This window comes from Bos javanicus, chromosome 20 (assembly GCF_032452875.1).
Source record: "Bos javanicus breed banteng chromosome 20, ARS-OSU_banteng_1.0, whole genome shotgun sequence".
Lineage (NCBI taxonomy): Eukaryota > Metazoa > Chordata > Mammalia > Artiodactyla > Bovidae > Bos > Bos javanicus.
The window spans coordinates 64140978-64213066 of NC_083887.1; positions in this window are offsets into that span (position 1 = coordinate 64140978).

Genomic DNA, 72089 nt, shown 5'->3' on the forward strand with positions numbered 1-72089 from the left:
TGTTACTGTCAGAGAAAGACAAATTCTCTTTTCCTTCTCTCTCTTCAGTATATTCAAATTCTATCCTTCCATGCAGACATGTTAGCACAGCGAGGACTATCAATTCTTTGATTAAAATATGAGACATTTTACTTTAGGAAAGCATTAAACTGCCTTAAAGTTCACATAAACCTGGGAATTTGAGGCAATAATATAATTTTATAAATCAGATTGCAAAAATAAGATTATATGGAAACTTCCATTTACTGTATTTGACTAAAAAATTAAGATTTTTATTGGAAGTATAACATAAATGGAGTAGATTAAGACTGACTCATATATTGATATTTTAGTATCTATAATTGATACTTTCATGCAACTGACAATAAAACCATATATAGTGATGCTCCAAATACCCATAGAAAAACATATGATTAATATTCTATTTTAAAAATAGTTAACATGGCCTAAAATATGCTGGATAATTTTTATGAAATACAAATAATGTAAGGAAATTAGCATTTGTCAAAAAAGTGTTTTCTCTGACTTCAGGGACTCACCACTGAGACAGCAGTTAAATTCATCTCAGTAGGGATGTCTGAAAATACTAAACAGTGTATTACTAAACAGAGTATTCTTAAAACACAATTTTACAGTCTTTAGTAATGGAAGAGCATCATTTTTAATCCTCAGAACTTCAATATAAAGTGTCCATCTTCAAATTATACTTATAATATCATTGCCATATTTGGTTTAACACCATAAGAGACTTCCTTAAATTGTTACAATAAAAATCTAAGGAGAAAATTCAGAAACTCAGTCTTGACATCTAATTCTTTGTTACTTTGCTGTAAATGTCATTACCTCTAAAATGAAACATTTCCGTGAAAATAAGTTTTTAAAAGTACTTTGTGTTGTTAATTTTCTGAACAAGTTTATCAACAGGAAAATGGGGTAGAAGTAGTATATATTAAGCAGATATTCTTGATACATATTGTTCAGCTGGTGACTTACAAAGATTCATAAAAGGAAGTGAGGGGAAGTGCTCCTGTGTGCTCAGCTGTGTCTGACTCTTCGTGACCCCATGGGCTGTAGCTCACCAGGGTCCTCTGTCCATGGAATTTTCCAGGCAAGAATACTGGAGTGATGTTTTCTGCCATACATCAACGTGAATTTTGTAAAGTAATTACTCTCCAATTAAAATAAATTAACTAGTTTTTTAAAAAGAAACTAAAAAAAAAGAAAAAAAACTAAGAAAAAAATACTGGAGTGGGTTGCCATTTCCTCCTCCAGGGGATCTTCCCCATCCAAGGATGGAACCTGCATCTCCTGCATTGCAGGCAGGTTCTTTACCCGCTGAGCTATCGGCAAAGTATCTGTGTTAAAAAACAATTGGCAGATCACACATATGCACTGACAGTATCATATTACTGATTACTTTGTCTTGTTTGTATATGTTATGACATTTTATAAGTTCTAAACGGAGTAATTAAATGATTGCTTTACGTAAAGAAAGTATTTTTTGTGTAGATGAATTTAGGAGTATCTCATCTATCAGTGGAGAAAATATGGAATAAGACCAGGAATCACGTGCAGTTCCAATGAACACACAAGGGAAACTTCAGGTTTTAAAAGTTTCCCAAATGTTCCTCAAAATATTAAAGATAGAACTACCATATGATCCAACAATCTCATTTCTGTGTTTATACATCCAAAGGAAATGAAATCATGATCTTGAACAGGTTATTTCATGACCATATTCATCGCAGCATTAGTCACAACATCCAAGACATGGAAACAACCTGCGTGTCTATCACCAGATGGATGAACAAAGAAAATGTGGCATAGGCATAAAACAGAATATTATTCAGCCCCAGAAAGAAGGGAGTCCTGCCATTTGTGACAACCTGGATGAACTTCAGGGCATTGCAGTATGTAAAGTGAATCAGAGAGAAAGACAAATACTATACCATCTCACTTATGTGTAGAATCTAAAAAGGATGAATTCATAGAAGCAGAGTAGAATGGTGGTGGCCAGGGTTTGGTGCTGGAGAGAAGTGAGGTGTTGGTCAAAAGGGTATAAGATAAATAAGTTCTGAGGATCTGATGTATAGCAAGGTGATTATAGTGAATGATATTGTATTAGATACTTGAAACGTTGCTAAGAGAGATGTTTAATTGTTTCTCACCACACACTCACAAATAATAATTATGTGAGGTGTTGGAAGTATTTACTAACTTTGGCATGATAATTGTTTCATAATATATAAGTGTAACAAACCATCACATTGTACATTTTAAATTCACCCAATGTTACATGTCAGTTATATCTCAATAAAGCTAGAAAAAAATGAGTGTTCCACCATTTAAAAACTACTGATTCAAATATTTGAAATTGGAATTCAAAAGCTCCTGCACCCTCTCAGGGTCTGACATTGCTTATCTTAACCTATTGGCTACTTTAGATAAGGCAGGGGCAGTGAAGTGAAGTGAAGGGAAAGTTGCCTAGTCATGTCCGACTCTTTGTGACCCCATGGACTATACAGTCCATGGAATTCTCGAGGCCAGAATACTAGAATGGGTAGCCTTTCCCTTCTCCAGAGGATCTTCCCAAGCCAGGGATCGAACCCAGGTCTCCCACATTGCTGGTGGATTCTTTACCAGCTGAGCCAAAAGGGAAGCCCAAAGGCAGGGGTAGCAGGGGTACATGCTATTACCTACAGGTGACTCTAAAGGGATAGAGTTGAATTCCCCTGCTCCAAACACATTGGATAGGCAGTATCATGAGATTTTCCCCACTTATAAGAGTTTGTGTTTCCCCAATTTTAAAACAGCACAGGGATATTATATTGAGTCTGTGTTATTTTATTAGAATTTCAACTCTCACATTCCTATATGCAGAGATAATTTTAAGCCAAATAAGAACATTGTGGTGCTATTACTTAGACTGAGAATTATCCAGGATATGCTACTATTTTTTGGTCTTCCTACTGACTCCTACCTTCCTGGGTTGGGAAGATTCCCTGGAGAAGGGTTAAGCTACCCATTCCAGTATTCTTGGGCTTCCCTGGTAGCTCAGACGGTAAAGAATCCTCCTGCAATGCAGGGGACCTGGGTTAGATCCCTGGATTGGGAAGAACCCCTGGAGAAGGGAATGGCAACTCATTCCAGTATTCTTGCCCAGAGAATCCCATGGACAGAGGAGCCTGGTGGGCTACAGTTCATGGGGTCAAAAAGAGTCGTACACGGCCGAGCAACTAAGCATGGCATTGACTTCTACCTACTATTTCAAGTATACAGTATGGCAGAGAGAGAGAGACAACACCCATTAGTCAATTATTTCTTCTTACTCTAAGTATCATGTTGGTATCACTTATTAAAATGTGTTTTCTTGATTGTCTTTACGTTTCTTTCTCTCTTTAAGTAAACAGTGTACAAACTGTACCTTGAACAAAATGGGGTCAGAGTGTTGACTATCTAAGCAGGTGAAAATTCACATATTGCTTTTGACTCCCCCAAAACTAACAGAGTGTTGTTGACTGGAAGGCTTATCAATAGCATAAAGTCAATTAATGCATATTTTGTATTAATATGTTTGCGTATTATATACTGTATTCTTATAATAAAGTAAGCTAGAGAAAAGAAAATGTTGCTAAGAAAATCATAAGGAAGAGAAAATATATTCATGATACTGTACTGATTTATGCATAATGTATGTTTATGTCATCTGTTTACAAGATGAATTATCTATTAGTGCCTACATCAGTATTGTATTCTATGATACAAAACAATGTAGGTGTTATAACATTAGATGCCACAATGAAAAGATCATGTGAAAAAGAGATGATTCATGCATTGATCATGAAGAAGCAGTAATGGGATTTCTTTAGGGTAGTCTTGTGTAATTGATACAACTGCTTCATGGTAGCTTAGCCTATACTCTAATAAATAAGTCATTGTAAAATTTTTATGGCATACAGTATTACAGACAGTGAAGGACAGGGAAGCCTGCAGCCCATGGGGTCACAGAGTCAGGTACGATTGAGCGACTGAACAGCAACAATTACAGTCATACTTATAATACAGTATTAGAAAATTATTACGTTAAAAAAACAGTTTCCTGATATGATAGGCTGATGCTCATTTTATTCAATTAAGAGAGAAGCACACACTTTACAGTAATGTAAGCAAAGTTATAAAACAGTAAGAAAACCAGCATATTATTAATTTCATATTGAATATCAGTCACTTAATGTTATGTAAGGATAGCCTATCCACTTCAAGTCTTGCATAAGATGTTCTACACAATGAATAACTAGGTGTTGATGATGATGTTGCCAAAAACCTCATACAGTTCTTGCCATGCAGTTATTAGATCTTCACATGAAGAAGATGTTCACACATACACAACAGATGAGTTTATTTACTGTACAGCATGGTATTATTTACTATTCACTAACAGAAGTGGGTCATCATGAAGGTGCTCATTCTCGCTGCTTTCTGCTGGGCAGGCAGATGAGGAGGAGAAGGGGGATGTGTCCTGCTATCTTGGGGATGGCTGAGGCAGAAGAAGCGGAGGAGGTGGAAGGGGAGGCAGGCACACTTGGTGTAAACATTGTAATTTCTGTTTTGCTTTTCATTTCTCTAAAAATGTTTCCATACGGTGCCAATCCTTCTTCCACTGCTTTAGTCTCAGGGCCTGTTATCATAGAAGAGTCCATGTCGTTAAAGAAGTGAAAGACAATCTTGGTTTCTCAGTACTCTTCTGCCAGTTTGTCTAACGTTTTCTTTTTTTGCTGGCACTGCTTCTTCTGTATCTTCTTCCTTGTTGTCTGGCACCAGTTCAGAAGCTTGCATCTCTATTAGATTGTCTTCTGTTAATCCTCTGGGGCGGCGTCTATTAGCTCTTGAAATTTCTCCAAGATCCATTTCTTAACACCCTTCCCCTACCTTTTTTTCCCCCTATATCTACAATCTCTTTCATGATTTCCTTAATCAATTCTCTTTTAAATCTATGAAATCAAGGCCAATATCTGGACAGAGTTTTCTCCAATAAGAATTTATTGTCTCTGGTTTGATGATTTTCTTGGCTTTTTCTATAGTGATAGCATCTTCAGTGATATAATGCTACCCAACTTTCATGATATTTTCTCTGATAAAGTTCTCTTCCATAGCACTGACAATCATTTCCATAGAGTTTCATGTGTAACGAGCCTTAAAGTTCTTTATGATCTCCTGTTCTAGAGGTTGAATTAAAAACCTTTGTGTTTTGAGTTCAAAGAGGTCACTTTGAGGGCAAAGAGGTCACTTTGATCCTTTCAGTGTTGAATTCATGGGGTCTGGGCCACCAGGGATACTGCCCAAAATCAATAGAACTTTAAGATTCAGTCCCTTAGTAATAAGGTAATCCCTTACTTCAAGGGCAAAGCATCAGTGGGAGCAACCAAGAGAAAAAAGATCCTTTTGTCCAGACTTTCTTGTTGTACAATCAAAAGACTGGTGTTTTGAAAGCTGATGTTTATCTGTTCTCTTCAAAGTTTGAAAGTTAGCAGCTTTAGAGACAAGAGCAGCCCTGATCTTAAACCTGAATCTCGTTAGATGTGCACCAGGTCGCCTTTTAATCTTACATGGTGAACTTAGAACTATACTTGTACCTGGCTGAGCTAAGGAGTAAACGGTGACCCAATCATAGACAGACAGAACCATTCCCCAACATTGGTGAGATGGTTATTTGAAAGGGATTTTCTTTAAGGCCTGACATTCCTTTAATTCTACAAAATGCCTATATTTTTGAAGAAACGTTGTCTCTTCAGATGTTACAGTTCTGAGAATTTGGGGTAGTTTTTAATCAAATTAAAACAGTGGCATCAAGGTTCTTTAAAATCTTGACTATCTCTGGAATATTAAAGACTGCAATTTCAAACCTTTAAGGAATGACACTTTGATGAATAGTTTCATCAATACTCTGGACTCCGTTACCCTGTAAAATGTGTGCCTGGAGAGAGCTTTTGTGAGGATGTGCCTAAAGCTCTGAAGACACGTTTAATCCACCAGAGTGAACAGGGCCATGAGGCCCTTACTGTGGAACAAGCAGAACTTTGACTAAGAGATGTGAATGAAGCAGTTGAGGATAACTCTTCAGACTTCCCCCTTACAACACGTGTATCATGATCAAAACCTTTCCTCCAGTTTGCATGAGTCACAGCTTGTTCTTAAGCTCATACATGTGCACCCTTTATAGACCCTGGGAGTCTGAGGGCCATGAATCATGGAAGATTGCAGAACTTCTTATTTTTAATATTGTGAAAACAGCAATTACTTCTTGTTTGGGTACTAGCTATGTTAGCAAGTAAAGATTCCGAAATTTAAAAATATGAGATAGTATATTTAACAAGATGATTAAGACAATGAATTGCATGTGCCTCTTTAATCTTGAGGGACCTAGGTTGGCTGATCTAGGCTTCTCTGTGTCTTGGATGCTCCAATAATTCTTTTTCACCAATAGAGAGGAATCTATTAGCCAGCTCATGAGATATTTCTTAGAAAAAGGCAATTGCAGTGATATGTTTTAGGTTAAAGATTTTGCTGATGTTGCTAAGTTTATGTCCTTCAAGAAATATTCAATCAACGTGCTTTCATTAAGCACCCAAAATGCACCAGGAGCTGTTACACGTAAGTGGAAGAGAAATGACAGAGTGCCAAACCGCAAATCATTTGTGGTGTATTAAAGCACGTAAGTTTTATTTATTCCTCGACAAAACATAGACACAAAGTGGTAGAAGGCAAAAGCAAAGACTTATCTTTCCTCAAAGCCAAGTGATATAAGCTAAATGATAAGTTCTCTGTAACATTGGCCTTTGATATGCTGTCTAATGCTAAATTCATGGTGATTTCTATATGATGCTTGTAATTCATCAAGGAAGTGCCATCAGTTTATCTTGTCTTATTAAGCTAAAAGGAATTCTCTGCCACCACACTTCCCCACTTACTTACGGAAGGATTTTCTTATAGATAAAACCACTCCTTCAATTTTGTTCATCTTTATTGATTGCCTATATTGAAGCAAGAGACCACAGAAAATAATCACTTCACAAGGAAATAAACTTCATGCCATATACTTTGAGAGGAGAATGAATTAAATCAATCTTTGTGAAAGGCAGCTTAGCAGCAAAATTTTGTTAAAGTGAATACACTTGATCCAGTCTTGCTCTTCTGATTTTATTCCAAAGGCATAACTGGAACCCAAATGGTAGACAATTCATATTCAGGAGGCCAACATCCTGAAGAAAAGGGAAGGGTTGAGGAATATTCATAAGTTTTCATGTTGTGGTATGCAAAACTCCTGAACTGCACAAGTGAAGTGAATGAGAAAATAAGCCAACAAAAGCTGAACATCAGAGTGTAGTTGTCAGTTTATTTCCAACGCAGAGGAGATAGAGACTGGGGCTGAGCACATAAGATGTTCTTGGAACATTGGCGATACAATAGGTTATATGTCTGACAGTTGGAGAGCTATGCAGTAGTAGCAATGGTGAATCAGTGGTAGCAGTTTCAAAATTTTAACACAGAGTAGGGGCAGACCTGTACTGAAATGAAATGATTTGCTCCACTCTAGCTAGATGCCTTAGGATAGGGTGAACTTTTTCTGGAATAAGATAATATTCAAGTTTCAAATGTGGAGGAGGCTTGGTCAAAAGCTCTGACTTCCGTATAATTAGAATTCTAGAAGAAAAGGAGAGACTGAGAGACTGAGATAGGGATCTGATAATTTTTCCAAATCAATAAAGGAATCCCTGTCTTCAGATTCAAGAAGCTCAGTACGTGCAAGCAGTTGAAATATAAAATGACCACGCCTAGACAAATCTTGGTTAAAAATGCTGAAAATATAAAAACCAGACAGAAATAAAAACGTACATCACCATCAAGGAGCAAGATTAAGACTGCCAGCTGCTTTTGTCAGCAAACACAATGGAAGTCAGAAGAAATAAAATGACATTATTAAAGGCTGAAAGAAAACAATTTCTAATCTAGAAATCCTCATACCAAGTGAAAATATATACAAATATACAGTTAAAATAAACAAGGAAAGAGCAAATAAAAACAGAATCATCACCTGTTATATAATTATATATATATATAATTATATATAGATAATATACTAGATATAACATATATATATGTTATATCACTAGATATATATCACTAGAAACAGATATTCACTAACAGAAATATTAAAGGTATCTTTCTCACCAGAGTAAAATAATCCAAGATAGAAAAGAGAAATTAGGATAGAATCAAGGACAACAGAAAAAATAAATCTATTGGTAAATGGAAATGAATATTAACATTAGAAACCAATAATAATAATGCTCTGTAATATATAAAACATATATATATATATAAAATGGACAAGCACAATGACAAAAAAATATTAAAAAGTCATTGATGTAAGTGAAGTTATAGTATCCTCCAACACTAGTATTGTATGAGAAGATAGAGATAAAATAATTTACCTTAGGAGAAAATAATTCATTGAAGTATGTTGTAATCTCCAAAGCAACTCTTGAATGTAAAGAGCAGATAATGATAATTCATGAGTTAATTCAAAAGAAATTAAAACACACAGAGAGAATATATATCAAATTGGTGAGATCAAAAGAAAACAAATAATAAAATAATAGATACAGATGTATTATTTTCAAGAAATGGTTTTGAAGCAGAAGAACATTTGTGTATGTGGTGGGGGATGGGAGGAGGGACCCCATCTCATCAGACAATTATGTGTAAACTAAAATCTAAAATAGTAAGACTTCTTTGTCTATTTTGCAGTGAGAATTAGCTGGAAATGGGTATGAGGAAAATTTATAGAGTGATGGAAATATTTTGCTGTTTTTTTTTAGTGATTATTACACAGGTGTATGATAGGTTTGCTAAGTTCATAAAACTGCTTAGCTAAAATTCATGCATTTTATTAAATGTTAATATATTGTAATAAAAATGGGAAGAAAATATCTATAGAAGGTAATGCAAAACATTCCTGAAAAAGGATAATAAATTAAAGAAATCAATTTTAAGATTCCTAGAAGAAAACATAGGAAACAAATCTTTATAATCTTGAGATTTGAGGAAGATTCTTAGAATGCAAAAACCAAATATTGTAAAGGAAATGTAAATAAAAATGTGTATACTTCTAAGGATGTCATAAAGAAAATGAAAATGCAACTCCCATCCGGTCCCATCAGTTCATGGCAAAGAGATGGGGAAACAAAGGAAACAGTGACAGATTTTATTTTCTTGGGCTCCAAAATCACTGTAGATGGTGATTGTAGCCATGAAATTAAACACTTGAAACCTAGACAGCATATTAAAAAGCAGAGACATTACTTTGTCGACAAAGGTCTGATAGTCAAAGCTATGGTTTTTCCAGTAGTCGTGTATGGATGTGAGAGTTGGACCATAAAGAAAGCTGAGCACCGAAGAATTGATGCTTTTGAACTGTGGTGTTGGAGAAGACTCTTAGAGTCCGCTGGACTGCAAGGAGATCAAAACAGTCAATCATCAAGGAAATCATTCCTGAATGTTCATTAGAAAGACTGATGCTAAAGCTGAAACTCCAGTACTTTGGTCACCTGATGCAAAGAGCTAACTTATCAAAAAAGAATCTGATGCTGGGAAAGACTGAAGGCAGGAGGAGAAGGGGATGACTGAGGATAAGATGGTTGGATGGCATCACTGACTCAATGGACAAGAATTTGAGCAAGTTGGTGATGGACAGGGAAGCCTGGCATGCTGAAATCCATGGGGTCGCAAAGAGTCAGACACTACTGAGCGACTGAACTGAACTGAAAGTACCTAGATAATAGCAATAGAGTTTGAAGCAAATTTCCTGAGTTGTTTTGCAGATGTGCACCTCCCTCGCCCCACCCCATGGAGGAATTAATGGAGGACTATGAGTACAGAGTCCCAGGCCTCCAGGAACATAATGACTATGTTCACCCCTGAGACACCATTCTACTGCCTCACCATCAGCCAATCAGAGAATTATGCAAAGGCTGATCAGGTACCCTGCAATGTCCCCTCACCTGTCTTTTAAAAGTGCTTTGCAGAAACCCTTCAGAAGCTGGGGGCTTTTCCGTCCATGAGCCACCGTGTCTCCTTGCACGGCCCTGCAGTGAAGCCCTTTCTCTGCTTCATACTCCAACGTCTCAGCTTGTTTCGCTTCACTGTGTGTCAGGGTAACAACACCTCATTTTATTGCATTTCACAAATACAAAAAGCTTCTCACAAATTCAAGATTTGGGGCAACCCTGTGTTGAGCAAGTCTGTTGGAGCCATTTTTCAGACATCATTTGCTCACTTTGTATTTCTGTGTCCCATTTGGTAATAGTTGCAATATTTCAAACTTTAGTAGTAGTAGTTAAGTTGCTAAGTCGTGTCCGACTCTTGCGACCCCATGGACTGTAGCCTGCCAGGCTCCTCTGTCCATGGGATTCTCCAGGCAAGAATACTGCAGTGGGTTGCCATTTCCGTCTCCAGGGGATCTTCCCGACCTAGGAATCGAACCTGGTCTCCTGAATTGCAGGCAGCTTCTCTATAAGGGAAGCAATTATGATTAAATTTGTTGTGGTGATCTGTGATCAGTGACCTTTGATGTTAACTACTGTGACTCACTGAAAGCTCAGATGATGGTTGGCATTTTTTAGCAGTAAAGTATTTTCAAATTAAGGAATGTACATTGTCTTTTTAAACATAATGTTATTGCATATTTAATAGGCTACGACATAGTGTAAACAGAATTTTAACATGCACTGGGAAACCAAAACTTCAGTTTGACTGGTTTTACTGAGATGTTCTCTTTATTGCAGTGATCTGGAATCAAACCCGTAGTATCTCCAAGGTCTGCCTATAGTTCAAATACTACTGCTCCCCTGATACTACCGCTGTTGCTGCTGATACTATTACTACTATTACTAGTACTACCACTCGTGTTATAACTACAACCACTACAAGTAACTACCACTACAACCACAGCTCTGTGACTACTGCTACTCCTGCTCCTACCATCCCCACTCTCATTATTACTGCTACTGCTGCTGGTACTAACGACATTATTGCTCCTCTTCCTACTATCACTAGTATTACTGCTGCTAGTATTATTACTACACCACGGCTTCTATGATCACTGTAGCTGCTATTCCTGTTCCTGCCATCCCCACTGTCACTATCACTACTGCTTATCCTCTGCTACGACTTTTGCCAATACTATTCCTTCTGCTACTAATGCAAATGTGATTATGGCTACTATCGTGACCACTACACCACCACCATTATTACTCCTAATTAGTATAATAATGGAGAAGGCACTGGCTACCCACTCCAGTACTCTTGCCTGAAAACTCCCATGGATGGAGGAGCCTGGTAGGCTGCAGTCCATGGGGTCGCTAGGAGTCAGACATGACTGAGCGACTTCATTTTCACTTTTCCCTTTCATGCACTGGAGAAGGAAATGGCAACCCACTCCAGTGTTCTTTCCTGGAGAATCCCAGGGACAGGGGAGCCTGGTGGGCTGCTGTCTATGGGGTCGCACAGAGTCGGACACGACTAATGTGACTTAGCACCAGCAGCAGCAGTATAATTATTCCAGTAGTCAGGTTTCAATAGTTACTATGTATCTAGCTCTATATGTTTTATCCCTATTAATCCACAGAAATCCTAGGAAGTAGCCACTATAAATTATTGCAGTTTTCCAGAGCATAACAAAGATAGATTATTGCAGTTTTCCAAAGCATAACAAAGATAGACATATGTTAACTATTACTGCAGCTTACCAATATGCACTTCTGCATCTAGGAGCAAGAAAGACTACACAAGCCAGGCTTTTGTCCACTCACATGACCACTTCAAGTCAGTGGCTGTAAGATCGGACATTTGGCTAGCATCGCCTCAGCTGATGTAAGATCTCCATGTTTCTCTCTGCCTCAGAGACAGTCAAGGTCTCATGCTCCTGATGGTGAGGCCAGAAAAAGATGAATGTTGACTTTTTGGATAAAGTCTGTAAGTGAATTTATAGAGCAGAGCTCCCACTGAAACAGCTTTGCATCTATCAGTTCAGTTCAGTTCAGTCGCTCAGTCATGTCCAACTCTTTGCAACCCCATGAATCGCAGCATACCAGGCCTCCCTGTCCATCACCAACTCCCAGAGTTTACTCAAACTCATGTCCATTGAGTTGGTTATGCCATCCAGCCATCTCATCCTCCGTCGTCCCCTTCTCCTCCTGCCCCCAATCCCTCCCAGCATCAGAGTCTTTTCCCATGAGTCAACTCTTTGCATCAGGTGGCCAAAGTATTGGAGTTTCAGCTTTAGCATCAGTCCTTCCAATGAACACCTAGGACTGATCTCCTTTAGAATGGACTGGTTGGATCTCCTTGCAGTCCAAGGGACTCTCAAGAGTCTTCTCCAACATACTTTGCATCTATACCATTAGTTAAAAATTGATCTTACTTGTTTAAGCTTCTGAGACTGGGTGTTTGTTCATTACTTCATGGGCTTCTGTGGTAGTTCACACGGTAAAGAATCTGCCTAAAATGCAATATGCTTGATTCCTGGGTTGGAAAGATTCTTGGATTCTTTCCAAGTGGGGTTACCATTCCCACTCCAATGTTCTTGCCTGGAAAATCCCATGGACAGAGGAGGCTGGTGGGCTATAGTCCATGCAGTCACAAAGAGTCAGACACGACTAAGTGACTGACAAGTTCACGTTCAATAAAATTTATCTTATTCAGATTAATATGCATTAGCATTAAAACTTATGTATTAATACAAAAGTCCTTAGAAGACTTTAAAATGGAATCTAGTAAAATATTAGAAGGACACCATATAAGACCAAGTAGTGTTAATTACAGTAGTTCAGAATTAATAAAGAAGCTAATATGTGAAACAATATTTAGGAGTTTACATGAAAAAACATTTCTTAGATTCCATATTCATTCTTGCATTTAACAAACAAAGACAAACAGTGTGTCTCACTGAGCTAAGACTGTCAAGGAAATAAGAATGCTCCACTGAAATACATCTAGCCTGTTTCTCCTCTTTGAACACTTTCAGCCATAGAATGAAAATTTGAGTGCATAAGCCTGCTGAGCTGCAGTATTGCAAATAAACACAAAAAGGAAAAACATATATTCTCAGCTGCATAAGTATCAATAGAACAAGTTTGCACCAAGCTTAAATCAATAAGAAATAATAACAATCTAAATTATAAACAACATCTAAAAAATTAGTTAAAACCAGAGATATATTATGTGTTAATAGCTATGATATTTCTCTATTCAGACAAATGTTGATTACTTTTGATATACTAAGTGAAGTGAAAGTCGCTCAGTCACGTCCAACTGCTTGCCACCCCATATACTATACAGTCCATGGAATTTTCCAGGCCAGAAACCTGGAGTCTGTAGCCTTTCCCTTCCCCAGGGGACCTTCCAAACCTAAGGCTCAAACCCAGGTCTCCCGCATTGCAGGCAGATTCTTTACCAGCTGAGCCACAACGGAAGCCCTTTGATATACTAAATATTATGCTAAATACTGGAGACTTTTATATTTTTTTCATGGTCCCTCAAAAACTTTCAGCCATACTTGGGAATTTGTGTGTGCTTGCTTGCTCAGTTGAGTTTGACTCTTTGTGGCCCCAGGGACTGTAGCCTGCCAGACTCCTCTGAATTTTCCAGGCAAGAGTATTGGAATGGGGTGCTATTTCCTACTTCAGAGGATCTTCCTGGCCTGGGAATTGAACCTGCATCTCTTGCATCTCCTGCATTAGCAGGAGATTCTTGGCAGATTCCTTACCACTAGCGCCACCTGGGAAGCCCTACTTGGGAGATAGAAACCAAATCAAAACACCACAGCAATTCACACCACTGGGGGTCTATTGAAGGTACGATGAAGCCAGAGAGGTACAAGTAAGTTCAGTTTACTCAAAGTAATTAATTTCATTCCTCTCATTTCCTGTGAAATGAGAGATTTATCTCAGCACCCTTGTATTAAGATGACACTGACATTTCAACAGTTTCCCAAAGGAACTAGGACTTGAATTGACAGTCCTAGAGAGAGGAGCTGATCTCATGGATTTTTCTCAGAACAATTTTATTCTCTCAAGTGCTTGGCTTTTCCAAGATGAGTAGTCAGGGGTCACAAAAGTGTATTTAGTCAAATGTCTTTATTCAAAATGACAAGTGCCAAAGACAAAGTTGGATAAGAAGTCAGGGAAGATGACAAGTTATTGTCCAGCACTTAAAATCTGTTATTTTTTTTCCCCACAAGAATATATAGCTCTTGTCTGAAGTTTGTTGGCTTTTGGTTAGTGGAAATCTATGAAGCTTAGACAAGACAATAATTGGTTTCCATCTACTATGATAAGAAGACCATGAGAACACCATGAATTAAGTAATATAATCTATTTGATGAATTATTATAATATACTCTCAGAATTTCATTAGGTTCTAAATTATGTCCCACAGTAAAATCCCATTCTCTGTTCTTTTTAAAAATTAATTTATTTTTTAATTGAAGGATAATTGCTTTACAGGATTTTGTTGTTTTCTGTCAAACCTCAACATGAATCAGTCATAGGTATACATATATCCTGTCCTTCTTGAACTTCCATCCCACCCCTCTATGTTGCCATTCTCTGTTCTTATTGTTGATTTTTATGTGCAGTTGATTTAAACTTTATGTATTAATTTCTTCCCACTGGCAAATGAAATATATTGTTTAGATAAACTTGTTCAGAAATAATTTAAGAAACACCAGGGGCATGCTGGAACTTCCTAGACACAGTGCAGAATGGAGGTGTTTAGGAGAAGGAGAACCACCAACCTGATCTTAGAGGCATGTGAAAAGCCATCAGGAGGTCAAGTTTTAGATCAGCCTGGATATAGAGCTTATAACAATGACTCAGACAGACACAGGAGCAAAGAGATGGTTGGATGTCAGCTGAAGACAGTTCAGATGTCGATGGTATGCCTCAGATACAGATATCAAGACTTCTTTTCCTTTTTTTATTATTGCTTTCAAAATTATTATATCTTAAATTGGAGTCTAGTTGCCTTACAATGTTGTGTGGGTTTCTGCTGTGTGGCATCGGAATCGGCTCTATGTGTATATCCCCTCCCTCCTGAATCTCCCTCCCACCCACATCCCGCCCCTCTAGGTCATCACAGAGCACCAAGCTGAGCTCCCTCCCTCCTGAATCTCCCTCCCGCCCTTCATCTGGCCCCTCTAGGTCATCACGGAGCACCAAGCTGAGCTCCCTGTCTTGTACAGCAGCTTCCCACTAGCTGGCTATCTTACACATACTGCTGCTGCTAAGTCGCTTCAGTCGTGTCCGACTCTTTGCGACCCCATGGACTGCAGCCCACCAGGCTCCTCTGTCCATGGGATTTTCCAGGCAAGAGTACTGGAGTGGGGTGCCATCGCCTTCTCCGATCTTGCACATGGTAGCATATATATGTCAAGGCTACTGTCTCAATTTGTCCCCTCCTCTCTTTCCTGCCCTGTGTCCTCAAGTCCGCTCTCTATGTCTATCTGTAATCCTAGATGAACGTAGAGTCTGTCAGACAAAGTGAAGTCAGAAAGAGAAAAACAAATGTCGTATGTTAACGCGTATATGTTTCATATATATAAGGAATCTGGAAAAATACTTGCTAATTGACTGACTCTGATTCACTGAGACAAAAACCACTTGACATGCATTTAGGGAAACATTACATGCTTGCAGACAAGGCAGTTCAAGACTAGAATTCTTTAGATCTGATTGGTCTAATAGTAGATACGTTACTAAAGCAGAGTGCTAAAATCTCTAACTAAACTGAGAAGACAGGCCTCAGATCTCTGTGCTCATTTCAGGGCATGTATGCTAAAATTCTCAGGTTTCTCTCAGCTATTAAAAATTTAAGAAGAAAATATTTAGAAGAGCTGTGAATTTCAAATGAAGCCACAGGCATCTCAAAATCTTCAGAGAATTCTAAGACACATAACAAACAAGACACAACTTAATAGCATGCTATTTTCAGTATAATCCATGAAAAAATTTCTTGGGCATGGATTTCATGAGTTTCAGAGTTTTAATTTAACTTTTCCCTTGGCACAAAGTATTGGGATGAATAATTTAAGTAGACAGTACCATTTTCAGTGATTTAAGTCATTTTATTTTAATGGCAGATTTAATGCATTAATAAAGTGTTTGTGGCAGAAGCATGTGCAGAAAAACATGCTAGCAAATCACAAGGAGATTACCATATTGCTACTGAGAACGATATTACCTCCACTCAAAAATATTAACTTTCAGGGTTTCATATTTCATGAAGATATTGTAGTGCATAATAAGCTGCTTATTGGGAAATCAACAGCCATTAAATAAAATTCATTTCTATGAGCTTTTGACAATTTATAACTTTTTAATAGTCCAATCACTATAAACTTTATGCTCTGCATAGAGATAGGTATAAATATTTTTAATAAATCTTATAAATAAATATGCAACTTTAGGAGTAAATCAGTTTGTAGAGTGGTTGATATGTTAAACTATTAATGGTCCAAATGCATGATCAATTACTGGTGATGTACCTTCTTATTGCTGGATATGATCAATAGATTGGTAACACAGAGTGTGCAAGCAGACTCATTGATATGGACCAGCTTCAGTTCATTACCATTTTTGGTAGCACTGATATTTGAGGTCTGACTTTCTTGCAAAAGCAAAAAAAAAAAAAAAGAGTTTAAATTTAACTAAAAGAATGATTTGTTAAACCACAATTTTATATGACCAGGTTTATATAAAATATAAACCCAAATCTGGAAAACTCTCTGCCTATAATAAAATGAATTTTTCAACAACCTTAAGATTCTCCAAATGTACCTTTTATTTAATTACTCATTTAAGAAAATTTGTAATTAAAAAATTATGCTTTAAACATTGTGTTCACTTCCACTCTAAAAACTTGGTTCCGTCTCATTAATGTTGGCGTCTAACACAGGTGAATATATTGAGTAGGCTTCTTTTTATCAGCTTTCGGGGATGTTGACTTAATGGGCATGGGGGCTGCTGTTCTCTAGGTGTTCTTATGGCTGGAAGCTTTATACTGAAAGTGGCAAAACAGATTCAAGTACATTCTGACAACTTAGTAGATCTGCACTGTGAGCCCTGTTCAGCCACCTTCCACTGCTCGTTTATGGAAGGGAATAAATCCTTATGAATACTGATGTCTGAAGTCAGGATGTTTGTTCCTAGGAGCTGAAAGTAAATCTCAATTGATACAGAAAGGTCAGAACACTGTATGTCGAAATTCATATAAAACAGAATCATGAAGGAGGCAGGTTAAAGACATTTTCAATTAGGAAAGAGAAGAGAGAGAAAAATTGGAAGCTAATCAACTACATTTTTGTAAATCACTAGAATAATCTGACCATAAGTTGCTGAAATCATCAAACTAAAATATGACCTCTTTGAACATAAAATATCATGACCGAAAAACCTTGGATAAGTATCCCTAGAAATCATCTTTACCCTATATTTATAGAGTACTATGATTGCATAATGAATTTAACAGTTAGCTGTGTTCCCTACATTATTGTGGAAAACTGTAAAATATATGTTGAAAGAAGCATCACTCATTCATTAGTGATAACTTAGAATGTTACATTATGAGGAAAAAAAATACAGAAAGAGACTTCTGTATTAATAATACCCTGAAAACATTGACTGCATTAGAGGACAGGGTTATGGATATTTATTTTCTTGTGCAAATATATGATATAATTACCACTCCTGTAAAGAGATTGTACCACTCTGCTTGATGTTCAGGAGTGTGAAAGGAGAGTTGCTTTAGCAAATTTCCAGCAAAAAAAACAAATGAGCAAAATATTTTCCCAAATTTTAGAAGTATGTAAGCTAAAGATTTTAAGACCTAAATTATTCTTGTTCATTCTATAGACTTTCTCATTTTGCCACTAAGGGAGTTTAAAGAAAGAGCAAACTTTGATGACAGCACATAGAATGTGAAATGTCACAGGTGAGTGTCAGGTAACAACCTACAACCTCATTTGAATATGGAAAGTACATTACAAAAATACAAAATATCATTAATGATACACTAGAAAAATTCATAAGGTAACAGTTTACTCAGGTTTCAATCATTTTAATATATACTTCTCAAATAACTTGAAGGAGTTTAGAGTAAACAGCCCCCAAACAATAATATTTGTAAGGAATTTTAAAGTATTGAATAATATTATTTAATTATTGAAAATTAACTTAATTTTTGTTCATTGAATAATTAGGGAAGGAAAAAAATAAAAAATGTTATGAAAGAAAATATCAGCCTCTAAACACAAAGCTGGGTCTGTCATCTGAGAAGTTGGAAATGTAATTAATTTTTAATTCTCCTTGACTGATTCTTTCAAATAAACTAATTTTAGTATTCATTTTAAAATAATTGCTAAACAATAAAGCTTATTTAAGAAGAAAATGCTGAAAAAAGTATAGCTCCCCAAATATATGACACATATTGAATGTTTCAGTATGTTTATGGATGAGGAAAACAAATAAACATGATGGACTAATTGCCTCACGTGTTTCAGTTTCAATTTAAACATCTTTATGGTGGCTTAGTAAATACCTTTACTTTACTGTTATGATGGAAAATCTTTGAAAAGGTTATTTTGAAATAACTAAATTTTAATTATCTTGGCAATATATAATATAGAACAGGAATCCTTTTTATAAGAGCCATTTGGGAGAAATTGTTTCAAATGTGTAGACACTTGCTCCTTGGAAGAAAAGCTATGATCAACCTACACAGCATATTAAAAAGCAGAGACATTACTTTGCCGACAAAAGTCTGTATTGTCAAAGCTATGGTTTTTCCAGTGGTCAGGTACGGATGTGAGAGTTGGAACATAAAGAAAGCTGAGTGCCGAAAAATTGATGCTTTTGAACTGTGGTGTTGGGGAAGACTCTTGAGAGGTTATCAGTTTAATCCATGGAAAAAATATAAGGAGTTTTATATTCATTTTAATCCATAGAAAAGTTGTTCCTATATACACTAATGAACTGATGAAAACATGCATATGAAAATGAAATGCACACACAGGGAGGTATTAAACACCGAAGAGCTCCATCGTGCGCATATAGTTTTGTTTTTTTTTTTTCTTCAGTTTAGTGATTTCATGCAGACCAGAGTTTACATTGCTGCTGGTTCTGATGGAGTATTTGCAATTTGAGCCACACTTTCTGTCAAGATTTTTGTGTCGTCTTCAATGCTTTACACTGGCTGCTTTAAGCAAGCTTCACTAGTTTGTTTTATTATTACAGGAAATGCAAAACTATATTAAATGCTAAGCTAGTATTTCATAAATCTAAAAATCTGCCAAAGAACCAAAAGTTGGAATACTATTCTTCAGTATAATTGCAGAGTTAATTCAACATTCTAACAGAGTGAATAACTTCATTGATGTTTTAAAAATCATCAAATTCAGGTAAACTATAGACCAAAAATTTGATGCATAAAAACATCAATTTTCATTTATTCATCAAGACAATATAATTGTTCTCTACATGATGCATTGTGATTACATATATTTCCTGGTGGAGGAATGTCAATTTTCTCTGCTTAATGAACAAGTGAAATAATCTGTTATAATATTCCTTATTATGTATGTCTATATTTTCTTTATTAATATATAATTGTCTTCAAAATGTTTAGTCATCTATGAGATAAAATTACAAGACTTAGTAATTACTGTGCTTCCTCTATAATAATTGATTCCTCCATAGTTAATTACAAAAAAAAGTCATAGATATCTCAAATAACAGATTTACTGTCTCTATTATCATGAAGGCCTAGTTACAAATTGAAATAGGTACCAGTGACAGAACATATAATCAAGCTTTAGATCAAAATAACAACATTAATCCCACTCATTTATATTTTTATTTATTTCATACATCATAATAATTTTAAAGTGCAGTCCTTTTTATATGACCAAACAAACACAAATAAAGCCGCTGATAGGGAGCAGTAACACAGTTATGCCAAGGATGCTACATTCTATCCTGAAAAACTGTCTGTGTTACTGCAGGTCACAGTGGCGAGTACACTAGGGAGTCTGTTCTATGTGGCTTCCCAGTTCTGAGACAGCTGCAGGATGCACCCGCTCTCGAGGTCTGTACACACACACACACACACACACACACACATACACACACGACTCCTCACATTCCCTTTTTGAGGAAGTCTACTGAATTTCTATATCTATTTATTTTAAGTTTTCTTTACAAACATGTAAAGTGGCAGGGACTCAGTGTTTCTCAAAGTTCTATAAACTTACATTGTCTCTGAGTGGCCCAGATGATAAAGAATCTGCCTGCACCGTGGGAGACCCAGGTTCATTTCCTGGGTGAGGAATATCCCCTGGAGGAGGGAATGGCAACCCACTCCAGTATTCTTGCCTGGAGAATCACATGGACAGAGGAGCCTGGGGCTACAGTCCATAGGGCCCCAAAGAGTCAGACACGACTGAGCAACTAACGCATGAAAGTCGCTCAATTGTGTCCGATTCTTGGCAACTCCGTGAACTATACAGTCCATGGAATTCTCCAGACCAGAATACTGGAGTGGGTAGCCCTTTCCTTCTCCAGGGTATCTTCCCAGCCCAGGGATTGCGCCCAGGTCTCCCACACTGCAGGCGGATTCTTTACCAGCTGAGCTACATGGGAAGCCCTACAGGGACATAACTATTCATAGTCTCCATGTGCCACTCCCATTCAGCATTGTGAACTGCATTTTGCAGTGATGTGCTTGAGAATCTAATACATAAAAAGTAGAATTTAAGTATAATATTACTCTAACCCTTAGATTACATGGATATGTGTTATTTATTATTTGTGTTTATTCATTTTTAAATCACTTTGCCTAAATTTTTTAGATAATGCATCTACAAGACAATATCTTTTGAGTGAAGCTAATTTTAGGCCTCAAAAATTGTCTGGAAGTATATGATCTGTAAAAAATCTTTGTCAGAGCTGTAATATGTGCCTAGCATAGTGCAATGCTTCTGTTAATTGTTCTCAAATTTTAAGCAAATCGTAGATAATCCCCAAAGAAGCTTCAATTCAGGCAGCTGCTAATGATTAAGTCTACTTAGATCTTAACTCAGATGACCTGGAGTTACACAATAAAACTTTACGTACGTACTTAAATATTAACGTCTCTTTGGGGAAATGCAGTGTATCTACCTTTGTAGTATTTTTTGTAGTAAAAATGTATGTGACATTGCAAAGTAAATATAGAATTGGTGACTGAATAATATTAATGATGTAGATTTTATTTGAACTTCATAGCATAAGGGGACAGTAACATAAGAGAAGTAAATTGGTGTGATGTGAATACATAATTAAAACCCTTTTGCACAGAGAAATATTAGGATTTGCTGTTGGGAAAAAAACTGTTCAGGCACATCTGACTGTAATTTCCACTTTTATTCATTCACAAAAATTAATGTGGCAGATTTTGTTAGGTGAAGGGAATAAAATTTCTAATTTTGAGAGCCTTGCTATAGAGACAGAGAAGTAAATACATTACACAAATAATTCACTTCATTCCTTCATTCAGAAACAATTCAATAAGGTGTATTTAGGTGAATAAAAGGGATAGCATGTTCCTAACAAGTAATTTCTCAAATCTCCTTTCTGTCTTAATAGAAGGTGTTTCAGAAACCATAAATATGTTTATTCTCTCATTGCTTACTCAAAGTTTCCAGTAGAAATTCAGATAACCTCTATTTTTTTTTCCTCACAATAATGAGTGCAACCCAAGACTCTGTTTTCTAGCCAAAACAAGGTTATAAAAGGCATATATTTGAAAACTGCACATAATCATACTACATGCAAATGAGTGAAACTAAAAAAGGGTCTCGTTTCTGTTCTTATAAAAATTGTGTTTCATCAGTACACTTCAGATTCTTCTTCATTACTTTATAATGAAGGTAACTTTTCTGCAGGTTCTCATTCCCTTTAGGACAAGGATCTGTATGGCAGTCAGCAGAGAAATATTAGTATATTAATTTAATACTTTTACACAAGTTGGGATTAGTTCAGCATTAATATTTGCTTTTTTATTTTACTTATTTCTAAAATGAAAACTCATGTGACAGTGCAGAGTGTTGAGGCAATAACTTCATGTCAACTCCAGTGAACTGGACACCCCCCCATCACCTCACTCACTTTCCATTGACAGGAACAGGCTGTATGGTCCCACTCAGCCACAAGAGGAGCTTCCTCTTAGTGACTATTGATAGGACAGAAGGAGGAAGAGTAATATGAGAGAAACGTAACATGAAATAACAGTTCATCCACATATATTATACTGTTGATACCTTATATTTTCTTATTCATTGAATGATTGCTTTTAATATCTTTGAAACAGTTTAGTGTTTTCCTAGGATACTAATCTTAGTGCTGAAAATTAAAACAACAATGAGGAACCACCTTATACTGCTCAGAAGAGCCATAAGTAAGAAGTCTACAGATAACAAATGTTGGTGAGGTTGTGGAGAAAAAGGAACCATCTTATACTGTTGGCAGAAATGCAAATTGCACCCCTATGTCGGTAAAAGTACTGCTTACAATAGCCAAGACATGGAAACAACCTAATGTCCATCAACAGATGAATGGATAAGGATCCTTTGTGTATGTGTCAGTATATGTGTGTGTGTGTGTGTGTATATATATATATATATATAATTTTTAATGACTGAGTAGTATTCCAAGTGACTCTCAAGACTCTTCTCCAACACCACAGTTCAAAAGCATCAATTCTTTGACGTTCATTCTTCTTTATAGTCCAACTCTCACATCCAAACATGACTACTGGAAAAACCATAGGACCTTTGTTGGCAAAGTAATGTCTCTGCTTTTTAATACGCTGTCTAGGTTGGTCGTAACTTTTCTTGCAAGGAGCAAGAGTCTACACATTTGAAACAATTTCTCCCAAAAGGCTCTTATAAAAAGTGATTTTTCACTCTCCTCTTTCACTTTGATCAAGAGGCCCTTTAGTTCTTCTTTACTTTCTGCCAAAAGGGTTGTGTCATCTGCATATCCGAGGTTATTGATATTTCTCCTGGAAATCTTGATTCCAGCTTGTGCTTCATCCAGTCCAGCATTTCTCATGATGTACTCTACATACAAGTGAAATAAGCAGGGTGACAATATGCAGCCTTGACGTAATCCTTTCCTGATTTGAAACTAGTCTGTTGTTCCATGTCCAGTTCTAACTGTTGCTTCTTACCTGCATAGAGATTTCTCAGGGGGCAGGTCAGGTGGTCTGGTATTCCCATCTCTTTAAGAATTTTCCACAGTTTGTTGTGATCCACACAGTCAAAGGCTTTGGCATAGTCAAGAAAGCAGAAGTAGATGTTTTTCTGGAACTCTCTTGTTTTTTCAATGATCCAACGGATGTTGGCAATTTGATCTCGGGTTCATTTGCCTTTTCTAAATCCAGCTTGAACATCTGGAAGTTCACGGTTCATGTACTGTTGAAGCCTAGATTGGAGATTTTGAGCATTACTTTACTAGCATGTGAGATGAGTGCAATGGTACGGTAGTTTGAGCAATCTTTGGCATTGCCTTTCTTTAGGATTGGAATGAATACTGACCTTTTCCAGTCCTGTGGCCACTGCTGAGTTTTCCAAATTTGCTGGCATATTGAGTGCAGCACTTTCACAGCATCATCTTTCAGGATTTGAAATAGCTCAACTGGAATTCCATCACCTCCACTAACTTTGTTCGTAGTGATGCTTCCTAAGGCCCACTTAACTTCATACTCCAGGGTGTCTGACTCTAGGTGAATGATCACACCATCGCAATTATCTGGGTCATGAAGATCATTTTTGTATAGTTCTTCTGTGTATTCATACCACTTCTTCTTAATATCATCTGCTTCTGTTAGGTCCATACCATTTCTGCCCTTTATTGTGCCCATCTTTGCATGAAATGTTCCCTTGGTATATCTAATTTTCTTGAAGAGGTCTCTAGTCTTTCCCATTCTATTGTTTTCCTCTATTTCTTTGCATTGATCACTGAGGAAGGCTTTCTTATCTCTTCCTGCTATTCTTTGGAACTCTGCATTCAAATGGGTAGATGTTTCCTTTTCTCCTTTGCCTTTAGCTTCTCTTCTTTTCTCAGCTATTTCTAAGGCCTACTCAGACAACCGTTTTTTCTTTTTGCATTTCTTTTCCTTGGGGTTGGTCTTGATCATTGCCTCCTGTATAATGTCATGAACCTCTGTCCATAGTTCTTCAGGCACTCTATCAGATCTAATCCCTTGAATCTATTTCTCACTTCCACTGTATAGTCGTAAGGGATTTTATTTAGGTCATACCTGAATGGTCTAGTGGTTTTCCCTTTCTTCAATTTAAGTCTGAATTTGGCAATAAGGAGTTCATGATCTTAGCCATGGTAGCTCTCAGTCTCGTTTTTGCTGACTGTATAGAGCATCCCCATCTTTGGCTTCAAAGAATATAATCAATCTGATTTTGGAATTGACTGTCTGGTGACATCCATGTGTAGAGTCTTCTCTTGTGTTGTTGGAAGAGGGTGTTTGCATTCTCTTGGCAAAACTCTGTTAGTTTTGCCCTGCTTCATTCTATACTCCAAAGCTAAATTTGCCTGTTACTCCATGTTTTTTTTACTCCGACCAAACGTGATCCACTGGAGAAGGGAATGCAAACCACTTCAGTATTCTTCCTTGAGATCCTCTTGAACAGTATATATATAAATAATATTTCTCCACTGAAGAACCCCATGAACAATATGAACCCCATGAACAGTAAGAACCCCATAAACAGTATGAAAAGGCAAAAAGACAGGACACTGAAAGATGAACTCCCCAGGTCAGTAGGTGCCCAATAGGCTACTGGAGATCAGTGGAGAAACAAATCCAGAAAAAATGAAGCGATGGAGCCAAAGCAAAAACATCACCCAGTTGTGGATGTGACTGGTGATGGAAGTAAAGTCCAGTGCTGTAAAGAGCAATATTGTATAGGAACCTGGAATGTTAGGCCCATGTATCAAGGCAAATTGGAAGTGGTCATAAAGGATATGGCAAGAATGAACATTGACATTTTAGGAATCAGCAAACTAAAATGGACTGGAATGGGTGAATAAACTCAGATGTCTATTATATCTACTACTGTGGGCAAGAATCCCTTAGAAGAAATAGAGTAGCCATCATAGTCAACAAAAGAGTCTGAAATGCAGTACTTGGATACAATGTCAAAAATTACAGAATGATCTCTGTTCATTTCCAAGGCAAACCATTCAATATCACAGTAATCCAAGTCTATGCCCTCACCAGTAATGCTGAAGAAGCTGAAGTTGAACGGTTCTATGAAGACCTACAAGAGCTTCCAGAACTATCACTCAAAAAAGATGTCCTTTTCATTACAGGGGACTGGAATGCAAAAGTAAGAAGTCAAGAAATACCCGGAGTAACAGGCAGATTTGGCCTTGGAGTACAGAATGAAACAGGGTAAAGACTGACAGAGTTTTGCCAAGACAACACACTGGCCATAGCAAATACCCTCTTCCAACAATACAGTTTCCAAGTGGGTCTAAAAAGCACACGCTTGAGTATATCAGGTGGACTAAGACAGTTACAGCAGCTTTCCTCATCCTCAGAAGTTGTATAAGATGCTATTTCCTGTGTTAAGCCTTTGATACCCAAAATGCTTAATGTAGCCTCAGTTATTCCCGTTGATTTCCGAAGTGCATGAACACATTCCTATGGAAAGCTGCTGAAATTTAGATATCATTATCTCCAAATGTAACAGTGATCCAATTAGTAGATATCACAACATTTTTAGATTTTAAAAAAATTAAATACCAGGAAAATATTCACCTTTGTAATACTTAGCACATCTGCTTTCTTTTAATTGTGTCCTTTCTCAAAGTCCAACATTAGATGATGCATATTTGCATATGAATGAGTCATGGGCTTAAGCTTCTTCTCCTAATGTAAATTATTTATGTTAAGACTGAATCTGTAATTCATACACACATAGTTTAAATTCTTAACACAATCAAGCCCACTTACCATTCTTATGCTACTATCTCTTTAGTTTTGAATATTTATAAGATAAAGTGCTATGCTAACTTTTAATATTTAAGTAAAATCTCTCTCTTGAACAGTCTTAATTATTTTAAGAAAATCATCTTATAAATTCACTTGACACTCCCTTGAAGTCCAAAAGAATAGGTAAGAGTAGAAAGGAATTATCAATGAGATTTTCTCAAACAAGTTTTCTATTAATAATTGATACGGAGAAAAGTAAGAGGTAGAACTAGAATCTAGTAAACTTATAAAAATAAAGTTTGTCAAAAAGCAAAAAGACCTGTATTTAAAAACACAAATCAGTCATAAATTATTTCAGAATAGTATCTGTGAGAGAATAGTATGAAAAGATAACAAAATATGCAAATAAAAACATTTGAATAAACAACAGAATTCAGTAATGTTCCTGCATACAAGACACATATGAAAAAAGTAACTTTCCCAAACAAGAATAACAGTTAATACTAAGGAAATAATAGTGTCAGTTTCCCAAATCAACAAAAGTGGTTACAATAGGTAGGAATAAACCAGGATACATACACAATCTGTAGGACAAATGCACCTGAGGAATGTGTACAGGGTTGGAATAATAAACACATCCTATTCTTGAAATGTAAAAGGTTTTATTGTATAGAAGGCTTTATTGTATATTTTTTTCCTGGAAATTAGCCTATGCATTTCATGGACACCAATAAACAAAAGAGGATTATTTCATAGATAAGTTGATTCTAAAGAATGCATGAAAAATAAACCTGTACGAATTGATAAGGTGTTTCCAAAACTTCAGTGGAATAAACCTGAACTAGACCCACTGATCGGAGAAGGCAATGGCTCCCACTCCAGTACTCTTGCCTGGAAAATCCCATGGATGTAGGAGCCTGGTGGGTGCAGTCCATGGGGTCGCGAAGAGTTGGACACGACTGAGCGACTTCACTTTCACTTTTCACTTTCATGCATTGGAGAAGGAAATGGCAACCCACTCCAGGGTTCTTGCCTGGAGAATCCCAGGGACTGGGGAGCCTGGTGGCCTGCTGTCTATGGGGTTGCACAGAGTCAGACACGACTGAAGCGACTTAGCAGCAGCAGTAGCATCAGACCCACTAATGTCAACCACATAACAGAAGGAGCAGTAGTTAAAACAGTGTGGCAGTTGCATGTTGCTTCTGGCCAATGTAGAGAGAACAAAAGGGAGTAGATTTACACTCCTGTCTGAAACAAGGGAAATAAATAGACAAACAGGGCAAAGCAAAATATATGGAACAGACACTGAGAAGTCACGGGTTTGGTTCCTGAGAGACAGGATCCAAATGATGTGAACAATGAAATTTCCCCATCTGCCGAGGACCAGCCCCAGCTGATCCAGGGTATTCGAAGGGGAGACGGTGTCGGCGACCTATTCAAATGGTAATTAGAGATATAAAGAGTAATAGAATGAGGATAGCTCAGTAGGAAAATTCAGTGGAGAAAAGAGGCTGAGTAGCTTGGTTTACGCGGGAGACCAATAAAACTTCAAGACAAGAAGTTTGCACCACTTACGTAGGCCACAGGTGCCCTCTCGAATAGCGGAAGGTGCCTCACCCTAGACACCTTCTCGAGTGGGTCTTAGAAGCCCAGGCATAATTAGTAAGCGTGGTGGGTTCCGCGCTCCAGATGGAGACTCAGCTGGAAGTTAAAGGGAAGAATGACATGGGGAGACCAAGCGTTGGTGAGCAAGGCCCGTAGCTTTATTTTTAACAGGGGCTTTTATACCCTAAGTTACACATAGAGGATAATAGGGAATGCAAAGTCAGCAGTTTTTGATCCTTATCAAAAACCAGGGTTTCTTTCCTGCAAATTTATCGTATACAAATGGTTTAGGTGATTTACATCATCTTCTGGCCAGAAGGCCTACTAACATTTTATGACTCTTGACAAGGACTTATCAACAAAGACTTATTTTCTCTAAGAGTAATTATTTTAAGATTTGGCGCCATCTTCTAAAGATAAAATTGCATTCCTATAGGGCGGATGTGTAATGGGTTTACAACAAAGGAAAGAATTTATTACCTTAAGGGTCTAAAGTTACTAACACCAAGGCCACTACTTATTTTTTCTATATACCAACTATTAATTAATACATATTCAAGGATACAATTCAGGGGATGTGAAAACTTGGCAGCAAGCATTGACTCATCAATGAAATCCCTTACTAGTCTTATTCTGACAGTTTCTAACTCTCTGAGAGGCTCTAAGCTATTTGAATATCTTAAGCTTCCCGTGCCTCTGGAGGCTGGGAGACTGTAAACAATCGTATGCATAGCTGCAGGAGTCCGGGTAAACTTGTCAGGCGAGTTAGAGAGCCATCTGAGGGGTTTGGATTTAAACACTCCTAATTGCCCAGGAACTTTATTAATTGGAGCTGTAAGTTAACTCTTTGACAGAGAGAGAGAGAGATGGTGGTAGGGGACAGCCCCCAGTAAAGTCAGAGGTGAGAGCACAAAGCAATAAAGTAGGCAGACTCTGGGTTTTTGGGGGGTAGATGCTCGAGAATATCCGGGCGGACTCCTGAGGCTCAATCCTGCCTTTGCGTATGCTGAGCCTCCTTCCTCATACCTTTGTCACGAGTGGAATGCCTCACCGGCTCCCGGCACCCATCTTTCTTCCTGGGGAGACTTTCCTGGCCACAGGGCAAGGATTGGTGTCTCCTTTATTGAGGAAATGGAGTCTGAATTCTGGGGACACCAAAGTGATTGGAGTGTCTAGGACAGAATACCAAAGAGGAGAATCCTGCCTTTGAGCAGAACCCTGGAACTCTGCGGAGGCTCCTGACTAGGCAGGGAGCTGCACATCCACGTGAGTGAAGACCCTCCTGAAATCACTGGGGATCACCACTTGGCATCACACAGGGGTGGGAACAGCATGCACTTCTGATCACCAGACTTAAAGGTGTCTTAATTCCTGGGTCATTGGGTGGAATACTCAGAAGGGTCTTGCCTCACGGGTGTGAAATAATCAGCCCTGGACTAAATGGAGCTCTTCTCCTGGTTTTATTGTTTATTTTTTAAAAAATTCTTTTTTTACACTGGAGTATGGTTGATTAAGGAGACCTGGATTTGATCTCTAGATTGGAAAGATCCCCTGGAGAAGGGAATGGGTACCCATTTTAGTATTCTTGCATGGAGAATTTCCAGTATTCTTGCTTGGACAGAGGAGCCTGGTGGGCTACAGTTCATGGGGTTGCAAAGAGTCAGACATGACTGAGAGACTAACATAGTTGATTAACAATGGCATGTTAGTTTTCAGTGGACAGCATAATTAAGCTATACACATACCTATTCTGTGTCAAATTCTTTTCCTGTTTAGGTTTTTACCTAATATTGAGCAGAGTTTCCTGTGCTACATGGTGAGTTCTTCTTGGTTATCTATTTTATTTCTTTTTTCTTTCCCTCAAACATCAGCTAACTTCTAAGTAACTTTCTAAGTAACTGTGCCCCAGAATAGAGTTCAAAAATATTTATAGGGATGCAAATGGGAAAATGTTTCCAATCGTGGGTCAAAAGTCTTTAAAAAACAGATGGACTGAAGCACATTAGAAAGTGTGCATGTCACAGGCAAAGCGGTAGCTTCCCTGGGGGCTCAGTGGTAGAGAATCCACCTGCCAGTGCAGGAAACACAGGTTTGATCCTTAGTTTGGGAGGAACTCATGTGCTGCGGAGCGACTATGTCCATGCTTCACAACTGTTGGGCCTGTGCTTCAGAGCCCGGGAACCGCAACTACTGAAGAGAAGCCACTGCAATGAGAAGCCCAAGCACCACAGCTAGAGAGGAGCCCCCACTCCCTGCAACTAGAGAAAAGGCCACTCAGCAACAAGGCCCCACAGGGCCAAAAACAAATAAATAAATGGGCAAGATTATTTCAAAAAAGGGAGGGCAAGAGGGGCGCTGCCTGATAGCAAAAAAAAAAAAAAAGCAAATAAATAATAACAGATAAAAAGCACACAGTTAAGAACAAACAACCTAATGGATGTGAAAAATTCTTCAAGAGATAGGAATACCAGACCACCTTACCAGCCTCCTGAGAAATCTGTATGCAGGCAAGAAGCAACAGTTAGAATCAGACATGGAACAACGGACTGGTTCCAAATTGGGAAAGGAATACGTCAAGGCTGTATATTGTCAGCCTGCTTACTTCACTTCTATGCAGGGGACATCATGTGAAATGCTGGGCGGCATGAAGCACAAACTGGAATCAAGATTGCTGAGAGAAATATCAATAACCGCAAATATGCAAATGATACCGTCCTTATGGCAGAAACCAGAGAGGAACCAAAGAGCCTTTTGATGAAAGTGAAAGACGAAAGTGAAAAACTTGGCTTAAACCTCAACATTCAAAAACTAAGATCGTGGCATCATCCCATCACTTCATGGCAAATAGATGGGGAAACAGTGGCAGACTTTATTATCTTGGGCTCCAAAATCACTGTAGATCGTGAGTGCAGCCAAGAAATTAAAAGACACTTGCTCTGTGGAAGAAAAGTTATGACCAACCTAGACAGCATATTAAAAAGCAGAGACATTACTTTGATGACAAAGGTCCATCTAATCAAACCATGGTTTTTCCAGTAGTAATGTATGGATGTGAGAGCTGGACTATAAAAAAAAGCTGAGCATGAAAGAACTGATGTTTTTGAACTGTGGTGTTGGAGAAGACTCTTGAGAGTCCCCTGGACAGCAAGGAGATCCAACCAGTCCATCCTAAAGGAAATCAGTCCTGAATGTTCATTGGAAGGACTGATGCTGAAACTGAAGCTCCACTATTTTGGCCACCAGATGTGAAGGGCTGACTCATTGGAAAAGACCCTGATTCTGGGAAAGATTGAAGGCAGGAGGAGAAAGGGATGACAGAGGATGAGATGGTTGGATGACATCACTGACTTGATGGACATGAGTTTGAGCAAACTCTGGGAGATGGTGACGGACAGGGAAGCCTGGTGTGCTGAAGTCCATGGAGTCACAAAGAGTTGTACATGACTGAGTGGCTGAACTGACCTGAATGGATGTTTGCAATCTATACGACAAACACAAGGAGTAGGATAAGGCAATCTCTCTTTTATTTATAGTGTTCATTCATGAAGAATTCAGAGACATGAATGTGCAGTTTTAGATCTCAGCTTTGCACTGTCAGAATCCAAAGGGGCCACGGCTGTGAGAAGAGAGACTTCAGTTGACACAGGTTAAGACCAAAGGGAGGTGCGGGTACCCTAAGCAGTGTATGGAACCAAGTAAAGTTGGGGGTTCCCAGCAATGGACAGTGTTAAAGAATCTTGCCAAGTAGAGGCATGTGCCCTCTGAGGAAGATCACAGAGAGCTGGAACTTGTTTGTTTCACAGTGAAAATGGAAGGACAGCTGAAGCTTTCTGCCTGAAGCCTCCTAGGCTGGAGGCCCTAGAGGGGGCTTTATTCCTGGGTATGGAGAAGCTGCCAAGCCTGTGAGCTGATGGAAGCTTCCCACTGCTGTCCCAGGACTTTGTCTGTGTCACTCACAGTCCCAGATTTTAGGTCTGTCTTGCCTCAGAAAGATGTCCTGCAGTTTCCAGACTGCTATTCTTTGCTTTTGTCTTAGCATTTTTCTTTTTTAGATTTCACTACCTATTAACCTTGTGTCTAAACAAATAACAAATAAAGTGAGAGGTTTGTTTGTTCAGTTATTCATCTGGAAGGAATGTTGTGAGTTCTCCAAATAATGTTTGTGAGAGCACTTTAAACTATGCCAGTTGTTCATTCTATGAGATATGAAAAAGCAGAGATATCAATAAATACAGACAAATGGTGGAATTCCAGAAAAGCATGAACTTCTCCTCCTCTAGGGGATGGTGCGAGCATTCATAATTCTTAAGGTATTGTGAGTGGTGAACAAGATTTATTGACAGCCCTCTGCAGAGTGTGAACAATGATCAGAGAACATTTGGACAATCACAGTTATTTGGCTTCTTTATAGGTTGCTTATACTTGTATACTCTGTATTTCTGAGAATTTTTAAATGTAGTTAATATCTTTCTGGATCAATTTGGCAACTAATAGCATGGACATGAGTTTGAGTAGTCTCCAGGAGTTGGTGATGGATAGGGAGGCCTGGGGTACTGCAGTCCATGGGGTCACAAACAGTCGGACACTGACTGAACTGAAAAGCGACGAACTGAACTGAACAGCATTCTTGGCATCCTCATACAGTGAATGATAGAAGGTGTTTTTAAAACATCTTTATATTTTTATTTCATTCCTAAAAGTAGACTTCTAAATTAGTAGTAATAAAACATGACAATGATACAATTCTAATTGAAAGACAAATATTTTAAGAAGCAACATAATACATAGGCTGCTGCTGCTGCTGCTAAGTCGCTTCAGTCATGTCCGACTCTGTGCGACCCCATAGATGGCAGCCCACCAGGCTCTCCCGTCCCTGGGATTCTCCAGGCAAGAACACTGGAGTGGGTTGCCATTTCCTTCTCCAGTGCATGAAAGTGAAAAGTGAAAGTGAAGTCGCTTAGTTGTGTCTGACCCTCAGCGACCCCATGGACTGCAGCCTACCAGGCTCCTCCATCCATGGGATTTTCCAGACAAGGGTACTACCTATAATCAAATGTGATGATTTGGCATATTTAATATATTTAAAAGAATACAAGTTTGATCAGATGTCAATCACAAAAGTGGATACATTAAGGTTTATTTTATTGTTCTTCCCTAAAATCTCATGTTACTGATGCCTAAGCATGAATTACTTACTAGATCAAATTTCATCTTCATCTGCGACTCAATTTCTGTTTTGTAAATAAGTCCATTTGGGGCATTTTAAAGATTCTACATACAAGTAGTATCATACGAAATTTTTCTTTCTAAAACAGAAACTAACATAGCATTGTAAATCAACTACACTACAATAAAAATTTAAAAGAAGAAATTAAATAAAATCCTGTTACAATAAAAAATTAAAAAAATAAAAATAAAAGAAATTTATCTTGTCTGCTAAGTTATACTCACCTATGAAACCAAGAGGGTTTATGATGACCACTGAAGATAGACTTTTAATAAGCAAGGAATGTTTGGAAAATGTATAAAGGGCAATGGAGGGCAGGAGGGGAAACAGAAGCATGCCCAGCATCTGGTCAGTCAGATGAAAGCTGCATCATATAGCCAGGTTTTGCTTAGAGACAACCTGAATGAAGACAACTCAGATCCAGCCTCAAGGACATAGCAAACCTCTGAAGAATAAAATCAGGTATGAACTCAAGAGCTATCATCTTTGTCAAAGTTCAAGGAAATGAGATCAGGGGGCTTGAGTTTCAAAGAAAGGTTGTAAGAAAGATGTTAGGAATGCCCGGGAAAGAAGGAACAAAATTCTGTGGTGGTGAGGGTGAAGTGGAGAACATTAGTGATAGCCAACAATGTGGAAATATAGGTAAGTCTTTCACACGCACTGACTCATTTCTCTGCAGCCATCTTATGAAACTAGAGCTGCCATCCCCGCTAGACACTGAGAGTTTGGTTAACTACTTGTCCAGGACCACATAGATGCTGACAGGAGCCACACCCTACATCTCAAAAAAATAAATAAATAAAATAAAATAAACATGGGCCCCATGATCATCAAATCAATACAATTTTCAGGGTTGAGCAAAGGTGGGGAGTGGTGATGAGGAGAACGTGAGGGAGACTGGAGTGACTGAAAGAGGCTTCACATCAACCCTGATGGGGCCAAAGGGAAGAAAGTTGGAAGAAGTTTGACTGAACTTGGATGATAAATGGTAATATCTCATCACAATTTAATGAGTCACCTCTTTTACCACCATCCTAATTTATTACATACTGCATTCGTATACAAGGCGAGAACTCAGTATTCAAAACAATGCCTGTCCAGGAAAATACTGAGAAGATAAAGCAAAAGAATGGGTTGAACTAACTGCAGGACCTGGGACAGGCAATTGAATATTAGTGATGCAGTAAAATTGGGGTAATATGCCTGGTTAACTACCTTCCTCTCAGCTCATTTAAGAGAATTAATAGTATCAAGATGAGCTAAGTATCCCATTAACTCTGTTTTTTCCTAGAAAATTTCTCTCAGCTGCGAAACAGAATCACTGGTGAGAGGTGTTTCTAACCATTTTTCTGCTTACGTGGTTTATTTATTCACCCCAGTTGACTCTATCTTGAGGCCAAGCTCCAAATTAATAGGGCATTCTAAACAAAATCTTTCTAGCAAAGTCAAAAGTGTAAAAGTGATTTCATGCATTTAACCTTATCCCAAGTTTGATTAGGGATTAATGCTCTCCGTTTCTCATAGACAATTGCTCCCTAGATCAAGTATAACATAAGGGCAAATTACACAATTTGATTTCACCCAGTGGGTTCTTGGATAGTTTCCTTATCAAGATGGTGGATTAGAAGGAGGTGCGCTCATCTTCTCCAGCAAGAACATTAAAAATCGCAACTGGCTGCTGAACAACCATCGACAAGAAAATGTCGATGTAAGGAGAATGTAAGATCCCAACAAAAACAGATAACCCACACCCAAGGGCAAAGAAGAAGCTGCAGCAAGATGGTAGGAGGGGTGCAATCACATTTTAAATCAAAGCTCATACTTGCCAGAGATACTCAGAGGGCACAAACAAAGCCTTGTGTGCACCCGGATCCAGGGAAAAGAGGAGTGACCTCCACAAGAGACTGAGGCAGACCTGCCTTTGAGTGTCTGAGTGTCTCCTGCGGAGGCACAGGTCAGCAGTGGCCTGTTGCAGGCCAAGGGGCTCTGGCAGCAGTGGTCCTGACAGGTGTAGTTGTGACTCCTCCTCTTGGAGGAGGTTGACATTAGCCCCACTATAGAGTCGCCTAGCAGGCGACCCACAAACTGGAGGACAATTATACCAGAGAAGCTCTTGCTGTGTTACAAAAGTTCTAGGGCCCACAAGAAGATTTCACAACCTGAGGATCTGGAAAAGGGACAGAGAACCCACAGGGAAATTTGACTTCGAAGGCCAGTAGGATTTGATTATAGAACTTCCACAGGACTGAGGAAACAGACTCTTGGAGGGTACAAACAAAACCTTGAGCATGCCAGGATCCAAGAGAAAGGAGCAGCGACCCCACAAGAGACTGAGCCAGACTTGCCTGTGAGTGTCGGGAGTCTCTGGTGGAGGCCTGAGTCCACAGTGGCCTGACCTGGGTCAGGGATACTGACTGAAGGAGCCCTGGGAGGTTACGGCATACTGGTATAAGTCTTTTTGGAAGAGGTTCCACTGCTGACACGTGCCTCCACAGGAGACACTCAGACACCCAAAGGCAGGTCTGCCTCAGTCCCTTGTGAAGGCCAGGCTTCCCTGTCCTTCACTTCTCCTGTCCACTGAGTCAGTGATGCCATCCAACCATCTCATCCTCTGTCATCCCCTTCTCCTCCTGCCCTCAATGTTTCCCAGCATCAGGGTCTTTCCCAATGAGTCAGCTCTTCACATCAAGCTGTCAAATTATTGGAGCTTCAGCTTCAGCATTGGTCCTTCCAATGAATATTCAGGGTTGATTTCCTTTAGGACTGACTGGTTTGATCTCCTTGCTATCTAAGGGACTCTCAAGAATCTTCTCCAGTGTACCGGAACAAAGGTGAATTCAGGTATTCCCCAAACAGGGCACTCTCTCTAGAATCAAGAAGGCTAGAAGTCCTAGAGTATAATCAGAAGGTCCAAACAAATCCTTATGACTATTATCCGCATTCATAGAATCTGAGTCCTTTAATTGCAGGGGGCCCAGGGAGCCCAGAATATCATGTGGTTCTATTTTCTCTATAGGCAAACCTTTAATTCACCTTGCTGTAATAAAGAAGATCAAACCTGACATTGTGTTGAATCTATTCCTTTTGCTCAAACCTTTGCGCTGTGTTGCCTGTGCTTAATCATGCTGGCTTTGCATATTTTTTAAAAGAGTGTTGCCTATGACCTGGAATACACAGGATAGCCCATTCTCAAGGCTCTAATCTTTAAGAGCATAACTTTTTTCCTATTGTATAGGTTGCAATACAGTTGCAATACAGATAATTGCAACAAAAAGTTGCAATACAGATAATAAAAGTGGTTTTGTTGTGGTTTTATAGGACCAGACTGACATGGACAGCTGCCAAGAATAAAGGATTCCAGCACCACACTCCCTCCCTTTTTAGTATAAAATAAGCCTGAATTCTAACTTGAGAAAAATGGTTCTTAGGGTTCTTAGACACTAGTCTACCATCTTCTTGGTCTGTTGGCTTTCTCAAAGTCACCATTCCTTTCCCCAATAGCTCTTCCCTTGAGTTACTGGTCTGCTATGCGGTCATTTGGCAAGAAGTAAAAGACTGGACTTGGTAACATTATTAGATCTGAAGAAAGGAAAGTGAACAAGTAAAATGGCCAAATAAAGTTCCTAAAGATTATCCAGAGCAACACTGAAACTCTACATTCTGGTAACTTTGTTTGAAAATAGACTTTAATGATTTACTCTTTTTCATAGAAAAGTGGTGAAATTGAAATGATGATAGCTTACCAGAACTTTTCCTTGCTGTCTTGACTCCATTTTATCTCATACATGATGTTCATAAATTTCTTTTTTTTTTTTTTTTGAGTTGCTTATAGTATGCGGTAGAAGACTATCTGACAAGAAAAGTTTAAAGTTAGAATATGACACCAGAAAAGCTGAGCATCCATGAGCAAGTCTATAATGAACCTGACTTGACCTCACCTGGCCATCAGTCATCAGCCAGTATCCCTTTTGTCAGCCATTATTCAAAGGTTTAAAATTACTCCTGTTGAATTACTTCTTAATTCTGTGTTATAACACCTTGAATAGGGTTAGCTATGAGGAATGGGGGTGCACTGCACCATTTTAATACCTGTAGGGGACCTGTCTAAAAGGTCTACATATTTAGATGTAATTAATTACATGAATAACCTAAATGTGAAAATAATTTTTTGATATATTAAGCACAGAAAAAACAGCAAAAAAAATGAAGTAACATTGGCTTTACATTCCTATTTTTTAAAAGCTGATTAATTTTGACCATCTTTTATTCAATTGCGGAGATGCAGCTCACATTCTCTGCATTTACATGGCTTTTTCTGCAACAATGCTGTGTGTGAGGGGAGATGAATGTTTTTGTAATGATTATGCAGGTGATTCAATTTACTTTTAGTTAATGTAATGATGAGTAAAACATACATTAAGTTTTAATGTATTTTCACAGATTAATCTTTAGTAATCTCTCACTTCTACAGATAATTTCACCTATAAATAGTTTCATAAAGTAGGTACAAGTGAAAGAGTAATTTGAATCAAATTGGATCTCTCTTTAATCTCAGAAGAAGTTACCATAGGTAGGGTGTACAAATTCTCATTCAAAAGAATACAAGTTTATTTGTATGTAAAAGAGTTCAGTCCATTGGCATATACTGTTTTTTTTTCCTTTTGTAGGAGAGTAAAAAGAAATATCAAGGATGTCATTCTATGAAATTATTATTAAGATAATTCTAAGATATTCACATTGAAGTGTGAAGTCAAGTGGGCCTTAGGAAGCATCACTACAAACAAAACTAGTGAAGACAACGGAATTCCAGCTGAGCCACTTCAAATCCTAAAAGAAAACGCTGTGAAAGTGCTGTACTCAACGTGCCAGCAAATTTGGAGAACTCAGCAGTGGCCACAGGACTGGAAAAGGTCAGTCCAATCCCAAAGAAGGGCAATGCCAAACAATGTTCAAACTACCACACAGTTGCACTCATCTCACATGCTAGTGTGAAATGTTCAAAATTCTCCAAGCAAGGCTTCAACAGTATGTGAACCATGAACTTCCAGATGTTCACATTGGATTTAGAAATGGCAGAAGAACCAGAGGTCAAATTGCTAACATCCATTGGATCACAGAAAAAGCAAGAGAGTTCCAGAAGAACTTCTGCTTCATTGACTACACTAAAGCCTTTGACTGTGTGGATCACAACAATCTGTGGAAAATTCTTAAAGAGACTGGAATACCAGATCACCTTATCTGCCTCATGGGAAACCTGTATGTAGGTCAGGAAGCAACAGTTAGAACTGGACATGGAACAATGAGCTAGTTTCAATTTGGAAATAGAGTACATCAAGGCTCTATATTACCACCCTGCTTATTTAACTTATATGCAAAGTACATCATGTGAAATGCTGGTCTAGATGAAGCTCAAGCTGGAATCAATAGTGCAGGAAGAAATATCAATAATCTAAGATATGCAGATGACACCACCCTTATGGCAGAAAGCAAAGAGGAACTAAAGAGCCTCTTGATGAAGGTGAAAGAGAAGAGTGAAAAAGTTGGCTTAAAACTCAAAATTCAAAAAAATAAGATCATGGCATCTGTCCCATCGCTTCATTGAAAATAGATGGGGAGACAATGGAAACGTGAGAGACTTTATTTCCTTGGGCTTCAAAATCACTGCAGATGGTGACTGCAGCCATTAAATTAAAAGATGCTTGCTTTGTCGAAGGAAAACTATGATAAATTTGACAGCATATTAAAAAGCAGAGACATTAGTTTGCTGACAAAGGTCTGTCTAGTCAAAACAATGGTTTTTCCAGTAGTCATGTATGGATATGAGGGTTGGGCTATAAAGAAGGTTGTACATTGAAGAATTGATGCTTTTGAACTGTGGTGTTGGAGAAGACCTTTGAGATTCACTTGGACTGCAAGGAGATCAAACCAGTCAATGCTAAAGGAAATCCGTCCTGAATACTCATTAGAAGGACTGATGCCGAAGCTGAAGCTCCAATACTTTGGCCACCTGATCCAAAGAGCTGATACATTAGAAAGGACCCTGATGCTGGGAAAGATTGAGGGCAGGAGGTGAAGGGGACAACAGAGGATGAGATGGTTGGGTGGCATCACCGACTAGATGGATATGAATTTGAGAAGGCTCAGGGAGATAGTGATGGACAGGGAAGCCTGTTGTGTTACAGTTCACGGGGTTGCAAAGAGTTGGACACTACTGAGCAACTGAACAACAAGAAGATGTTCATGAATCAATTCAAATGACTTGAATAGAGAGAAAAAATGTTTACACTTTTAAATATTTCGTCTTTTTACTAAATGGATCATGGTTGTATTGACCTTTTGGTCTTTCAGGAATGAGAATCTAAGCAAAGGACCATTAGTTTTTTTTTAAGAAGAGAAAGCAGGACTCAGAAATGACTATTACTGGTGACAAGAAAGAAAGGATTTAGGTTGCAGAAAAGCTTATAGCTTTTTAATATGCAGAGAGTTTTCTGTAGACATAAAAAATAATAGATACAAAAACAGGTAAGCATTGTTAATATTCACAATGTATTTCTATATATACTCATGACATGTGTTTAGATGTAAACATCACACAGAGCTCTGGTATATAATTGAGCTGTTATGTAAACATGTCAGCTCTTACATAAAGTAGAAAGGATATTATGAAAGTTTGAACTCACAGGGCCATCAGTCTCAAATAAAAGTTTCATAGTCCTTGCAGAAATAAGTGAATGGTGGCTTTTGATTCCATTCTTGGCATATTAACTTGTTAGTCTTTCCAGTCTCAGCTCCAACAGTGCTTCAACCAAACTGGCCCGAGATCGAGCGATCTTGGCAGACTGTCCTCCTTCTTTGCATCTGTTATCCACCCAGGAGCATGGAGAGATGTTATTCTTGTTTACTACCCACTGACTAACCCTGTCAGGCTCAGAAAATACTCAGTAACAGTGAGGTTTCTTATATGGAATAACTATATTTTCTCCAGTTCCTATTGGAGCCTAGAAGTTCTTCCAGGGTAGTAATTACGATTTTTTTTTTTTTTGAAGATGCCTTCAGAAATCATCTTGACAGATTTTATCAGCTTTTATTTCTTCATATTTTAGCTACAGGTTACATTAAATTACCTGCATGTCATCAAATTGTGTGCTTTTGCCTTAGACTGGGGGTAGGCAAAAGTGACCCAGGGGTCAAATCTAGCCACACCCATTGGTTTATACATTGTCTACAACTTCTTTCATGCTGCTGTGACAGAGTTGAAACAGGCACTTTATTTAGCTGCAACAGGCACTTTATTTAGTTCTGAGAGTCAAAAATCTTTACTATCTAGCCCTTTTCAAAACGGAAAAAAAAAAAAAAAAAACAAAACCTGGCAATCCTTGCCTTAGACTAAAATTGAATTGCACATAACATTGTTATCCATTACAGCCACAATCACCACCATTCCAAAGTACATGAGGGCAAAGGAGAGCTCTTATTCTTCCTTTGATCTTTCATAACAATTTGCACATATTGGAAAGTCAATAAGTATTTCTTATTTATTAACACACACATTTATAAGATAAGTTCTTTACTAAGTCATAGAAATGAACTTCAGGGGCACTGGCTTCATGGTCTTTGGGTGGGAAACCATGAATGATAATCAGCAGTGAATTGATATAACTAGTAAGATAAAGTGGGTGAAAGTAAGAATGCAAAAAGCAGAATATGTAATTATTTAAAACCTTTGATTCTTCTATGCTGAACAACTTTCAAGGTTTCTAAAATTTTGCTTAGTTTTTTGTTTTTTTTTAGAACATCTGATTTTTTCTTATGCATTTAACAATAATCTACAAGTCAATGTCAGAAAATCATTTGGGATTTTAACTAATGATTACTTTTAAAATAATAGTTTGTCCTTTTGCAATTACACTTACTACCCAACATTTCTAAATTTACCATATATTTGAAACTTATACTTTCAGTTTATTTTAAAAACACTGGATACAATTAAAAGTGATTTAACAGTGCAGGATCACAACAATTGTATGCTGGGGTGGGGAAGAATATACTTAATTTACCAACCTTAAGGGTAGTAGACAAAGTATGAATTCAAGGAATGTCACTTTGCCATAGAAGTAAAAAGTAATTGCCTGGGATAAAACAATAAAAGATAAGATTTTTTTAAAGTATATAATTTATTTATAGTAAGGGTGCTATTTTTAGAGCATATAATGAAGTATACTTGGCATGATTTGTTGGAATTGAAATCCATCTCCCTTCCACGTATATGTATCTTCAATTCCACCATGAAGATTTGTTGCTTTGGGTTCTCCTCAAGTTACATCTACAGACAGTATTACCATCACTCACCCATTCATCATGTCTTAATGTTACATTTTCTGCCTTTCATGGGTTCTGACCAATTCATCACTTTACTAAATGACCACTGCAATTTGTTTCACTATAATTACTATACCTAAGGTTGTAATACTCTAGGAAAAGTAGTTTATTATATATATACTAGAAGACACACAAGAAAGTATGAAAGACATTCAGGCTTGAAGATAGATGTGCTAATTGTGAAAGGTCTTCTGTGGACTTGTCTCAGTTTTCCTGTAGAAGCAAGACTAATGAATGTAAGGACCCAAATAAATCATATATTCATGTATTGCCATATATATGTTAATTTCCTCCTCAGTCTATGAAAATTTACTTTGAAAAGATTGAAATAAATACATTTATAAAGTGACACATGTTCCCATTGCTTTGAACATTTATTTGAGTAGTACCTATTTTATTCCTTGTCGCTGAGATTTTTCTCTACCTGAATAAAAATGACATGTCATTTAAAAAAATTTAACAAAGCAGAATTTTAATTAGCAAATGCATATGGAAGTAGTTTAAAAAATTTCCTCTTCATTCTGTATTTAAAAACATCTAGGAGCTGGGTAGCGTCTGAACGCCGCCATGGCTTTGAGATACAATGGCCTGGACGAACTGCCCGCCGCCTGCTTGTCGCCATGTGGGCCGCCCAACCCGGCCGAACTGTACAGCTAAAAATAAATAAATAAATAAAAAATAAATAAAAAAATAAAAACATCTAATCTTTTTGAATTGTTTATGTAGACAGATGTTTAATCATATCCTATTTTCTGGTTTTAATTTTAACTTTACAGTGTTAATATAAATCCAAGCTTATTTTAGTGACTCAGATGGTAAAGACTCTGTCTGCAATGCAGAAGACTCGGGTTCCATCCCTGGGTTGGGAAGATCTGCCGGGGAAGGGAATGGCTACCCTCTCCAGTGTTCTTGCCTGGAGAATTTCACGAACAGAGGAGCCTGGCGGGCCACAGTCCATGGGGATGCAGAGTTGGACGTGACTGAATGACTAACATATTCATTTTCAAGCTTATTTTTATGGACTTCTTAATTCCTATCAAAGTAATTTGACAAAATCGTGTGAGTGTTATTCATAAACAAGGGCAACAGTAGTTTTTCTTCCAAGATCTTGAGATGATGAAACATTCCATTCTGCTTTAAAAAATTAAACAAACAAGCCAGTAGCTTGTAAGACCTGCTAAGTTCATGGTGGAATTCAGTGGGGAAGAATGGTTGAATCACTTAAATTGATTGTATCTCTGCATTTGGCACTGCTATATTCACCTCACATTGAGAGCTGTGCCATCCTTAATTTGGCCATTTCCTAATAATAGTAAAATCCATCTGCCTCCATGTGTCTGCTGTCTGAGACCCTCAGATAAAAGCCGCAGTTGCTCAACTGGTTATTGGTGAGCCCGGGAAGTTTTGCTGTTTATTCTCTTTCTTTATCTGTAGCCTTGGGGTGAAGTCCTCGTTCGGCCTCTCTGCTGAGACCTCCTTATGGAGGAGAGAAGCAAGAAATCTTGAAATGCTTTCCTCGGTCTGAGTCAGCACCTTGTACTCTTCAACTCTGTGCCCTTGCTTGGATCTCAGAGCCCATAAAACTGCCAGAGACTCTGTTCAGGGATTCCTCAAAATTAATGACCCCCTTGTCTGTACTGACTACCTGACCCAGAATTGGTGTGCTTTTGCGTGGGGCAAATGGAACATGGCAAGTCAGCACTTTCTCCAGTTTTGCACGCTTGCTTTAATTGCAGTAAAGGCACGACTCTTTCATTTTGGGCTTCCTGCTGGAATCAGCTACTCCCACACCTTACAGTCTCACTCTCTCTCCCAACTCAGCTCAACTCCTGACACCTTATTTGCATCCTACTCTCTTCCGCCTTGCTTCTTTTTTCTTCTTGATTCTTGCTGTATGTTTTAAATTCATTATATATGCACCATATGTTTATCTGCTCATCCATCAGTGGACACCTGTTTCCATATCTGAACCTGGGGATATGATGCTAAGTGAAATAAGCCAGCAACTGAAAGACAAATCATGCATGATTATACTTACATGTGGAATCTTAAAAAAAAAAAAAAATTCTAAAGCAAGAAAGAGGAAAATAGAATAATGGTTGCTGGGGCACCAAGGTGAAAATTGATTTTGTGAGATGAATAAGTTGTGGAGACCAAACATAGAGCATGACAAGTATAGGTAATAACACCATATTGTATACCTGAAGTTTGCCGAGAGAGATATTTAGTGTTCTCACTATCCACACAAAAAATTAAAATATGTGAGGTGATGGATATGTTAACCAGCTTGATGGTGGTGTAATCATTTCACAATGGACATGAACATCAAAATATCATGTTGTACACCTTCAGATCAGATGCAGGCACACGATGAGGTCACATTGTGCCAAAGGTGAAACCAGTGCGTTGACCATTCTTGTAAACCAAATTCCATTAGAAATGTAAACTTCTGTCTGCTCTGCTTCTAAACGTCTTTGTAAATTCCAGATATAGTACATTTCTGTTGTGCAGAACCAGCCTTCAAGTCCACAGGTTGAATGGGGGTTGGATTTAGAATTTTGAACTGAACTGAAGATGTCTCTAACTTAATTTATTAGAAACTATTACTCACTTTTCATTATCTATTCTGAGAACATTCCATCTAAGGGGTCATTTCGCTGCTGGCAATGCCCCCACTCTCGTTTACCTGTGGCACCACCTCCATATTTGGACTGAATGACTCAAAGACCCTGCAGATTAGTGAATGCTATTGACTTTTTTTTAGAAAAGTGCCCATCTGTTTCTCAAAAAATTCCCACTTAAAGCAGATAGCCTAATTTAATTCATACTCAGTATGCTCCAAACTGCTGGTTTTCATTTTAATTTTCAAACATTTCTGGCTATATATTCTCTATGCTGAAACAAACTTGGATGGTTGTAAATGATTTTTTTTTTTTTAATCTGTGTGACAGATTGTTAAAGTCTGGGCATATGGAAAACTGTAAACAAAACTCAAACCATGTAAGTAAAGGCTCTAAGGCTTTCCTCAGCTGAAAGTAAATTTCCTTCAAATGACCCCATGACTCATTATAAGCATATGTGTGGAACCTCTGATGTTAATAAATGTGTAAGCCTATATACTGTGGCTCTCAAACCCTAACCAGAAAACATCTGATCATAGACAAATGGCAAATCATTCAAAGGTATAATGATATGCCTCACCATTGAGATTTCCTATAGTAAATATAGGAAACAGTACAATTTTTAGGATTTTTAAATTTAGGACTTTCCTTGTGATCACTTAGGGCTTCCCTGGTGGTTCAGAGGGTAAAGCGTCTGCCTGCAATGTGGAGACCTGGGTTTGATCCCTAGGTCGGGAAGATCCCCTGGAGAAGGAAATGGCAACTCACTCCAGTACTCTTGCCTGGAAAATCCCATTGACAGAGAAGCCTGTTACAGTCTTCTGTAGAGGAGTAGGTTACAGTCCATGGGGTCACAAAGAGTTGAATACAACTGAGCAACTTCACTTTGTAATCACTTATGAAAAGGGTGAATCTAGTGTATTTAATGATTAAAAAATCCCTTCTTTTGCTGTAATTTTGTCCTCCAGCTAGAGCATATAAGAATACCTTCAGCTCCAAATTCCATGGTTTGAAAATGCCCTAAGTGAAAGTGAAAGTGAATATAGTTTGTTGTGCTACAGTCAGAAAGTCAGGTAAACCAAGTCTATCGAGGTTATGTGACTTTCTGACCTCCGCTTAGAAGTCACAGCATCGATTCTATTCATTGTATTCTGCTGGTTGCCGAAGACAAAAGCCCAGTCAACTCAAGGGGAGGGGCCATGCTTCCACTGCTTCGATTTATAAGAGTCCATATTTAGTTATACTCTGACAGCAATTTTCTTGAGCATGTTAACAGCAAGTGTACACCACAGTCACAGTAATGAAGGTAAAAACCAATGCCAACAGTCTTAGTTACAGACAAAAATGGTGAGATGCATTTTAAAGTGAACTGAAGACATGTTCAAAGCTTCCTAAATTCCTGCAGACTCTCAGGCACCTCCTATTCCAATGGCCGCACTGACCCAGACTTCTTGAATTTGACCATCTTTGGACTTCCCCATGTTGACTCAGACTTAAAATGCAGGGCTGTTCTGAACTGAGCAAAAGGCTGTTCAAACAGAGAGTGTTGGTATAAAAGCACACTTTAATGAAGATTTTGTAGGTCGCTTATAGGAAAGATGTATGCCAGACACCCCCTGGAAAACACCAATCCCATCTTAGACATTTCGACTCTGCAAGGTACCATTTCGGTCACCTCCCACCAAGTACCCTCTTGATCCCCGTTCTTAGCAAAGCCCTGCCCCATAGATGACTCTTCCATATGCCCTCTGAGCTTCCCTGCCACAAACTTAAATTGTTTCTCTATCTTTTATCCTTCAATTCACTAATTTCCCTACATAAACTCATCAGTGTCTTAAACAGAAAAACAACTTCTTTTTAAATATGCCCAACTTGATTCAAGGGCAATTGAGATAATAGGCTTTTGTTCACTTTGTCTGATTACTCTCAGATGTCTAATCAACAAGATGACACAATAACTTATACCATACATCCAATTGCAGAGCTTTAGAAAGGAGCGAGAGAGACAGGTCCACAATTTCAGTTGAAGATGTCAACATCCAGCTCCCAATAACTGATAGAACAGGTAGATGGAAAATCAGTGAGGACTGAGAAGACTTAAACAAAGCAAAACTATCAACAAACTTGATCTGATTGACATTTCTAGAACACTCCACACAAAGTCAGAATACATAATCTAAGTGAACAGAGAACACTTTCCAGTACAGTCTTCCCTTGGTATCAATGAATGCTCAATTCCCTTATATAAAATGCTGTAGTGTTTGCATAAAATCTACACATCTCCTTCTATATATTTTAAATAATTTCTAGATTATTTTTAATAATGGATACAATTATTTGTAAATATAGATGCAATATCAATAGTTGTAAATACAGTGTAAATGCCATGTAAATAGTTGTAAATGTATGGCAAATAATGGACAATTCAAAATTTTTCGAAAATTTTTTTTCTGAATATTTTCTGTCTGAAGTTGGTTCAGTCAGCAGATGCAGAACCTGCAGATACGGAAGCAAACCTACTGTATAGATCATGTTGTCAGCCATTTCATCAAGCATCAATATATTTCTAAGAATTTAATGATTTAAGGCATGTTTTATGACCTCATTAAAATTAATTTGTATGGTACTAAAATAAAGATATCTGAAAACATCTCCAAACACTTTGAAACTAAATAACACATTTCTGAATAATATATCAGGTAAAATGGAATCAAAAGGAAAATTATAATTTTTTAACTTAAAATGAAAATACAACATATGGAACTTCTGAGATATAGCTAAAGCAGAATACATATAGAATGTTATAGTAATAAACTCTTTAATAAAAAAAGAAATACAAAATCTGTGACTCAGATTTTACCTTAAGAAACTAGAGAAATAGCTTCAAATTAAAGTAAGAAAACATAATAAATCTAAAACAATAGAAATAATAAAATAGGAAATAGCAAAATAAATCATCAACAAAATAAAAATCTTGTCCTTTAAGAAGATTAATAAAAATTGAAAATTTTCTATTTAGAGAGATTAAGAGAAAAAGAGAAGATGAAGGTTATTAAGACACCCAATAAAGAGAGGATATCACTATAAATTTTTTTAACATTAAAAGAATAAAAAGATAATATTATGATTAATTTTGTGACAGTATGTTTGATAACTTAGAAAAAACTAAACAATTACATGAAAGAAATAAATTACCAAACTTACTCAAAGAGAAATACAAAATTGAGTGGAACTCTATTTATCAAAGGAATTGAATTTATAATCAAAATCCTTCCCTTAAAGTAAGCATCAAGGACAGATGGCTTCTGTGAGAATTCTGAGAAACACTGAGTGAAGAAATAATACTAAATCTGTACAGACTTTTCTAGAAAATTAAAAAGGAGGGGTAACTCTCCACTCACATATAGTGTCTAATACACTGATATCAAAACCAAAAAAAAAAAAAAAATCACATGAAAAGAAAACCACTGACCAGAATCCTTTATGAATGTTAAGACACATATTGTAAATAAAATTTTAGTAAATCAATATATATGCATATGTGTTCATAAAATTATATATAAATAGACCCATAGATAGATAGATGAATGATACCATATCCAAGCAATGTTGAAGAGGAAGTAGGCAAAGCAGAATTTCTGCTTCTAATGCCTACTCTTTGAACTCCTCTATCCTGTACTATTGTAATTGAATTTTATATTTTCTCATTTAAGTTCAGTTCAGTTCAGTTGCTCAGTCATGTCCAACTCTTTGTGATCCCATGAATCACAGCATGCCAAGCCTCCCTGTCCATCACCATCTCATGGAGTTCACTCAGACTCACGTCCATCGAGTCAGTGATGCCATCCAGCCATTTCATCCTCTGTCGTTCCCTTCTCCTCCTGCCCCTAAACTCTCCCAGCATCAGAGTCTTTTCCAATGAGTCAACTCTTCACATGAAGTGGCCAAAATACTGGAGTTTCAGCTTTAGCATCATTCCTTATATTTTCTAGGAACTCTTAAAATATTTCACCAGAGCATTCTACAGATGAAGAAGCTGAACCTCAAAGACTGAGTGATTTGCTGATTTTAACAACCAGTTAGTTGAAAAGCCAAAGACTCCTTCAACAATATCAACTTCTAATAGCAAATGAACCTTGTCAATCTTGTCCCCTGGAGATGAACTGGCTACCTTTGCACTCACAGGTATTGGTTCTTACCTCTCAAATAACATCTGCTACTCTAGTTTCCACTGGAGAAGAAAATGGCAACCCACTCCAGTATTCTTGCCTGGAAAATTCCATGAACAGAGGAGCCTGGTGGGCTACAGTCCATGGAGTTGCAAAAGAGTCAAATACAACTTAGAGACTAAACAATAACAACTCTAGCTCCTGTACGATCCTGTCTTTCCTTTACAAGACTGTGTGTGTCCAGAGACTGCTGAACTTCTGGGTCAAATACAACTTAGAGACTAAACAATAACAACTCTAGCTCCTGTAGGATCCTGTCTTTCCTTTACAGGACGGTTTGTGTCCAGAGACTGCTGAACTTCTGGGTCAAATACAACTTAGAGACTAAACAATAACAACTCTAGCTCCTGTACGATCCTGTCTTTCCTTTACAAGACTGTGTGTGTCCAGAGACTGCTGAACTTCTGGGTCAAATACAACTTAGAGACTAAACAATAACAACTCTAGCTCCTGTAGGATCCTGTCTTTCCTTTACAGGACGGTTTGTGTCCAGAGACTGCTGAACTTCTGGGTCAAATACAACTTAGAGACTAAACAATAACAACTCTAACTCCTGTACGATCCTGTCTTTCCTTTACAAGACTGTGTGTGTCCAGAGACTGCTGAACTTCTGGGTCAAATACAACTTAGAGACTAAACAATAACAACTCTAGCTCCTGTAGGATCCTGTCTTTCCTTTACAAGACGGTTTGTGTCCAGAGACTGCTGAACTTCTGCCACTGTTTTACCTTTTCACCTGAGTTCCCTTCTTGACAGTTTTCTACATCTTGCCTTTGCTTTATTCTTTGTATATTGTATGTGTGAGGAGCAAGAATAAGCAGATAATTGCTAATAACTATGGTTATACTTCCACAGGTACTTATAGTTAAGGAGTTTAGTGTGGACCATAGGCTAGAGGCTCAGCAGACTCTTGTCATTCAAACTCAGAATGAGGTCAAGAAATAAAAGGTAATAACAATAAAGTGTAACAGAAAAAAAAGTTACAGTTATTTGCTTTATGCTGGAAAAATATTAAGACTGCCTAGATTAGTTTTTTTTTTTTGGACGCTCCAAGCGGGCAGGTGTCTAGGCCCCCGACCTTCTCCACGCGGGCCAATCGCAGCAACCCCTGGCAAGCACCAGCGGCGTTTCCAGCTCGAGTTTTGTTTTTTTTTTTTAAGACACTGATGTCCAAATGATATTTGGTGGAAGTAGGGGTTACTTGCATGACACAATGCAAATTGATGAAAATGAAGAATACGTCCACCTTAGAGGCTCATAAATGTTTGTAACCGTCTAGAATTTCATAAATTGTTATCTATAAGTTGGTTTCTATATTACAGCTGAGGGTTTTAACCAAATAATACAACAATTAAAAAAAAATCAAAGACGGATGTCTTAGAATCTAGTGTTTTTGAGAGGAGACAAATCTTTTTGGGAAATAAATTTTACCTAGGCCCCTATGTGCAATAGAAATAGCTCCAGAATGTCACCATCTTATAGCACTTCTTCACTCTCCACAAACTTTTTCTGGAGAGGAATTTTAAGCTAACTCATAGATTTACTTGTCAAAGCAGTTGACAATGTAAGTGCAAATGCTGTATGTATGTTTTCTTTCTTCATAGATTCACAGGTACATATACAGAATAAACATTTTATATATATAAAAGTGGATGAACTAAAGTATAATTTAGCACAGGTTTCTTTATTATATGTCTTGACAAAAGGTAGTGGCAAATGTTATCATGTTTAGAAGATTTATTCAATTGCTCCATGTCAAAGAAATATTGTCACCATAGTAGTATATTGCATTCCTGGAATTGAGCGTTTTGATTTACAAAAAAAAAAAAGAACTATGAAAATATCATTTTTACTTCTTTTAGGAGGAAAAAAAGAAGAAGGACATGTGATGGACATCTCTGCTAGAAGACCTCCTGGTTGGCTGTGAAGGGTGTCCTCCGTAAGTACTTGTAGCTCTTTTGTCTTCCCTTGGAAGGGCTGGAGACGAAAGAGTTCTGCCAACTTTTATCGTATTTAAAGTTATATTCCTTAGCATCCTGGTGCTAGTCCTTTAATATAGAAATGCTTTTCTAGATTATTCTCCATCTCCTTTTGTCCTAACAAGACTTTAGGATTTATATTTTTGGCAAATTAAGTTTAATCTTCTATTTAGCACTTAATATTATTTTATCTTACATAAAAGGAGGTCTTTTATTTGTCTCTAAACAAATCCTTCCTTGTAAGCTCAATAGAGATGAAAAAGTTTATTTTCCTTTAGTTAAGGACATCGATGTTGCTCCCAGGTGGTGCAGTGGCAAAGGATCCTCTTGCCAATGCAGGAGATGCAGAGAACCTTTCCAGGCTGAAGTCAGAAAAATAAGGGACTTCCCTAATGGCTCAGCATAAAGAATTCACCTGCAGTGCAGGAGACTAGGGTTCAATCTCTGGGTTTAGAATATCCCCTGGAGTAGGAAATGACAACCCACTCTAGTATTCTTGCCTGGGAAATTCCATGGACAGAGGAGCCTGGCAGGCTACCGTTTGTGGGGTCTCAAAGAGTCAGACACGACTGAGCATCTGAACACAGGAACCTTGATCTCTTTTCTGTCTTTGTGAAAATCTGTATTGTCAATATTGCTCTCCATTGAGTCCTTCAATAAAGAACTGCCATCTAAAAAAGAACAAAAAAGAAAATCGACACATTTCTTTGCTTTCATGTTTGCTAGGAATTGCAGTTTTATATCTCTTCTTAACTTCATAGCTAACATCTTGAATTGGCTATATTCATTATCTTACAAATAGCTATGAAAAGAAGAGAAGCGAAAAGCAAAGGAGAAAAGGAAAGATATAAGCATCTGAACGCAGAGTTCCAAAGAATAGCAAGAAGAGATAAGAAAGCCTTCCTCAGTGATCAATGCAAAGAAATAGAGGAAAACAACAGAATGGGAAAGACTAGAGATCTCTTCAAGAAAATCAGAGATATCAAGGGAACATTTCATGCAAAGATGGGCTCGATAAAGGACAGAAAAGGTATGGACCTAACAGAAGCAGAAGACATCAAGAAGAGGTGGCAAGAATACACAGAAGAACTGTACAAAAAAGATCTTCATGTCCCAGATAATCACGATGGTGTGATCACTCACCTAGCCAGATATCCTGGAATGTGAAGTCAAGTGGGCCTTAGAAAGCATCACCATGAACAAAGCCAGTGGAGGTGATGGAATTCCAGTTGAGCTATTTCACATCCTGAAAGATGATGCTGTGAAAGTGCTGCACTCAATATGCCAGCAAATTTGGAAAACTCAACAGTGGCCACAGGACTGGAAAAGGTCAGTTTTCATTCCAATCCCAAAGAAAGGCAATGCCAATGAATGCTCAAACTACTACACAATTGCACTCATTTCACACTCTAGTAAAGCAATGCTCAAAATTCCCCAAGCCAGGTTTCAGCAATATGTGAACTGTGAACTTCCTGATGTTCAAGCTGGTTTTAGAAAAGGCAGAAGAACCAGAGATCAAATTGCCAACATCCGCTGGATCATGGAAAAATCAAGAGAGTTCCAGAAAAACGTCTATTTCTGCTTTATTGACTATGCCAAAGCCTTTGAATGTGTGGATCACAATAAACTGTGGAAAATTCTGAAAGAGATGGGAATACCAGACCACCTGACCTGCTGCTTGAGAAATGTGTATGCAGGTCAGGAAGCAACAGTTATTTCTGGACATGGAACAACAGACTGGTTCCAAATAGGAAAAGGAGTACATCAAGGCTGTATATTGTCACCCTGATTTTTTAACTTCTATGCAGAGTACATCATGAGAAAATCTGGACTGGAAGAAACACAAGCTGGAATCAAGATTGCCGGGAGAAATATCAATAACCTCAGATATGCAGATGACACCATCCTCATGGCAGAAAGTGAAGAGGAACTAAAAAGCCTCTTGATGAAAGTGAAAGTGGAGAGTGAAAAAGTTGGCTTAAAGCTCAACATTCAGAAAATGAAGATCATGGCATCCGGTCCCATCATTTCATGGCAAATAGATGGGGAAACAGTGGAAACAGTGTCAGACTTTATTTTTGGGGGCTCCAAAATCACTGCAGATGGTGACTGCAGCCATGAAATTAAAAGATGCTTACTCCTTGGAAGGAAAGTTATGTCCAACCTAGATAGCATATTCAAAAGCAGAGACATTACTTTGCCAACAAAGGTCCATCTAGTCAAGGCTATGGTTTTTCCTGTGGTCATGTATGGATGTGCGAGTTGGACTGTGAAGAAGGCTGAGCACCGAAGAATTGATGCTTTTGAACTGGGGTGTTGGAGAAGACTCTTGAGAGTCCCTTGAACTGCAAGGAGATCTAACCAATCCATTCTGAAGGAGATCAGCCTTGGGATTTCTTTGGAAGGAATGATGCTAAAGCTGAAACTCCAGTACTTTGGCCACCTCACGCGAAGACTTGACTCATTGGAAAAGACTCTGATGCTGGGAGGGATTGGGGGCAGCAGGAGAAGGGGACAACAGAGGATAAAATGGCTTGACGGCATCACTGACTCGATGGACATGAGTCTGAGTCAACTCTGGGAGTTGGTGATGGACAGGGAAGCCTAGCGTGCTGCGATTCATGGGGTCGCAAAGAGTCGGACATGACTGAGCACCTGAACTGAAGTGAACTGATTATCTTATTAATCCTTCAGACTCTTGGTTATCATGAAATTCTGTTCAAGTGTCTCTCACCAAACCTGCCATTAGCCTTTACTCTCTCTCTTTCTCATCTTTGTAAATATTCCACAGCTCCTGGTACTCACTGTTGAAGAATTTCACCTCTCTGAACAATGACTGGCAAACTTACAAAAAAGGAAGCTCAGTGATTTGCTTATAAATGTGTCTCTTAGAAGACACTTATGGGCTTTGCACACATTCTAAGTCATTTTAGTCCAACTAAAGTGGGCAACAGTCCATAAGGTTCAACTCCGTGTGACCTCACGGAGTGTAGCCCACTGGGCTGCTCTCCAGGCAAGAATACTGGAGTGGGTTGCCATGCCCTCCTCCGGGGGATCTTCCTGACCCAAAGATTGAACCTGAGTCTCTTACGTCTCCTGCATTGACATGCGATTCTTTATCCCTAGCACCACCTGTGGAGCCCCATTTATGGGCTTTATCCCAACTCAAATAATCATTGTCTAAAAAGGGAAGAGGCGATATTTAAAAATAAGTGTAAAGATTATATTTTATTGAAATTATGTTCAAAGTGTAGAAAAGGTAGTTTTATACTTAGTTTGTAAAATAAAATTATTTATTGTTTTGTTCAAGAATGCCCTGTATACGCCATTATTGATTGGCAACTTGATTTAAATTAAGAGATGGGAGAGAGAAAGAGTAGCTGAAGGGACCTGTGATATCAATGGATTAAGGTGTTTTAATGAATATATTTTAGAGGGATTTCATTTACTATGACTGCAAAGCAGATGAACACTAAATTGGCACATTGCTATAATCTTTTATACTTATAGATTCTATGGATTGGGAAGTTGGACAGAGCTGAAAGGGGTAGGATCATGTCTGAATTTTCAGTAAGAAGGGCAGCCTTAAGCTGGGCTGGAGTAATCTGAAGATTTGCCCACTCATGTCAGAGAGTTGAGCTATGACTCCGACAGGTGGGCACTGCTAAGCCTGGGCATTTCTCTTTCTGTGTGTCCTCTCCATGAGGGCTCTCCAGCATGGCGGCTTCATGGTAGGTGGATGTCTTAGAAGTTGGCTTAGGTTTCCATGGCACATGTCTTACAGTGGACATGTCTTAGACAAGTCAAGGCACATGTCTGAAGAGGGAGAGAGTGCCAGGCAATAGCAGCATCATTTTTTCTAACCTTGTCTCAGTGGTGATGTAATTCTAATTTTGGGTTTTTTTTCCCATTACAAATGTTCACATTCAAGGGGAGAGAAATTAGACTCTGCCATTTGCAGAAGGAATCTCAAAAACTTTAGAGGGAGGTTTAAAACAGACAATTAAAGAGCACTGCAATTCGGAGAGAGCAGCCTTCCTGGGATGAAGAACAATGAGCAGGGTGTCCAACAAGTAATCACCAATTGTATGTATTCAAACCAGTATTTTACAGAAGGACCAAGCTGAATATTAAAGGATACTCTAAGAAGAATACCATAATGATGGGGACAATAAAAGTGGGGCAATGACATAGTATTTCCACATTCTAGCTATTTTTGTAGTTGAATATTAGTAGTCAATTCATAAGACAACATTCTGGGATGTAATTGATAATTGCCATAAAAATATCCTACATTATTTTCTAAATAGTCACTGAACATATTGGTATGTACCAAAGTATTTAAATCTAACAGAAAGCAGAAAGTTCTCTCCCACGCTTTTGTTAAATGTCAAAAATGCATTTTAACTTCACTTATGAAAAATGATAGAGACTGAAGTCCTAATTAATTAAAAAAAGCTAGCTGTAGCAGTGATTTTAATATACCTCCCTTTGAGTTGCTATAATGGAAAGATCATTTTAGCTAACAATAACAAAAAAAATACCCAGATTCTAAGGAAAGTAAAATTTTAAATGAAGATTAATAACTCATGTAATTAAAAATAGATTTTTCAAGCCATATGTTCTAGAATGTTTTTAGTGAGTTTCAGTAGTATTCACTGGATTTTCTTGTCTGTTCAGATGATTTCTGGTGCATTTTTGTCAACAATTCCTTTTAAATATAGGTCAGTTCCATTCAGTTCAGTCACTTAGTTGAGTCCAACTCTTTGCAAACCCATGGACTGCAGCATGCCAGGCCGCCCTGTCTATCACCAACTCCCTGAGTTTACCCAAACTTGTGTCCATTGAGTCCATGATGCCATCCAACCATCTCATCCTCTGTTGTCCCCTTCTCCTCCCACCTTCAATTTTTCCCATCATCAGGGTCTTTTCAAATGAGTCAGTTCTTTGCACCAGGTGGCCAAAGGATTGGAGTTTCAGCTTCAGCATCAGTCCTTCCGATGAATATTATATATTCATCATATATTTAAAGGACTATTTTCCTTTAAAATGAACTGGTTGGATCTCCTTGAAGTTCAAGGCACTCTCAAGAGTCTTCTCCAACACCACAGTTCAAAAGCATCAATTCATTGGCTCTCAGCTTTCTTTATAGTCCAACTCTCACATCCGTACATGACTACTGGAAAAACCATAGCTTTGACTAGATGGACCTTTGTTGGCAAAGTAATGTCTCTGCTTTTTAATATGCTGTCTAGGTTGGTCATAACTTTTCTTAAATATAGGTCAGTAAGTTCCAAAACCTACCACTTTTTGAATTCTGCAATGTAAAAATCCTTCAAATACTGTATCTTTAACAGAAAGCAAAATGTATAATTTTCATAGTTTATCTGGTAATTGTTCACAGATCATAATGGCACAATGACTTGACTTGTAAAAATTGTGATGAAAATCATAGTCGTCACACCCATGAAACAGCAACGACAGACTGGCACTATCAAAAAGAAGTCAATAGGTCAGAAACATCCATAAGCATTTTTTTCTTAAATATGAATTAAGAATAAACACTATCCAGACAGAGTTAACACAAAAGTAAAGCAAGCCAATTAATAGCTGCTAATATTGTCAATATTGACTTAGTACACCTACTGTGGAAAATAATTCAAAGTTCAAATAATGCATCAAAGTGAAAGTCGCTCAGTTGTGTCCGACTCTTTGTGACCTCATGGACTATGGAATTTTCCTGGCCAAAATACTGGAGTGGGTAGCCTTTTCCTTCTCCAGGGGATCTTCCCAACCCAGGAATTGAACCAAGGTCTCCTGCATTGCAGGCAGATTCTTTGCCAACTGAATTGTCAGGGAAGCCCATGCATAAAATCTTACTGTTTCAAATAATGTCGCTGAAAAAGTAAGAAACAACATGCTGTGCTGTGCTTAGTTGCTCAGTGGTATCCGGCTCTTTGTAACTCCATGGACTGTAGCCCGCCAGGCTCCTTTGTTCATGGGGTTCTCCAGGCAAGAATACTGAAGTGGATACCCATTACCTTCTCCAGGGGATCCTTCCAAGCCAGGGATCACACCTGGGTCTCCTGCATTGCTTTACCCTCTGAGCCATCCAGAAGGTGTAGGCGACCTAACAAATACCTCCTGTTTGAGAATAAATATGAGGGTAAAATCAGCTCCTTTACTCACACCTAAGTTAACCTCCATGTTATAAGGATGTGTGCTGTGCTCTTCTCTCAGTTGTGTCCAGCTCTTTGTGACCCTCATGGACTGTAGCCTGCCAGGCTCCTCTGTCCATGGTATTATCCAGATAAAAATGTTGATGTATGGCAAAACCAATACAATATTGTAAAGTAAAAAAAAAAAAATACACCAGAGTGGGTTGCATTGCTTCCTCCAGAGGATCTTCCCAACCCAGGAATCATACGAGGGTCTCCTGCACTGCAGGCAGATTCCTAACTGCCTGAGCCAAAGAAGTTCATGTCCAACAGGCTTGGGTTTTATATATGTTTACTGAGAAAAAAAAAAGCCCAATAACTGCAGATGGCCAGAATAAAATCAGTTATAGAAAATAAACTCATGTTAAATATTTTTAATTAAAATTTTTAAAAAAACAGAGACCTGATTGAAATAAAGAGGTGTCTATTTGGGGTTGGTTAGGATTGTAGCCTGGGCTTCCCAGATGGTGCTAGTAGTAAAGAACACCACTTCCAGTGCAGGAGACACAAGAGTCACAGGTTCGATCACTGGGTTGGGAAGATCCCCTGGAGAAGGAAACAGCATCCCACTCCAGTATGGAGAACCCTATGGGCAGAGGAGCCTGGCGGGCTATAGTCCAAGGGGTCATAAAGAGTTGGACATGACTGAAGTGACTTTGCGTGTGGGACAGTAGCCCATGACACACAGATTCAAGAAGCATTTGAATTATTCTGCCAGCCTAAAAAATAAGGGGGCGGGTGCTTATAAAAGCGAAACTCATAAGGCTACAGTTAGTTGTGTGAGTTGTTTATTTGAGAATAATAATTAAAGCTGTTAAGAGTAAAGGGTGTTTGTTAAGTAGGGATTGGGTGAGACCTGAAGTGATTGGCTACTTAGTTACAAGGGAAACTGCCTTGAAAAACAAGGTTGCAGGTAGCAGGTATTGGGTTAAAAGACACTGGTGTCCTTGGGTTAGTTATGTGGATGCTCAGCTGCTCAGTAATGTCTGACTCTTTGTGACCCCGCCAGGCTCCTCTGTCCACGGAAGTTTTCAAGGCAAGAATACTAGAGTGGATTGCCTTTTCTACTCCATAGGTTAGGTATAGTTCACAGAAATTTCAAGTTCTCAGGGATATGGGGATGTGTCTGAGAACGGGACCTCAAGACTGACACCTCCAGTTTTGTATGCTTTAACTCTTATTACTCCATTATAATTTCAATTTCTCATGAGTATCTAAATATCCAATAAAGTGAAAAGTGCTATGTATATCTCACATCTTCTTTATCCATTTGTCTGTTGATGGACTCATAGGCTGCTTCCACATCTTAGCAATTGCTATGAGCCTTGGAGTGCACGTATCTTTCTGTGTTAGTGTTTTTGGCTTTTTTCAGGTATATGCCCAGGAGTGGAATGGCTATATGATATAGTAGTCTATTTCCATTTTTTTAGGAAACCTCCATACTGGTTTTCCACAGTGGCTACACCAATTTACACTGGGATAAGTCAGTAAGATCCCCTGGAAAAGGGCATGGCAACCCATTCCAGTATTCTTGCCTGGAGAATCCCCATGAACCCAGGCTATGGTCCACAGGATCACAAAGAATTAAATATGACTTAAGTGACTTAACACACATGTATGCACACACTGGATTAATAGCCAATGTGTATAAACAGCTTATACAACTCCACACCAAAAAATCAAATAATTTAATTAAAAAATGGGCAGAAGAACTTTACTAGGCATTTTTCCAATGAGGAAATGTAGATGGCCAATAGGCATGTGAAAAGATGCTCAACACTGCTAATCATCAGCGAAATGTGAATCAAAACCACAATGAGATATCACCTCACTCCTATCATTGAAAAAGACCATAAATAACAAATGTCAGCAAAGATATGGAGAAAAGAAGATCCTCATACACTGTTGATAGAAATGTAAATTGGCGAGACCGTGTTGATGATATCTCATATAATTTTTAGCTGTTTATGAGCATTTGAATAAAAAGTACATCAACCTGTATGGTAAATCACACAGACACACACACACACAAATATAAATAATATATACACATGTATTTATATGTAGGGCAAAGTGCTTCTTATTAAAAAGTAAATAAAGGCAGTTGTTGCTGCAGATTTAAAAATAAATTAACATTAATCCTTTTACTCATTCAACCAAATGGATGACTAGATGTTCCTATTTTTCATAGAAAACTGTTACTTTTGGTGCTTAATCCTGGGGATGGGAAAGTGTTCAAAAACTGAATCCTGTCTTCAATGGATAATCAAACACAGTAACATATGTGAGCTGTAATAAAACAAGATGGAATACACAATAACAAATACAGATGCAGAGAGGAACAAGGAACTTTTGACCCTACACCGCATGGAAGAAGAAGTATAAGGTCAGAGCTTTATTTGGACAATTTGCAAATTAGTTCTGAGAAGACTGATGCTCTTTAAACAGTATAGATATTTATGTGGATTTTGATCTCTAATTCAAAAAATGTCATGATCAAAAATAATGAACTGTTCCTGCATAAAAATTGTTTTATTACATGTCACCAGTGTATGATACCTATTTAAGTAGTTTTATTTTTATTTTACTTATATTTCACCTCACATTTAATGTCAAATGCAGTTACTATGCTACTGCTTTATGCAATAACCTAAAGAACAGTTATTTAGTCTCAATGCACATACTTATTCATCTTATCAAATAAATTCTATTTTGGTATTCCAAGTAATTAAATGTATATATTCACTTGATATACAGAAATTTTCCTAAAGTGTGAGGGATTTTCACTCAATAAAAAATAGTATAGAGCATGTTTTCACATATTTCTGTATGTTTTCACATATTTCATGTATGTAACATTTTATTTTAAATATTCTATGTAGTAAACTAACATATGCAGGCTTAGCAAAGCAAATTGCTCTTAGCAGAAACTCCTCTGTCCTCAGAGAAATCCTTCATACTCATGCAGATGGGAACTGACAAAAATACATGTAGGCTGTTGTTGAATATTTTTTCTTGGATTATTTTTGATATAACATAAATTACAGTGCATATAGAAAATATTATAAATCATTTTGTATTTGTCCCAATTCCCTCCTAACACTGAAAAAATATAACATCATAGTATATGTCCTTTGATTTGACTCCAATTCACTTTAACATGTCTCCAGTTCACTTTAAAATGTATAATATCATATATGAAATGAATCGCCAGTCCAAGTTCGATGCATAATACTGGATGCTCGGGTCTGGTGCACTGGGACGACCCAGAGGGATGGTACAGGGAGGGAGGAGGGAGGGGGTTCAGGATGGGGAGCACGTGTATACCTGTGGTGGATTCATGTTGATGTATGGCAAAACCAATACAATATTGTAAAGTAATTAACCTCCAATTAAAATAAATAAATTTATATTAAAAAATAAAATGTATCTCACCATTTTTGTCTGTAACTAAGACCGTTGGCATTTGGTTTTTACCTTCATTACTATAACTGTGGTGTACACTTGCTGTTAACATGCTCAAGAAAATTGCTGTCAGAGTATAACTAAATATGGACTCTCTTATAAATAATTCACATAAGGTATTTCAAGAATAAGTCAAGATACAAGTGGCAACATCAGAGGGCTCAAGGGAAATTTCAGGATATTTGTCTTGTTCGCATAGCTGTGGCTTCATGGGTGGTGTTTGAATATTTTCTGTGTACATGTGACTATGTGGGAAAGAGAAGCAAGTGATAATAACATTCAAGGGTGCAGACTGCATTTTGCAAGTGGTTGCAGCATTACTGCTCTTCCACATTCTCTCGTACCACGTGACCTTACCATGCTTCCCAGGAAGCAGTGGAAGCATGGCCCTTCCCCTTGAGTTGACTGGGCTTTTGTCTTTGGCGACCAGCAGAATACAATGAATGGAATCGATGCTGTGGCTTCTAAGGGGAGGTCAGAAAGTCATGTAACCTTGTTGGACTTGGTTTACCTGACTTTCTGACTGTAGCACAATGAACTATATTTGATATTCTGTGATAAACCACAATAGAAAACAATATGAAAAAGAATGTGTGTATATCGGAGTTGCTTTGCTGTGCAGCAGTAACACAGCATTGTAATTCATCCATACTTCAGTAAAAATAAAATGAATTAAATTTTGAAAAAGACAGTCACATCAGCTGGGCTCGGGTCATCGAGAAACTCTCATTCCTGAGCCCCCACCTGCACATGCTCTGTTGCTGGAGCTCAGTTACTCTGCTGAAGTCATGGTGCGCTGCATCTGGATCCTTGGAGAAAGACGCTTAATGCCAACACCCCTCAGGTCATGCTAGTGTAGGCATGAGGATGGTGAGGGTGGAAGCCACTTCAAAAGCGGGTTTCTAGCCAGTGTCCATCTCCCAGTCGTGAAAGTCTTCTCAGCTATGCCCCCAGCCCCCAGACATCCAGAGGGAGAGGTGTCATCGCCACCAGGGACTTCCCAAATTTCTGAGCCATGGAATCCTGGAGAATAATAAAACAGTTTGTAACACTGGAAAGATATTCAGAAGAGCAAGTAAACCTAACAGAGCCTAATTTTCATTACTGTAAATCACCAAGGAGAACTCTTCTAGAAGTGCATTGTAAGAAAATCATAATACAGACACATATTTGTCCGTTGTCTTATTTTTGATAGCTATGAGGGGTTTCATGGAGCTATGTAATTTTAACCTGAACAGTACGCATCATTTCATTCCACTTTAATTTGTGTGGTATTAATTTGAATTTATAAAGATTAAACTTTTGACCATAACTTCTTTAGCATCACAATAGAGTATCAAGGTCATAGGGCATTCTCAGTTTTCACTTCAAATACTTGTGTTCTGGGAACTCAGAGCCCCTGAGGTAAAGGTTACGAATCCAGGAGCTGAGAGTAATAAAAGAGTCAGGGTGAGAAACCACTCAAAGCAGAAACAAGGAGCAAACAAAAAGCAACAACAAAATAAACATCTGTGAACCTTCTTTTTTTAAAAGTTAAATCCATTATGATCTTGAGGCTTCTTGTGATTTGTAAAGTCTATATTCTTCCAGTGGAAAAAAAAATTTTAAATTTTATACAAGAGAACATTGAAATAGTTGTGCAGACTGTTTTCCTATTTTAATCCTTATGAGATTAAAGAAACCTATATGCAGGTCAGGAAGCAACAGTTAGAACTGAACGTGGAACAACAGACTGGTTCCAAATAGGAAAAGGAGTACGTCAAAGCTGTATATTGTCACCCTGATTATTTAACTTATATGCAGAGTACATCATGAGAAACGCTGGGCTGAAAGAAGCACAAGTTGGAATCAAGATTGCCAGGAGAAATATCCATTACTTCAGATATGCAGATGACACCACTCTTATGGCAGAAAGTGAAGAGGAACTAAAAAGGCTCCTAATGAAATTGAAAGAGGAGAGTGAAAAAGTTGGCTTAAAGCTCAGCATTCAGAAAACGAAGATCGTGGCATCTGGTCCCATCACTTCATGGGAATTAGATGGGGAAACAGTATCAGACTTTATTTTTGGGGGCTCCAAAATCACTGGCAAATGGTGATTGCAGCCATGAAATTAAAAGACGCTTACTCCTTGGAAGGAAAGTTATGACCAACCTAGATAGCATATTCAAAAGCAGAGACATTACTTTGGCAACAAAGGTCTGTCTAGTCAAGGCTATGGTTTTTCCACTGGTCATGTATGGATGTGAAAGTTGGACTGTGAAGAAAGCTGAGTGCAGAAGAATTGATGCTTTTGAACTGTGGTGTTGGAGAAGACTCTTGAGAGTCCCTTGGACTGCAAGGAAATCCAACCAGTCCATTCTAAAGGAGATCAGTCCTGGGTGTTCATTGGAAGGAATGATGCTAAAGCTGAAACTCCAGTACTTTGACCACCTCATGCAAAGAGTTGACTCATTGGAAAAGATTCTGAAGCTGAGAGGGATTGGGGGCAGGAGGAGAAGCGGGCGAAAGAGGATGAGATGTCTGGATGGCATCACCGACTCGATGGACAAGAGTTTGGGTGAACTCCAGGAATTGGTGATGGACAGGGAGGCCTGGTGTGCTGCAATTCATGGGGTCACAAAGAGTCAGACACGACTGAGCGACTGAACTGAACTGAGATTAAAGAACACATCTATTCATTTTAGGTTTCAACTACAGGGTTTTTTTTTTTTTATATATATATTCCTTGTATCTGGATATAGTGCCAATTAAACATTTATCAATCTCAAAATTAAAATATGTTAGACAGAAACTTGAACCAAGAGTCACGTATACAAATCTCAAAATCCCGTTGGCTTTTCCATAATGATTTTGCCAAAAACATTCTTGATTTACTGCAAAATTATGCTACACAAAGAAAAACCATGAACAGAATAGCCGTATGTTCAAATGTCCAAAAGACTTGGGTAGAAATAATTGCTGTCATTATATAATAAAACTTGTTAATTTGGCATCAACAACACAAAAATATGTATAATAAATATTCTCACTCAAGGCAATAAATTTGAAAAGAATGATTTATAGTTTGAAAAGTAAAGAAGGATTTAACATAATGAAGAACATTATTCAATATTTGAGAAAAAATGATAAATGAGCATATGTTTACTCATAGAAAGCTAGAATAAAAGAAAATTTAAAATTACTGTAACCAAGTGAACAAATGTAGGAAGTTTTGCCAAGTGCATTGTCTCTGGCCAAGCGCTGAAAGTTTGGTCCATGAAGAAGCAATCTGTGGTCAGCATTGTTATTCAGTCACTAAGTCGTGTCTGACTCTTTGTGACCCCATGAACATCAGCACACCAGATTTTGCTGTCTTACATTATCTTTCAGAGTTTGCCCAAACTCATGTCCATTGAGTCAGTGATGCCATCCAACCATCTCATCTTCTGATGCCCCCTTCTTCTCTTGCCCTCAATCTTTCCCAGCATGAGGGTCTTTTCCAACGAGTCGGCTCTTCGCATCCAAAGTGTTGGAGCTTCAGTATAAATCACAGTGAATTTACAACAAATTATCTTTCCATTAGGACACACTGTTTTGTTATTCTCAGGGATTCCATGGCTCAGAAACTTGGGAAGTCCATTGTAGGGATGATAAACTCACTTACAGCTTTGGAACTGTAGGTGTAACTATAGGCAACCAATATCATTGATAGTTGTAAAGATGATCCAGTTATTAACAGAATAGAAAGAAAGTTTAAATTCCACATCTGTAACACAGGTGCTTCATAAGCAAATATATGTGGCTTCACAACTCTAAGCTGTAGTTTTCTTATCCCCTGAAAATGGGAATAATAATTTTTTAACAATTTCAAAAACACCCAGTTGCCATCAGATACAGTAATTACTACCATTAATGTATGTGGGAAAAATGGTACCAAGAATGGGACTTGCGAGCACCCTTCTGTCTCTCTACTGTGGACTGAAGAAGAGCAACTAACTGTCAACTGTAAATTAGTCATCAGTCCAAGGTGCCTTCTGATGACCACAGTTGGACCACAGCTTGTCAAAGCCATCAGGTTTTATTTTCAGTTCACTTCAGTTCAGTTGGTCAGTCGCGTCTGACTCTTTGCGACCACATGGACTTCAGCACGCCAGGCCTCCCTGTCCATCACCAACTCCCAGAGTTGACTCAAACTCCTGTCCATTGAGTTGGTGATGCCATCCAACCATCTCATCCTCTGTCGTCCCCTTCTCCTCCTGCTTTCGATCTTTCCCAACATCAGGGTCTTTCCAGAAGAGTCAGTTCTTCGCATCAGGTGGTCAAAGGATTGGAGTTTCAGCTTCAACATAGGTCCTTCCAATGAACACCCAGGACTGATCTCCTTTAGGATGGACTGGTTGGATTGCTTTGAAGTTCAAGGCACTGTCAAGAGTCTTCTCTAACATAACAGTTCAAAAGCATCAATTCTTTGACGCTCAGTTTTCTTCACAATCCAACTCTCACATCCATACATGACTACTGGAAAAACCATAGCCTTGACTAGATGGAACTTTGTTGGCAAAGTGATGTCTCTGCTTTTTAATATGCTGTCTAGATTGGTCATAACTTTTCTTCCAAGGAGTAAGCGCTTTTTAATGTCAAGGCTGCAGTCACCATCTGCAGTGATTTTGGAGTGATAGCTGAAAATAAAATAAGGAAAAGCAGTTTGCTGAGAAAGTACTGAAGACCAACAACGAGATAATGTGTTTGAAAATAAACTCTTAAAGAGGAAAGACATTTCTAAGAACTGCTTGCTATTTTTAAAAGAACATAGGGAATTTTGGAAAGACCAAAATATGTGAAGTAGAGAAGTAAAACAAATAAGAGATGAGGTTAAAAATAAAATCATAAGCTAAAACAGTATAATTATATTCTTACTGCAAAATACATCTTGGAAATTCTTGTGCCTCTCTTGCTGTGCTCTAGTTGGTAGTCAGCTTTTTGCCAGCTCTGCACTGCACCCATGCAGTTCATCAGTTCAGTTCAGATCAATTGCTCAGTCCTGTCTGACTCTTTGTGACCCCATGGACTGCAGCACACCAGACTTCCCTGTCCATCACCAATTCACAGAAGTTGCCCAAACTCACGTCCCTCAAGTCGGTGATGCCATCCAAACATCTCATCCTTTGTCGTCCCCTTCTCCTCCTGCCTTCAATCTTTCCCAGCATCAGTGTCTTTTCAAATGAGTCAGTTCTTCGCATCAGTTGATCAGGGGTGGGTACACATGTAATAACATCTTGGCTGGCATTGGGTCTAATTCATCATCACCAACATTAGCTGGGCTCCCAATGCCACCTAGAGTTTGTACTAAATATTCTTTTCCATTGACTTTGCAAGTCTCCTATGTTAACGTTATAAAAACTGCATCCTCTCCTCAAATACTCTGCTTCTTTTCCCACACTGACCCTCAGCAGATGACCACGACTCTTCACTGATAAAGACAGAACTTTCACAGACACCCACTGACAATCACACCCATCAATCACCATCAGCACCTACCTGCCCCAGCTTCCTATTGCAGTCATGAACAATCCAGCTCCTTTCTAGCACACACGTCTCCCCTGGCACATTTGTTCTTATCTCCTCTACCTACTCCAGAGCAAAAACTGATACATCTCCCCTCTGATGTTTCTCACTTCATCCAAGTTTCTCTTTCTACAGGATCATCCACATGATTACACAAACATGGTGCTTCATCTTCTACCTTAAAAAGTAATACTTTCTTCACTACACTTTCCCACCAACAATTTTCCCCTTTCCTTGCTCCCCACTATAACATTTCTCCAAAGAGTTTTCTGTATATGCTGTCTTGGAGTCCTCTGTTCCAGTTATCTTTTAAACCTCCTTCAAGCAGGCTTTTCCCTACCATTCCACCAGATCTGTTCAACAGTGTCAGTGATCATCTCCATGTTGTGAATTCCGAAGATTTAATTCTCAGTCCTTACATTATTTGGCAGCGTTTGACATAGTTGATCACTTATTAATCTTTAGTAACCTGACTTTGAGGACACTATGTTCTTAGTTTACTCCTTGTCTCTTTTAATATTTCCTTCTTTTCTCCTTGATGTTTAATGTTGGAGAAATGCAAGGTTCCAAGCCCCTGCTTCTCTTAGCTATTTTATCAGGAGTCCCTCCCTAGATTTCCTCTGCTCTTCTTACTTTAAATGCCATCTAGGTACTAGATCATGTCTGTCCCTCAAGCTTCCAGGATCATATCACTGACTCCGTCCTCAATACCTCCACTAGAACATCAAATACACATCTTAACCTTAATGTGTCCAATACAGAACTCAATAATTCTGCATAGTTATCCCACTTTCCCCAATTCTCCTGGAAGCTCCATCTTTCTACTTGCTCAAGCAAAATTTATGATGTTCAACATCTTTGGTGTTCTTTGGCAGATCTACCTGAAAATAAACCCATGATATGACCATTTCTCAGCACCTTTCCTAATATCATTCAGAGTTAAGCCACCATAACTTCATACACAAATTACTGAAACCTTTCATGTAACAGTAATAATGGTCTTCATTTCCAACGATAACTTCCTAGACTCTGCTATCAACTCAGCAGTCAGAGTGAGCTCCTAAAACATACATGACATCACGCAAATCCTCCACTCAAAACCCTCCAAATGCCTATGAGTTTTACTCAGATTGAATTCCTGTCAACAAGATACTATTTGATTTGCTTGTACTCAGTGTATTCTAACCAATTTTTTTTTTCTCTTCTTTAAAGTCTGTACATATGTACTCATTTCCCTGGAGGTCCAGCGCTTAGGACTTGGCACTTTCACCATGATGACTTTAGTTCAACCCTTGGTCAGGGAACTAAGATGCTGCAAGCCATGCCTTGCAGCCAAAAATAAATAAATAAAAAATATATATATAACTTGCTGGCTCCAATTCAAGGATATTCACATTAAAAAGAAAGTGATCCTGAGTATTACAAAAACATATGATGACTTCACTTTAAATTTATTTACGATTACCCTTGTAAGTTGGAATATTGAATAATAAAGAAAGTTAAGCCAAATGTATTCACTTTTTATGGGTTTATTATAGAATGACTTGATTATTTTTGTGCTCTTTGAAATGCATGGAAATCTAAAACACTGAGATTAAAATACTCAGGTTGTCCTGTCAAGATCTTTGTTGGAGAATTATGAACTGGTTATGATCCTTTTTAAGAAGTTCCATTTTTTTAAAAAACTGTTATGAGTTCCCATTTACAACTAAAAATATTCCTCTTGTTATAAAGTTATTATGTATTTTATTTATTATTTTATTTACTATTCTACAAGTGTTTGCCATTCAAGTTCTTATTCATACGCTGTGCTAGATATTATGTAATCTCATACACATTTCTTAAGGTAAAATAACATTTTTTTATTTAAAAAGAAGGAATACTTTTGGACCAATAAATAAAACATATCAGAAATGACTTAGATATCAGACCTGGAGCACAGACGGTAAATACACAGTCCTAGGTAGTTCCCAGGTGCTTCACAGCCTAATTTCTTAGTGACAGCCAAATCTCACTCTGACCCTGAACAGAACCTCAGAAATCTACTCAATCACAGTCAAGACCTTCAGGGCCCAGTGCTCTGGAGAAACTTGCTGGTGAGCTACAGTCCAGTGTTACAGCTGAGAGGCCAGTGGAGCTAGGTGTCTAGCTAATTGTAATCAGACTGAAATCTAAATCACCAATCATAAAACATGGGTAATGGCAGTTGGGGGATACACATGTATGGATGAGTGAGTCCCTTTGCTGCTCACCTGAAACTACCACAACATTGTTAACCAGCTGTACCCCAGTACAAAATAAAAAGTTTAAAGTCTGAAAAACAAACAAACAAAAAATAATATTTTAATATTATAAAGTTAATAAAGTTTTTCAGACTTTAAACTTTTTATTTTGTACTGGGGTACAGCTGGTAACAATACTGGATGCTTGGGGCTAGTGCACTGGGACGACCCAGAGGGATGGTATGGGGAGGGAGGAGGGAGGAGGGTTCAGGATGGGGAACACATGTATACCTGTGGTGGATTCATTTTGATATTTGGCAAAACTAATACAATATGTAAAGTTTAAAAATAAAATAAAATTAATTAAAAAAAGAACAAAAAAAAATAATAATAAAAATAAAAATATATAAAAATAATTGCAGTACATCTATCTTGTGTATATTTGAAAAGACTGGGTTGGTATTGTAATGATAGCATTTCTGAAATTCAACAACTATCAGATCCTACTCTATTTGCACAATGTGAGACTTTTTCAGATGCCTATTTTATGAACTTGATAGCTTTTCAAACCTTTATATCGACCTGGATTCACCTACATTTAACTCAGTGAAGAAAGCTTACATACTACCTAAAAATATGCATTAAATTCAATAATCACAACCAATTCAACCACTTTTCTTTTGCCAGGAGGCTGTTGAATAAAAGTTTATCTTTTACTATGTTTACTTTAAAAATTCAGAATTTTTGTTATTTTATTGTTATAATTCAGCTTTTCATATTAATATGACTAAAAATATTTTCTTGTATACTTTTATTTACTGGTCCAGGTTGTACCTTCTTGTTCTTTTTAAAGGAAAAAATGTGTTAATTTACCTATGAAATGTGTATACCACACACATTAAAACATCAGGATCATTCATGTCCTTAATTTTTGTATTACTTTCAATATGATATACTGTGGATTTACTCCAGTTCAACCACAGAAATAAATCATTGTATATATTTTGGCAATTTGCTTTAAACAGTGAAAGATACTATGAAAGCATTATCATAAACAGCTTCATCTGAAACAATATGAAACATGTATCTTATTTATCTGACTATTGAAAATAGCTTCACACTATTTGCCTGGATATATCTATATCAAAAAGAGATGGAAACAATATCCTATCTACATGGCGCATATTTTACTTCACAGCTTTAATTCTATTTTTAATTTATACTGAAGTTGTTGATATGTTTTTTCTTCCTGAATCTTAATGAATTTTCATGATGAAGAAGGTGAGCATAATCATTCAGTCCTCAGTAATGCTTACATGTTTGATTCAGAACAGTAACTGAGCTGGCGTGAGTGGTGTAGGATGAACTTTTCGTGGAGCATCTGGCCTTCATGTGAGAAAAGACATACATGTACCTGGAAATGTGAGCACAGACAGGTACACGTACAAGGGAAGGAAGAGAAGGAAGCAATGCCAGGAGTGGATGCATAACACCCAGAAAATGGTCAAATCTTCCTGAGGATAATGGGATACCAGAAAGTCCTCATAGAGGAGAATGTAATGCTTTTATTATTTATTATTAATTGGAGGGTAATTGCTTTACAATGTTGGGTTTGTTTCTGCTGTACAACAATGTGAAACAGCTATATGTGTACATACATTCCCTTCCTCTGCAAGCCTCCCTCCCACTACCTCCATCCCATCCCTCTAGGTCATCCAGCTGAATTCCCTGTGTTATGTTCTTGATGTGCATCCTGGGAAGTCAGTTATTGCTGCAGGGGAAAAATATTCCTGTGAGAAGGGGCATTTTCCAGGCACTTGAACAATTACCTGGAGCATCCAGGACCCAAGGAACAGTTGGATATGCCCGGCACCTGTGGGTGGGTTATGGGGACAAGTTCAGATTCAGTAAGTGATAAGCTGGGGACATGGGGCCTCCTGAGACATGTCAGGGGACTGTCATTCAGGGAGCTTTTGTCATGTTATAAATTGGGAATACCGTGACTGTACCTGTGTCTTTCAAGGGTGATTTTAGAAAAAGCACCAAAGACTGACCTGGCAAGATGAGAGCCAGGTAGTTGCAGGTGGGGATTTCATCAACTCCAGTGAGAAAGTGACCACACTGAGAGAAAAAGAATGGAGTAGTACAGACAGAAGTGAGCCTCATTTAAGAATTAGAAGAATCTAGAGTTCATTTGAAAACACAAGAGCCAGAGAGGCAAGCTAGGATTTTGATTCAAAAAGATAGAAACATAGAACGTACTATGAAGGTCTAAAGAGGAGTGGAAACAGGAGAACAGAATGGCTAGGATGCTGGTGGTCTCTAAGACCACTCTCAGCTTCAGGGCTTCAGTCTCAGCCACTAGGAAGAGGCTCAAGATTCGGAGCTCAACTCACACCTAAGATGTAATACAACAAAAGGAAAGAGAGCAAGACGAGGAAGGGGAAAACGTGCAGCGACAGATGCATCGAGACTGGTCCTCGAAGAAACCAGGCTCAAGCTTCCACCATCCTCTCCAGTGAAGTCACACAGGACTTCAGGACTTGCCATTCCTCCAGCAAGAAGCTGGGACAGTCTACTAAGAAAGCCCACTGGATACTCAAGGCCCAGGATTTTCATGAGGGGCTGGTCATGTTGGCATCCTCTGCCTACCGCATATAATCCCTGACTCCCAGAAGGAAAGAACCACAGTGTTTGGTACAAACAGCACAGGCATAACAAGCCATTGTTATCATTTAACAGAAGCTTTTTATGTGAAATATTTCTTTTTATTAAGCTTTTAAATTTTGTATTGGAGTATAGCTGATTAACAATGTTGTGATAGATTCAAGTGGATGGCAAAGGGACTCAGCCATACATTCTCAGGTCTAATATGCTAATCCTGGTGAAGTGGGAGAAAAGGAAAAGGTTTGGTGGCTTAATGGCCCAAGGGGATGAGAGAAATTGCTAATGAAAAATGAGGATCATGATTTTAAAAAAGATGATGAGGCTTCAACCAAGAGCAATGGACTGGAAGTTGTATCATTAAGAAAAGGGAAAGAGTCAGAGGAGAAGGAGTTAGATGGTGAATCTGTTTTTGCATTTGCTGAACTCTAGGCTGTTCAGTCGTGTCCGACTCTTGCGACTCCATGGACTGCAGCACTCCAGGCTTCCCTACCCATCACTACTGCCTGGAGATTTCTCAAACTCATGCCCACTGAGTCAGTGATGCCATCTCATCCTCTGTCGCCCCCATCTCCTCTTGCTCAGTAGGTGAGGATGTCAAATCTGAGTGTGAATATCCAGCCCTGGAGATGCAGGTTTGCTTGAAAACTGGTGAACTTGGGATGTATTAGAAGAATAACCTGAACATGGGTGAGAGCTTCAGAGTTAGTGTTGACTTGAAGGAGAGCAATGTTCTTATTTGTTTTCATTCTGTCTTTAATACAATTTAAATATGTGAATCATCAACTTTTTATGTTCTTATTTCAATTATATAAATGGTGGCAATCATCCTGGAAGCAGATTTATTTTTCACATATCCAGAAAGAGTCTTTTGAGATTTAAGGCACAGGTATAGGCTACAAGAACTAAAATTAGGTGCATGCTAATGAAGTATATTTGTTTAGTTCACTTTTATGTATAAAAAGATACATTAGGTAGCTCCCTAACCAATGAAATGAAAGAAAGACATTTTTGTTATGTGTTTCCTTTACCACTGAATTAAAATTACAAACCATATGTCAAAATAAGTATATGTATAAAGATAATCAATATTTTATGTTCCTTTAAGGTCATCAAAGTTGTTAGAGGAAATCAAAGCCAGAAGAGTTCATTCTATTTTAAGATTTCCAGTTCAGAAGATTATTCAGAAGGTAGCTGGTTTGAGAGCTGAGTTCATGTAAGTTTTCCTTGAAGAAAATTTGCAGGATATGCCGGAGAATGGGCCAAATTCAGGCGCCACTCAGGAAAGAGACTTTGCTTTTGATTCATCAGTAGACACAGGGAAACAATTAGGAGGTCATTTAAAGCTTGGGAGAGAAATGAAAGGACACCAGAGCATGAGTCCATTGCTTTTTATTAAACAGTGACCCTTTTCTTTCAGTTCTGCTCGTGGTTGTCTAAATGCACAGTGAGGTTGGCAAGGGTACCACTACCTTGCGTCTTTTTTTTCCCTGCCATGTTCCTGGTACATTTAAAAATTAGTTGTTTTATTGTTGAGTTTTAAGAGTTCATTTTATATTTTAGATAAAAGACTTATGTCAGATATGTGGCTTGCAAGTATTTTATCCCAGGCTGTAGCTTGTCTTCTCACTCTTTTAACATTATCTTTAGCACACCACAATTTTAATGAAGTACAGCTTATCAATTATTTCTTTCATGGCAGATGCTTTTAATGTTGCATCTAAAAAGTCATTGCCATACCCAAGGTCATCTAAATGTTCTCCTATCTTATCTTCTGGGAGTTTCGTAGTTTTTATCTTTATATTATCTGTGACTTTATATTATCTGTGA